Source organism: Chaetodon auriga, chromosome 17 (genome assembly GCF_051107435.1).
Source record: "Chaetodon auriga isolate fChaAug3 chromosome 17, fChaAug3.hap1, whole genome shotgun sequence".
NCBI lineage: Eukaryota > Metazoa > Chordata > Actinopteri > Chaetodontiformes > Chaetodontidae > Chaetodon > Chaetodon auriga.
Window position 1 is genome coordinate 11,168,585 of NC_135090.1, and position 50,999 is coordinate 11,219,583.

The window sequence follows — 50,999 nt, forward strand, 5'->3', positions numbered from 1 at the left end:
CAGAGCTTTGGTGAGTGGATTAGCACGGGATCCATAAAACAAGGATCATAAAATCACGATACAGATCAGACGTCCAGACTGAAGCTCTCAACAAACAACATGGCACTGGATAGTGAAGATAACAGGGCTTTCAGTAAAGAATCAATAGTACTGCACCATCATTCCTTTTATACTTTTGTTATTACACTTAAATGAACTCAAGGGGGACACATGAATCAACACTTTTCGGCAAGTGACCTGATAACAACTGGGCATCAAAATAGGACCCAGACTGTCCACCAGGCCAGTATTACTCGCCTCTCTTGCCATTCATTTTACTCTTTTTTTTTCCACTGCTCTGTTTTGCTCCTTCTTTATCTTTTTTCTTTATAGTCTGTATTTTGAGTCACTTTGTTTCGCAGTGAACTTTCTGTAACCATTTTGTACCCATTGGGTTCTTGAGTCCCATCTTTGTCCTCTGCTCTATTCATCTTGAGGATTCTTTGTGTTTTGTAGTGCTCCACACTCGCTACCTGCCTACAATTATTCTCTCACTCTCTCCCCTTTCATCCCAACTCTCCTCCCCTTTCTTTTCACTCTCTCTCTCTCTCTCTCTCTCTCCCTCCCTCCCTCTCTCCCTCGCTTTCTCCCCTCCCCCTCCTCTCCCTCTCTCTCTCTCTGTCTCTTCTTTTGAAAGAGCTGGCTTCAGCAGTCTGCCTGAAACCAGCGACGCATGCCCACACATACATTGGCTGCTACAGCCCCCATCCACGCTAATCACAGGGTCGTCTGTCTGTGTGTGTTTGTGTCTGACGTGTGTGTTCCTGGCTGCAGCACAGCAGTGAGGATATGTAGCTTCCTGTGTGCTGCTAGGCAGCCCAAGCTCATTCTGCCGCATGCCGCTTACCGCCACCATTACGCAGAGGAATTCCCTGCTGTCTCCGCTACTGCTACTCACAGAGATTGCAAGTGTGGGTTAGAGAGAGGAGGAGAGGAGACATGCTGCACAGCAACACTGACAGATAGACGACAGAGCTGGATTTCACATTGGATTTTACATGAAGATGTGGCGTGTTTGTTCACGAGGACACCGCTCGTTCTGTGAGATTTATTGCTGACCTTTGTGCTCCTGAATTGCGCACGTATGTAAGAGGGAACACTGTGTATTTACAGTATGCTTGTGTGAGCAAGAGAGAGTGTGTGAGTGATTGTGTTGGCGTGTGTGTGAGTGTTTGTTCCTGATGCGGTCAGAGCGGGCTAGCCGTGTGTGTATCGTGGTGCTGGAGGAGGTGGAGGAGGATGAGCCCTCCTCTTCGCCCCCACCTCCTCGGCCCAAATCATCCCCAGACCGCAGATCCCATCATGCCTCTCGAAGGGCTGCCGCTCAGGAGGACAAGGTGAGAAGGGTCCTTCTGTCTGGTTCTTCGTTGACTGAATTAGAGTTTGCTGAAACTGAATCAGCAGAGGTTTTGCCGTTTCTTTTTTTCATTGTGTTTCTTTTGGTTTTTCGTGTGAATGACACCATTCACTGGGGCTTTAAACAGATCAATGCACTTCTCACACCTGGCCTGCTTTAAAACCTGTGCTGAACTGCGTAGTTACACGTCCATTGCATGACAATACAATGTACTTGCCAACACTCACAGTCTAGTGCTAAATATAGCACCAATATAATCACCATTATAGCCCTGCCATATGAGATGACTGCTGGTTTGTATAGATTACCACCAAAGCCTAGGCCTTTGTAGTCTCCAGTGTTGGCTGTGTAAAGGACAAACTCACCGTTGAAACGTGACGGTGAGGTTTCATCTTATGAAAGCTGCTCTTTGACGTGCACACAGAGAAAGGGGAAAGTCGGCTCTCATGACAGGGTTTGTGCTTTCGGTCCATATCTACCTTCTCCAATCTCCGACATAGTTGCAGTGGTCGTCAGTGTAATTGGCACGAGACAGACACTGACATGCCTGACATGTCCCACTTATTTTTAGTCATGAAATGAGAGAGGGATGGGGAAAACGGAGAGTACTATCCACATCATAGTATTTATGTAGTACTGAATGGTATAACTTGGCAGCCCTCGCAGGGGAAAAAGGTGCCCATGTGACAACGTGTTATCAGTGACACCCACAGTACTTTAATGGACTTAAAGTACTCGATAGATTAAAAATGTAGGTATGGCAAAATACTATAATTTAGAAGGGGTTTGACATTTAAAGCCCTACTTTTCTCTGAAATCAACACCATCATGTCAATGTTCTTTCGTTTGTATATTTTGTCAGTACATTTTCAGTAATGTTGCAGCACAAATTGTGTATTATCATTCTTATTTTCTCGATGAACTCCTTGTACCAATTAATTATTCCCAAATCCCAACCATAACCATACATATGAAAAAATGACATGGCTGCTGTATTTTGAATCCAGTATGCAGAATTGAATTGTGAGCTTAAAATAGTGTTACTTCCGTTAACCTTTGATATGAATGGACTGACTGTGTGAAAATCCCACTCAGTATCAGGCACCATGTTCTCGTGCTCGTGCCTGTCCACATTCACACGCATGGTGAATAAAACCATAGTGACAAATAGTATTACTGAGGCGTGCCCAGTGTTTAGTTGTTTCTCAATCATTTGCAACTCCCTTCTTTGGGAAATTTGTCATACAGAACAGAAGTACCTTGTATAACCTGTTCAATTAATAGTTACCTTTTCACCCCTGCTTTCTACTTACCTTTTACACATCTTTTACCTTCCTATCAGCTGGCTTGACACCAAAGTGGCAAGAGAACACAGCTTTAACCCCTCACAGACTCCATGATGCTGCATGTACGCATGTGTGCGCTTATGTGATGTACTGTATTCTGCAGCAGCTACTGTCATAAACAAATTGGTGATATACAGACATTTGTGACCTATGGCTCTCTCCCAACACAGGATTATAGTGTCTATGTGTGAGACTCTCCCATCTGTAACTCTCATAACTCTTACTGATAACACACTTGTCAGCATCTAAAATTACTGCCTTGCAAATTGAGTATGTAAAAGTGTACATCAGCATTTCCTCATCTCCTTTTTATTTTTTGTCTCTGTAGCCGTCTCTGTTAAGAGCCATCTTCAATGTGGACCCAGATGAAGTTCGCTCCCTCATATTCAAGAAGGAGGACGTGAACATTCAGGTAAGTCACACCCTTCTTGCCATATCCCCCGATTTTCTCCCTATATATATGTTTGTGCTCTGATCACGCTATGTGTTACTGTTTTGCCACTGTAGCTTCGCACACACCAAGACATAAAAAAACACCAAGGAGAGCAGCAGTCAGCCAGCCGGCTACAATTGATTTGGGTTCCCATCGATTGCTTGACTGACTGAGAGTGCCTTCTGGCAGCTTCTCCATCTTACATAGCTGTCAGCCACACAAACTGTTCATAACACTATCCTCTCCTATGGTTTGAGGACATAACCTTCACCTGATATCTCTGCTTTTTTTCTCCCATCGCTTTCGCTCTAATTCCTCAGTTTACACCACATTCTGTTTTCACCGTCTTTGTTTTTCTCTTTGTGCTTCGGTCTTTATGTCAGCCTATAGTGCTGGGGTCATCACACTGGGTCTTCGTGGAGTCAGCAACACTGGCCCAGGCCTATTGCAGTCACATGACATTTGTTTATAGCCCCACTCTGTTGATTGCTCTCTCCTGCACTGAACGAGAGAGAGTCGGGGATGCAGTAGCAGGATGTGTTGAAATGATGGAGCGAAGTGAAGAATGCAACTGAACACACACTAGACATTATTCTCCTTGTGACTCTACTCTCATGTTTCTTGTGGTCTGCAGCGGTGTGAGGTTTACAGATTGTCAATCCATCATGATGTGTGTTGGTGTGTGTGAGCATGTGTCTCAAGGCATACATTTGTATAAAAAAATGAAATAATGCACATGCTTAAATTAGTGTCCTTCTGTGTTTTGGGATCTCCTGTCAGGACAATGAGAAGCGAACGCCTCTGCACGCTGCAGCCTACCTGGGAGACGCTGAGATCATTGAACTGCTTATCCTCTCAGGTAAACACAACAGCCCAGCCTTCAATCTATCGATCTGTTCAGCCATTCATTCGACTTCATTTCCACCTAATGTACATCCACCTTTAGTATTAATTCTAACTGAAAGCTTACTCATGCATCCACTCTGTCTGTGCAGCCATCCCTGTATGCATCCATCTGGTCCTGTTTTTCATGAGTCCGTATTAGCCCTCCTAAATTTGTGTCTGTTTATTAATTCACACACTGCATTTCATTGCACAGTAAACTGTGTCAAGGAACATCGACATAGTGAATTTGTCTGCCTTATTTTAAGGTGTTCACGAGGTAACAAGAAATTGTAAACAAATTTGCTTGTTTTTGACCTTTTTGAGGAAATTTAAGAAAGTTGTAACACCAAAAAAAGGTTATTTTTTCCAGTGTTGGACTTCACACTTATTTGTTTCCTGTCAGTTTACCCCCATCCTCTTTCCATCTTGCCATGCCTTCCTAAAGTCTTCAAAGCCATTGCCTGCTCCTCATCGCTCTCATCGTCGCATGTTGCTCCCTGTTCCTCCAGCGCGTCTGCTCTGCCCCCCACTCTGTGACTGTCACCCTCTCCTCACTACTGATGATTTATCAATCATCTGATAGGGTCTGTGCCGGCTTGACTTTCCGTAAAGTCAGCTGAGCATATCAGGAGGTGGGGCCAACCCTGTTGTAACACAAGCGCTGCATATGTGTGTGTGTGTGTGTGTGTGTGTGTGTGAGAGAGCGAGTGTGATCACTGTTTCTCAATAATGTGAAGAGCAAGTAACAGGTGCAGCTTCAGGGCTATTTTAACGCCCAAGCTGTGCCAGAATGGATCATGGGAGTTTTGTATCTTCCAGGCACTGTTGGCTTCCCCCTTCCCATAGGTCACGTAAAAAGCCTTTTAAACTACCGGCTTGTCTTTTTGTTTACTCTTCACACTCTTTCTCTTCGGTATCTTGGGCCTTTAATGTATCTTTCAGTGATGAGACATTTTTTACAGGTTTCCGTTGTTGACGCATCTCTGATATCTCTCACTCTCCTTCTCACTCTCTGCTTCTCTCATCCAAGGAGCCAGAGTTAATGCCAAAGACAACAAGTGGTTGACTCCTCTTCACCGAGCTGTCGCCTCTTGTAGTGAGGTAACACTTTACACAAACACACTACAGCTAATGTTTGCTTCGGTGACTCCACTGTAATTAAGTGGTTATGTTCTTCTGTCACCAGTAATAAAATGCTCTTAGATAACAATTAGATTCTGACAGCTTTTCATACCCCTTATTGATAAGACACATTCAACCCCACTAAGGGGCCTTTCCTGGTGACAGTATCTCTACAGCAAAAATGCAGCCTTGTTTCATTTCAGTGAGGCGGACTAGCTACCTTATTGGCATGAGATGGAGAAAAGTATTGCTGCCAGGATAAGACTTGAACAATCTGGCCTTAAAGGGGTAAAATGACATAACCACTGTGCGGTGTGTTGATGTTTGATAAACCTTCAAAATCCCCTTCCCTATTTTGCTTGGACCAGGGCAGCATGCCTGCACTGAAACAGCCCATCATGTCTCTTGTTCTCCGTGCTATTGTCGGCATGGAACCCCCCTAAGAATAGCGAAGATTTTTATAACCGCCCACATACAGCCACCTGCACACACTTTGTTAGAGGCATATTAGAAAATAGACCCTCTGTCTGCACACTCTGACCCATTCTCACTCTCCATCCAGGATGCAGTGGCAGTGCTGCTGAAACACAGCGCAGATGTTAACGCCCGGGACAAGAACTGGCAGACGCCGCTCCATGTTGCAGCTAGCAACAAGGCGGTACGCTGCGCCGAGGCATTGGTCCCGCTGCTAAGCAATGTCAACGTGTCCGACCGGGCGGGACGCACTGCCCTGCACCACGCTGCCTTCAGTGGACATGTAGAGGTTGGTTTCTTTCAGATGCACACAAAGACACGCCCGTCAACATCCAGTTAATTTGCTTTTGTGTGACAGATGGTGAAGTTGCTGCTGTCCAGAGGAGCCAACATTAATGCATTTGACAAGAAGGACAGGAGAGCCATCCACTGGGGAGCCTACATGGGTGCGGCACTAATACAGATGCACGTTTTGATCAGACTAGATGAAGCCTCTGTGTCTCCCTAGTCATGCACACTGCTTTCTGCAATGGATAAATCCCCTTGTGTGCAAATCTTGACTTAGTAGAATTTGATTCATGCTCATTTCCTCCCCTCTCTCCTCTGTTTCAGGACACCTGGAGGTGGTGAAATTATTGGTGGCCAGTGGAGCAGAAGTCGACTGCAAGGACAAGAAAGCCTACACTCCACTCCATGCAGCCGCCTCCAGTGGCATGAGCAGCACAGTGCACTACCTGCTGAGCCTGGGGGTCCACGTCAGTACAGACACAAATATATGCATGCACTAGCAATGTCCTTAAGGTGTATAGAATGTGCCATGACTCTTTGACATACCTAAATCTAAAAATTATGTTTAAATATTCCAAAGTCAATAAAATGCAAAAAAGCCCTACAACTTATGCAGTGTGCCTGAAAAACTGTACATAAACAAACATTTCTTCTCTCCATCCATAGGTCAATGAAGTGAACGCCTATGGCAACACTCCACTCCATTTGGCCTGCTACAACGGACAGGATGTGGTGGTCAGTGAGCTCATCGAGGCAGGGGCCAACGTCAATCAGGTGTGTGTGCGCCTCTCTGTGAGAGACAGCATGTGCATGTCTACTTGCATTTAAATGTCTGCTAATTGGTTCCTTGTTTCAGGTGAACGAGAGGGGTTTTTCCGCTCTCCACTTTGCCTCCTCCTCACGCCAGGGGGCGCTGTGCCAGGAGCTGCTGTTGGCCCACGGAGCTCACATCAACATGCGGGTATGTCCATATGCAGATATATTATCACGCAAACACTGAAACACACAGCTTCAGCTGTGTGTATGCAGACCAGTATCAAGTAAAAAGCTGAAATGACAGTGTTGTTAACACTTTGGTAGCAGTGATGGAAACTGATATTAGGTCCCCACAGCCTCAAGATGCAAGGCCATATGGAAGATGAAGCGGGAGGGGATGGATCCCTGAGGCTGCAAGCTGCTCAGGGAATATGTGTGTGGGTGTGCCTGTGGTCCACAAGGGGGTCTAAGATAGCTTCTGTTCATTCTAAGCTTTCTAACACTACAGTATTGGACTCACAGTTGAGTCAGATTCCCACACCGGCTCTAAAATGTACCTCTGCATGCACTGCAACACCGATATTCAGACACAGTACTCTACTCAGAGTCATAATCATTTGCCTCTTGTCTCTCCCTCCATCTGTCCAGAGTAAGGATCGGAAGACTCCCCTCCACATGGCAGCTACTCATGGAAGGTTCTCCTGCTCACAGGCCCTCATTCAAAATGGTGAGAGGTCATGCAGCGTGCTGTCTGCTTCAAATTCGTTTTTCATTTCCTGGTAGTGATAGTAAATGTAGTGTGTGTGTGTGTGTGTGTGTGTGTGTGTGTGTGTGTGGCACAGTATGCACAATGATCTGAATACCTTTATTTTGATTGTTTTAACTTCAGTGCATACATATACTCTCTAATTATGTGTGTGTAGGAGCTGAGATTGATTGTGAGGACAAGAGCAGAAACACTGCCCTTCACATTGCTGCCCGTTGTGGCCATGAGCTCATCATCACAGCACTCATCAAACACGGAGCCAACATCGCCAAGTTAGTAACAATTGACATTTAACCACCTGTCTTATCTTCCCACCAAATGTTATCTGTGCTTTAGTAAGAAGAAGCACAGATAATCTGATGACTGGAGATGGTTAGACTCAGGAAAAATCATTATTTCGACCCCATTTTCTTTCCTGTCATCAAACATGCACCCATGCTTTCACACCTTATCCTCCATGTCCTGTGATGACTTGCCTTCTCTGCCTTCAATCTTTTCAGGAGAGGCATTCACGGGATGTTCCCTCTACACCTGGCAGCTCTCAGCGGCTTCTCAGATTGCTGCAGGAAGCTGCTGTCCTCAGGTACATTCATGCTGACTCCATTCTTGCTGCTGGAATCCTCCAGTTGACATCCTAATTGATGCTGATTCCATATTTGCGTAGGGTTTGACATCAACACCCCTGATGACTTTGGAAGGACCTGTCTACATGCTGCTGCAGCTGGAGGGTGATTCATTATTCCTGCTTACAGACTTATTATTGTTTTGTCTCTTTTTATGCCTTTTTTGTTTGCTATTTAACACCATATTTGTTTTAGCGTATCCATCTATTTAGTACACCTTTGTACGGAAAGCATATATGCTTTGAAGTGTCATCCATGCATTTGCTTACAATAGATTGGTATGTCAACAAAACATCACTGTTAAAACTGTCTCCAACCAGGAACCTGGAGTGTCTGAACCTACTGTTAAACATAGGAGCAGATTTTAACAGCAAAGACAACTTTGGAAGGTAAACAATGTAACTCATTGAACTCTATGAATTAATGAAATAAAGTCTGAGTCTTGGGAAAGAGGGAGAGAATAAAGTCCTCACTGCCATAAATAATAGCTTGAGTAAACTCTCTGGCCTTCCCAGGACTCCACTACACTATGCATCAGCCAACTGTAACTACCAGTGTGTGTTTGCCTTGGTGGGCTCTGGGGCAAGCATCAATGAGCTGGACCAGCGGGGCTGCAGCCCCCTGCACTACTCTGCTGCAGCTGACACTGATGGAAAGTAAGTTTTGCTCTGTGTGTTGCTCAAAGTGTATCAAAGAATCCTCAGAGTCAGATAACAGCTTTTTTTTTTAATCTCCTCTCTTTTGTCTTTGTCAGATGTGTGGAATACCTGTTGAGGAACGATGCTGATGCAGGAGTGAGAGACAAGCAGGGTTACAGTGCAGTACATTATGCCTCGGCCTACGGGCGCACGCTCTGCCTGGAACTGGTGTGTACTGCAGCCGCACGAGAGAAAATAGAAAAACTACAGCACACAAGTACAGACACGGTTTCATAAAATGTCTTTGTCTGTGCTCCTTTCAGATGGCGAGTGAGACACCTCTTGATGTGGTAAGAAGGATTTTTCCATCTTGGTCTGAAACAGTGAGCCTTTACCGTACATTGATTCTTTGTGCGTAGCTCCCTCTGTTGGGCAGATGAGGAACATGGAGGTTAGATCATCTGGTGGGCAGATGAAGATACCTTGAAACCCCCTCTGCTTGTTATTGGTTGGATATCAATTGTCAACTCCTTGTGGCACATATCTTTATATCTTTTATCTTTACACACTCTTAATCTCATGAGCAGTTGTTTCTTCTTGTTTTATTGGAGCACATGGAGTAGAGTGACTGTGGCTTAACGTATGTTCCACTTTAATGCTGTTCAAATCTGAAATATATGTGAACCACCTATTTCAGTTAATGGAAACATCTGCAACAGACATCCTGAGTGACTCAGAGAGCCGGGCACCCGTCAGTCCACTCCACCTGGCGGTGAGTTCAAAGACTTGTGTGTGCTTGTGTGTGTATGTGGCTGTTTTTATCTCACACCTAGGATTTGACTGTCTCTACTATGTGACATGGAAGAGGTGCATCAGTTGATGTGTGTCTTCCAATGATGCAGGCTTACCACGGACACTGTGGGGCTTTAGAAGTTCTCTTGTCGTCCCTGCTGGAAGTGGATGTTTGCAGCCCGGAGGGCCGGACCCCCCTAAGTCTGGCCTGCTCCAGGGGTCATCAGGAGTGTGTCTCTCTACTGCTGCACCATGGCTCCTCACCCATGACCTGTGACTACACACACAAAAAGACAGCCATACATGCTGCAGGTATACATGCAGGCAGTTGCACACACAGACACATACGACCACAGAAATCTGTTTGGATGTAACACATCACATGAATGAGGTTTATTTATTGTTGCTTTAGAAAAATAAGTCATGCCTTTGCATGTGTGTGTATCTGTCTGCCGTAGCTATGAATGGCCACCCAGAGTGCCTGCGCCTGCTCATGAGCAACAACGACCAACACATTAATGTGGATGCACAAGACATCAACGGACAGTGAGTGTGTGCGTGTGTGCGCGTGTGTGTGTGTGTGTGTGTGTGCATAGACAAAATGGCTTAGGCTGGAGGCTTTCACTGAGATAATTATGCTTCCATGTGTTTGAGGAGATTACTGGAACTAATTTCAATGAAAATGTTAACTAAATACACATTTTATAGCATGTTTCCACACTGTTCACAGGACTCCTCTGATGTTGGCAGTGCTGAATGGACACACAGAGTGTGTGTACTCTCTTCTCAGTCAAGGAGCCAGTGTAGAGATTCAGGACCGTTGGGGGAGGACGGCACTACACCGAGGGGTGAGACATTCACACACACCCACTAACATTCCAACTTGATGTAGAATATTTTATTAGATTTTTTTATCCTTTCTACTGTTTTCCACTTTTTTTTAACAGGCGGTGACAGGTCAGGAGGAGTGTGTGGAGGCCCTCCTCCACCGGGGGGCTAGTGTGTGTGTCAGAGACATCCGGGGCCGCTCCCCTCTCCACCTGGCATCCGCCTGTGGCCGTGTGGGTGCCCTGGGTGCCCTGCTGCAGGCCAGCACCACCACCACCACCACCACCACCTCACACCCTCACGCACACCTCACTGACAACCAGGGCTACACCCCACTGCACTGGGCCTGCTACAACGGTACTTGGACACGACAGGACACACTTGACAAGTCTGTTCTGGATGAAGCCACAGCAAAGCAGTATTTACATCTGTTCCTACCTTTCTCCTCTCTCTGTTTTCCTAGGATATGATGCTTGTGTGGAGGTGTTGTTAGACCAGGAGGTGTTCAAGAAGATTAAGGGCAACTCTTTCAGTCCTCTGCACTGTGCTGTGTAAGACAACGTGTCTGTGCCAATGACTGTTTCTGTGTGAATAGACACTGAGGATGTGTGACAATGTGCGTTGTGTGTTTCAGTATGAACGATAACGAGGGAGTGGCTGAGATGTTAATTGACTCCCTGGGCACAACTATCGTCAATACCACTGACTCTAAGGGCAGGTGAGAGATGTAAACAGACACAAATGACATCATATTTTTCTGAAAGTTGTCAGTGGTGATTACAAGTTCTGCTTGTGCATTGTTTACTATGTTTGTGTCTATGCAGGACCCCCCTTCACGCTGCAGCTTTCTCCGACCACGTGGAGTGCGTCTCCCTTCTGTTGAGCCACGGAGCTCAGGCAAACGTAGTCGACACACACTTGCGCAGGACACCGCTGATGATGGCCGCTCTCAACGGACAGACCAATACTGTGGGTCAGTACATGCACTGATGCAGTTACACTATTGCCAATTGACTTCTAAACCCTTTTACATGTAACCATGTCATGTGTTGCAGAGGTGTTTGTGAGCAGTGCTAAAGCAGACTTGACACTACAGGATACACAGAGGAACACAGCATTACATCTGGCATGCAGCAAGGTAAGAGTTCAGAGGCAGGAAATACTTTTCCATTCACTGGCCGTGGTGAATGCATGTCAGCAGACACATATAAGAATCTCTGACCAACGTGACATCCAAATAATGGTGATTTTCTTTTGTGATTGTGAATTTATTAACAGCTTTCCACAAAATGTCCTAAAAAGTAGATTTGTCCTACGAGTTCACGTGTGAGGAATATAGAAAAGAGACAAAGTTACATTTTTTTTCTGCCTAATCGCTACAGATTTTAATTTGAAAGTGGTCAGCAATAGTTATAATGGGACAGCTGTACTCTGACATTGCGGAACATGTTTAATTTTACTTGTTTTTGTTTTTCACTTCATCACTTAATTGCTTCCTGTTCCTTTCAGGGTCACGAGACGAGTGCCTTGTTGATTTTGGAGAAGATCGGCGACAGAAACCTCATCAACTGCACTAATGCTGCTCTCCAGACGTACGTAGTGTTCCCAGGGGTGCAGCCAGACACTCTCTGGTACAGGGGGGAGTAATCTACTGGTCTCAGACTGGACTTATTTTAATAGTGCATCTCCCTCAACCTTCCTGCAGGCCCTTGCACGTTGCAGCCAGGAAGGGACTGACGGTGGTGGTCCAGGAGCTGCTGGGGAAAGGAGCCAGTGTGTTAGCAGTGGATGAGAACGGTTGGCGGTCATCTTACTGCTGCAGCACTCAAATCAAACTATTTATGCATTTTTATTTTTTATTTTTTTACTCTCTCTCTCCCCTCCTATCCATAGGTTACACTCCAGCTCTGTCCTGCGCTCCCAACCGTGATGTGGCTGACTGCCTGGCGCTCATCCTCAACTCCATGATGCCCACCTCCCCTATGGTCACCATAGCAGCTTTGCCTGCGCTTTCTCTAACTCAGACAGTCATCAACCACCACCCCACCAACAACCACGTCTCCAAAGGTGTGGCCTTTGACACCCCACCCCCTCTGAGGCCTGACCATGCCTCCTACTGCAGGCCGGAGCGCCCGCTGTCCTCTGCGGACGATGAAATGAATGACTCGGATTCAGAGACATACTGAGGACATAGCTTCTAATGGACAGAGTGTTGCAATACTGGCAGGCTGGCCAGCCACTCAGGAGCCTTAATAGATCACTGACAAGGAACTGAAAGAGAGAAAAGAGGGAGAAAATAGAGCCAGTGTGCAGATATTTTTAGGTAAGCCTCTTCAAATCTAAAAATAACCCTTGTTGTAAAGCAGATGTTTGTTTCCTTATGGTGCATACCCAATGGGGTGGAAAATAATGTACTAAAATATAGGCTAAGGTGAATACACACTACATTTCTCTCAGACAGTATCACTGTAAAAGCTCAGAGGACTGCTTTTTTTGTAGCACGACAGCTTGTCTAAAGAAAAAACTGAGGGACAATCTAATGGGACCAGGACATTGAGTACTGTTTTCCCTACTGTACTTTTGAGTTTTTATTCAGAGTTCTTCTTCAAGCTATCACGGGAGACATTGATGACTGTCACATTGGTAATGCTGCGTCATTGTTTTTGAACCACTTTTCAGTTCCGAGGAGAGGAAGTCATTATTGAATCCTCAGAAATTGTTCCGAGTGGAAACCTGAATCTTCTGATTCTGACAGCAGGTGGATGTAAGACCCATTTACTGTATGATTGGTCCAGGAGTCAGGTGATTGACAACCAGAATAAGCGGCCCAAGGAACTTTCAACTTGCAATGCTGTAACTACTCAATGTCTGTGTACTGTACTGGAGACAGGGGAAAGTGGCTGACACTGTGTGTACGTGTGTGCGTGTAAAACAGATAGTGTGTTTGTGTGTGTGTGGGAGAGAGAGAGAGAGAGAGAAATTAATAAATATTGCCTTTTTAGGAACAAGCAACTTTCAGGCGGAGGATGAACGCTACTTGGTGCAATGTTTGTAAAGATTAAGTAATGAATGAATAAAAATATTTGTTTTTGATTTATTGCAGTGTGTAACTGACAGATGAGAAACATGTAACAGCTGAATTGTCATTATCAGTTTTGGTCAGAACATTTGTTTTTTTACATCAGTTTTTTAAATGCATTTGATTTTTTTGTCCTAACATACACACCTATTTCAAAGCAGTTCAGTCGTTGTCCAGGTGATACATTCGTCCATACAGACAGGCAGTGACCAGCCCACCAGTCATGTTTGAATGTCTCATGCTCACTGTGCCGTCTTCAGCTTTTTCCACATGCTCAGGCTGCTCCAGGACCAGCTTACTGGCCAAAACTGATGGGTACACATATTTGGTCCCAAACTTCCCCTCCAACAGGAAGTCCATCTTAGATTCAGCCTCTTCCACTTCCTGTCCACAGGAAGTGGTGTCCAGCCCTGCACAGCGGACGAGTGCACACACCTACAACAGAGATGTGATTAATGTGACAAGAGTCTCATGAAGCAACTTCAGATATTCAGACTTCTCATTCATACCTGCAGGGCGTAGCGTCCGTTCACTGTATGTGTTCCAGCAAATGCTCCCAATGCATAGAGCTCCTGACTGCTCCCTTGTGGTAACATATGGTACTGCAAGTAACAGCAAAAGGTGCCATTGCACACCTTCACTTTGCCCTCTCTCTCATTTAAGAGGACAAATGTAAATGGGTCGTACATCATGGATGAGATGAAGGTGGTGGTGGAGGGAGGGATTGAAGAGGCAGTTTCAGGAGGAGGAGAATCAACACAGCTTTCTTTGTGACAGTATCCAGAGTCTGTAGCTGTATTAGATGTGGACTTATCCGTAACTATCCCCTCGTCAGTGGCCACGTTCTGCTCCACCCACAGTGGATCTAAGACTGGCACCCTGGCCACCAGCAGTCTGCCCGCCTCTGGGTCCCCTTTCTGTGCATGGTGGTATGTGGCAGAAAAAGGAGTGTAGATACCACTTCCACTCATGATCATTCGATCATTACGAATGTTTGCTGCTAACAGGGTGACATTGGCTCCCAAGCTGAATGCACGCTGGAACTGGATCATGTCCAGTAGAGGGAGCTGGTTCATCCAGGCTGTGGGAAAGATCAGCTGACGCACACCCTAAAAGTGGTCCAAAGGGAGACAGATGTTAGGAAAACAGAAGACCAAACACAGGAATGTAGTGTTGGGTACAGAATTTGAGGGGCTGTTTCTTTACCTTCTCCACCAGGGTAACTGTGGGCTCATGGAACAGGATGTCAAAGCAGATCATGAAACCAAACCTCCCAGCAAAAGGTGTGTCAAACGTAATGATCTCAGGTTGTGGTGGTGTGTCAAAGGCCTTTTCAAAGTAGAGGTTGTACTTATGGTAGCGTGCCACCAGCAGGCCATCTGACCTGTATGAAAGAAGATACTGTGAACAGTTGACGTAGGCTAGCAAATTGTGCATTGGTGCACTTGCTGGACTTCAGCTGAACGACCTCTATGTTAAAGGCCTACACGGCACCTGAAAGCCACATTGGTGTTGAACTGCCAGTGTCCATCAGAGGGACAAGAGGAGGAGGGGTCGGTCGTCAGGGGGCAGGGCTGCAGGTCAGCCATGTTGGCCACCAGGTAGAGGTTGTGATGACGGGCCATACAGCTCAACCGCTGGAGAACCTGTGAAACACAACCACACTCCAATGTGATTCATATTCACAGACTGCTGTTGCATGAGTGAAAGCTCTGGGCAGCCTCGTGGTACATGTCAGTGTATCATGTCTGTTAAACCAGCGGTCCTCAACCTTTTTTGCGCCACGGACCGGTTTCACGTAAAGCAATAATTTGCCGGACCAGCAGAGTGAGTGTGTGTGTGTGTGTGTGTGTGTGTGTGTGTGTGTGTGTGTGTGTGTGTGTGTGTGTGTGTGTGTGTGTGTGTGTGTGTGTGTGTGTGTGTGTCCCGGGTCAGATCTCGGGTCGGATCCCGGCCCAGGTTGTTGTTATTATTATTATTATTATTATTATTATTATTATTAGTAGTAGTAGTAGTAGTAGTAGTAGTAGTATCATTAGGATCCCATTAGGATCCCGACCCGGGTTCTTGATCCCGGGTCGGATCCCGGCCCGGGGTACTGACCTCCAAAAGAAAAACCACTGGATTTAAGCTTATTCAAACGTCTGCAGCTCGACTATGAACCAGAACCACGAGCAGTGCCGGTACGGTCCGTGGCCCGGTGGTTGGGGACCACTGTATTAAACGACAACTTCAAGTCTAAAAAAAAATTGATTCTGCACCTCAGTGTTGTTGTGTTTGCCCGGCTCTGTGCAGGGGTTCCAGCTCTCCTGCTGGGGGTCAGGAATGGTCTCTAGGTAGCCGGATATGGATGAACGGCTGAAGTTGAAACCCTGAAGACCATCTTCTGGAAACACCACGATCTGGGCGCCCTGATCGAGGTAAGGTGGGAGCAGAGCATAGAGATGAGACAGGTGACAAGCTTCCTCACTCTACTGTAGTCGTGCTGTCTGTGACATGATATGTACTTCTTTATGTGACCATAGAGATAAATACAACCATTCCTGATGACTGAGTTAAGCTGGGAACACCAATATTCATAACTATGTCTTGCCCTGATCATACCTGCTGAGCGGCCCGGGCAGCCTGCTCCTCGTAGATGTCCAAGTTTTTCTGCATGTGCAGCAGGGCAGCGGGTCGGGACAGGGGGACATGAGGCTCCGGGTTCAGGATTAAGTTGTGCTCGTACACAGCAGCAACATACGAGGCATCCACCGAGGACTCTGCCTGAACGACCGACGTTAAAACAAACGTGATAAAAACGACAACGAACAACGACATTGCGTTTTCCCTGAGAGAAATGAGTGGCGTAACCCAGATGGACAAGTTACACCTGTGAGGTCAGAAGTCCAACTTGTGGTAAAGATCAACAGAGCTGACACAGCTGAGTGATTTCACGGGTTAGAGAAGCTCCCCTTGCGAACGGAGTTGTGTTTACGACGTAAATCTGGATCCTCATGGTCGTAGACTGTGCAGCAGCTCCATGTTTTACATTTTACAAAAATCATCTGCTGCACTAGGCTGGACGCGCCGCAGACAACAGTTTTTTCCACAGCACGAACAGCAACCTGGCAAGTAGAGATAAACAAAACCTTTATTTTGAAAATACAAGGCAGGAAACGTCAGGCACGTGGGTGCCACGCGGTCACGTGGTTCAGCCTGTTTGAATGGTTTTAAGTGACAGTATTTGCAGCAATTCCCAATATTAAAATACAAGGATGGATAAAAACTTAGTATGATGTATATATTTTATTTATACTTTCTTAAATCTTCTTGGAGGCACCGCCAGTTATTTTAGTTTTGAAATAAGTGAACACAGGGGGTAAATATTCAGTTATACAGGTACAGGTAATAGTGACATTAAATTTGGAAGTACACAGGGCCCTGTCCATGGTTCATTGAGTCCTGTTTTCCTTTTCTGTATCTGAGTTCTTTGAGCTTTCATGGCAGACACTGATGGCTGTCACTCATGCACTCTGTGTAGGAACAAGCAAATTTCCAGCAGAGGATGAGAACACTACATGGTGCAATGTTTGGAAAGATTAAGTACTGAATGAATAAAGACTTTTTTTTAATTTTTATTTCTTTTTTATTGCAGTGTGTATATGACAGAGGTCAGATGTGTAACAGCTGAATTGTCATTATTGGTTTTGGTCAGAACTTTGTTTTTTTTACGTCAGTTTTTAAAATGCATTTGATTTTTTTGTCTTAACACACACACGTATTTCAATACAGTTTATTCGTCGTCCAGGTGATACATTCGTCCATACAGACAGGCAGTGACCAGCCCACCAGTCATGCTTGAATGTCTCATGCTCACTGTGCCGTCTTCAGCTCTTTCCACATGCTCAGGCTGCTCCAGGACCATCTTACTCACCAAAACTGATGGGTACACATATTTGGTCCCAAACTTCCCCTCCAACAGGAAGTCCATCTTAGATTCAGCCTCTTCCACTTCCTGTCCACAGGAAGTGGTGTCCAGCCCTGCACAGCGGACGAGTGCACACACCTACAACAGAGATGTGATTAGTGTGACAAGAGTCTCATGAAGCAACTTCAGATATTCAGACTTCTTCTCATTCATACCTGCAGGGCGTAGCGTCCTTCCACAATGTGCATTCCAGCAAATGCTCCCAATGCGTAGAGCTCTTTACTGCTCCCTTGTGGTAACATATGGTACTGCAAGTAACAGCAAAAGGTGCCATTGCACACCTTCACTTCACCCTCTGTCTCATTTAAGAGGACAAATGTAAATGGGTCGAACACCATTGTTGAGATGAAGGTGGTGGTGGAGGGAGGGATTGAAGAAGCAGTTTCAGGAGGAGGAGAATCAACACAGCTCTTCTGCTGACAGTATCCAGAGTTTTCAGCTGATAATGATGTGGACTCATCGGTAACCGTGGCCACGCTCTGCCCCACCCACAGTGGATCTAAGACTGGCACCCTGGCCACCAGCAGTCTGCCCTCCTCTGGGTCTCCTTTCTGTGCATGGTGGTATGTGGCAGGAAAAGGGGTGTAGATACCACTTCCACTCATGTTCATTCGGTCGTTGCGAAGGTTGGCCGCTAACAGGGTGACATTGGCTCCCAAGCTGAATGCATGCTGAAACTGGACTGAGTCCAATAGAGGGAGTGTGTTCATCCAGGCTGTGGGAAAGATCAGCTGCCGCACACCCTGAAAGTGGTCCAAAGGGAGGTGAATTTTTGATAAAGGGAAGAACAAACACACGAATGTAGAGTTGGGCACAGAATTTAAGGAGCTGTTTTTCTACCTTCTCCACCAGGGTAATTGTGGGCTCATGGAACAGGATGTCAAAGCAGATCATGAAACCAAACCTCCCAGCAAAAGGTGTGTCAAACGAAATGATCTCAGGTTGTGGTGGCGTGTCAAAGGCTTCCTCAAAGAAGAGGTTGTACTTATGGTAGCGTGCCACCAGCAGGCCATCTGACCTGTATGAAAGAAGATACTGTGAACAGTTGACGTAGGCTAGCAAATTGTGCATTGGTGCACTTGCTGGACTTCAGCTGAACGACCTCTATGTTAAAGGCCTACACTGCACCTGAAAGCCACGTTGGTGTTGAACTGCCAGTGTCCATCAGAGGGACAAGAGGAGGAGGGGTCAGTCGTCAGGGGGCAGGGCTGCAGGTCAGCCATGTTGGCGACCAGGTAGAGGTTGTGATGACGGGCCATACAGCTCAACTGCTGGAGAACCTGTGAAACACAACTGTGATAATAAATCACTGAAAATGCAATTTACAACATCGATTCCAAAAAGCGTTGGGACGCTGTGTAAAAAATAAATAAAACAGAATGTGATAATTTGCTAATTGCTGGCAGAGCAGTGGCACACAGACCTTTGCTCTACCCCCTACCCTGCCCACTGTACCACCTTGCTGCTCAGTTTTTCACAAAGCACATTTGAGCCCTGGACAACCCCAGACAAAGTCAGCAATAATAACCTCAAATCTAAAAGTATAATTCTGCACCTCTGTATTGTTGTGTTTGCCTGGCTCTGTGCAGGGGTTCCAGCTCTCCTGCTCGGGGTCAGGAATGGTCTCTAGGTAGCCGGAGATGGACGAACGACTGAAGTTGAAACCCTGAAGACCGTTTTCTGGAAACACCACGATCTGGGCACCCTGACCAAGGTAAGGTGGGAGCAGAGTATAGAGATGAGACAGGTGACAAAATTAAATGTAGGTCTTTATGTGACCATACAGACCAACACAACTATTCCTGGTCACATGGTTTACATGAGAATACAAACTCATTTACCATAAGTCGCTTTCATAACTACCCTGCCATCACAAGTTTAAGGAATGGCCTTTTATTTAATATCCTGACTGTGCTTTTTAGTTATTCACTGCACCTGTCAGAGTTAGCTACCTTTTTTTTTTCAAGTATATAATTTTGATGGGCATGGATATAGATGAGCCGAACTGTTAAGTAACTGTTTACTGTAAGTTAACTGTTCAAGTGAGCAATAAGCAGCAGTTTCTTTGACTGAAAAAACAAATATTTCTAAGTCTTTTCTGATCGTACCTTCTGAGCGGCCTGACCAGCCTGTTCCTCGTAGATATCCAAGTTTTTCTGCATATGTTGCAGAGCAGCTGCGCGGGACAGGGGGACTCGAGGATCTGGGTTCAGGACTAAGTTGTGCTCATACACAGCAGCAACATACGAGGGGGGCACATCAGGCCCCGTTTGACCAACGGCCAAAGTTAGAGAAAAAGTGACGATGGCGACAAACATACCCATAGTTTGCTCCTCGCGAAGCATGAACGGTGTAACCACGTTGACTAATAACACCATAGCATCTGAGAGATCAGAAGTCCAGCTGCTGGCAATAATAAATGGAGCTGAGTCAGCTGACATATCTGTTTATTTAGAGGTGATAAAGAGCTTGTCCTGGCATGGCATCACAGTTTGATTGGGCATATCTCTGAGTGGCGTGAAAGATAGAGATATAGTCTCTGGCTTAGAGAAACAAGGTTACAATGTAACCAAACCTTCAGTACAAAAGCCAAGTCTGCTCACAAAGTGGCCATTAAGTGGCCATTGCAAAGATGACCAAGGGAGGCAATGAAATGAAGGAGTGTAAGCACATAGCCCACATGGCCATGTCATCTACAAATGAGTCACACCCAGCAGTCGCTCATTTAAGGAGGGACTGGCTACTACATTCAGATTGAAAATGTGGACTGCTGCACAAATACAGCAAGAGAGGACATAAGGCCAATGAGGAATTCAGCCATACCACAAGTCAAGTAGGTCATAAAGGTCACAGCATACAACCCAGACTGCAGAAAGGTGGATGTTGTGGAGAACATTTACAAACTGACTGTACTGGTGTACAGGTGCTCTGGTACCTGGTGTGGGTTGCAGTACCACATCCTCCTCATACATTATAATTATTAAACAATCCACACATGACTCTTTAAATTATGGATCACACTATAGCAAAAGTACGGATGATAGAACAAGGGAAACAGCAATCCAGGAAGGATTACTTTCTTTCATAATCACAACACAGATTGTCCCACACTGACTCAAGTAGGGATCAAACAGACTGATTTCACGGGTGCTTTATAGGTAGCAGGCATGAGCATGGGCAGGGGGGTCATTCCACCTACATATGTGACAGGGCGGAGTGATAGTTCAGATTAAGAGAACAGGCACACAGCTCATAGCACTCTGAGCGACCAAGACATAAACAAAACCTTTATTTTGAAAATGCATGGCAGGAAACACTGAGTACACAACCCGGAACCACTTCACAAAGCTGCCCTTTTACAGCCAGCATGATCCGGACTTAAGACAAACTCCGCCAGAAACTTTGTTCTTCAGATGGACGAATTATTTGACTACATGAAGACGATTTATGAAAACGGAATTTTGTTATTTTCTTCGTCTTTGTCTGGATCGCCATTCGTTTTTAACCAGGACGTGTATTAGCAGTAGCATTAGCTCACCCCCTGTCGTAACACACAATGTCAGCAGCACCAGAGGCACCATCAGGAGGAGCAGATGCCCCTGTATCAAAAGCCAGCCAGATGTTTAAGAGCTGCTGGAGCTGCCGGGTCATCTCCGGCGGAGGCCTGATCCTGTCCGCAGCGTATGTGTTCAACGCAGCCCGGAAAGCGATGCGACAAGGTGGACCCACCTCTATGGGGACGGTGGCACAGATTACATTTGCTGCAAGTAAGTTTGTGCAATGCTCTGACTTTATAGATGTAACATCACGTGTTGTCGTCTTTTTAAACAATAAATGCACACCTGTGTTTATCTTTCAGGTTTGGCTGCATGGGGAATGGTAGTCATCGCTGATCCGGTCGGAAAGGCGCAGAAGAAGACATGAAAGCTCATGACAGCAGATACTAATGGACAATATGATACCGAGCCAGTGAAGCTGCTCCAGTCTGTGGAAAGGTTCTGTTGTGATTGCACTATTAATGGAGATAAAAGGACAAGCATTGTGTGGATGAACCAACCATCTGATAACACTGGAAGCTATTGATTGGTTGAATAATAAAAATAAAAAAAATAAATCAAAGATCATATATTTCGTCAAAAAGGTGATATCTCACTCATCCTTGAAATGTTATGCATGCAAACATTTTTCAATTTCTTGAAACGTTTCATTCATACCTATAGTCAAAAGCTTGCTTCAGGCATCATCAGGACTGAGTATTTGACAGTAGCAAAATTATTATTTAAAAACTCAGTTATTTAGTTTGGGAATGCACAATAAAGCTATCAAAACCAGGACATTCCCCCTGAGCCGCCCTGATTCATTAGAAAATGAAGCAGCAGTTTGCTTCATGATCAGCACACAAGCTTTAAAAATAAATTTAACTTTGTCTCTTCATCCCACAGCATTATTTTACATATATATTTGACATGTAGTGTTTCAACAGAGCACGGTGAGCCCGCCGCCCGCTAGAGTACTTAAAATAAATTCATTTGTCAGTTTTTGCTTGGGTCTCCAAACTGACAAAAGTCAAAAGAAAACATAAGCACAAGAGTATTTTAGTTGTTTAATTGCTATCTTTAACAGTTTTTATCTTGTTTTGGCTCTGCACTAAGAAGATGCATCTGTGATACTGATACAAACCAGTCATAGCTCCTTTAATAGGCCTATATAATGAACTCATTTTTGGATATTAGTAGCAGTAACACAACACTTCCTACATGCATTACCTGATATGAAACGTCAGCACTCTCAGAGCAGACTTCAACTGGTGAACCTTTAGCATCAGTAGTGTTTTCATTGTCTCCTGCAACTCTTTACAAACCCTAAACGCAGCATGCAAACCCACTGAAGACAGCAAACACACCGTTGGTCAGTTAGTCTGAGTTACCTTTTATTAGTGTTATACTGATCTGAGCACAACTGCTCACAAGGAAGAGTTTGATAAGCATGATGCAAAAAAAACACCCTTAAGTCATTTTCAGTCACGTAAAATGATCATGACATTCTGATTGATGTTTTTTTTTTTAGGTTAAAGAAAAATATGAAAATAGAGTTGACAGTACATTTAGGCACACTATTAACACATACTGTACACAGATATGCACAATTTTCATTATCATAGATTATCATAAATACTGGGGTTAAAAAAAAAAAAAAAAAAAAAGACAAGCCTTTCTGTACAGAGAGGTGTGCAGAAAGTTAAAGGTGACACCTCCTCCTCCACTGTGGGGACAAAATATTCGCCTCCCAGTAAGAGAGGCTCCAGTTCATGTCCTCCTGCTCAGCCAGAGACCACCGGGGCTGCTCAGTGCAAGCGAATCAAAGCAGACGAGGGAGTTCCATCCAGTGACTGCAGCAGAATGGGACTCCATCCAGCCAATGGGAGCGGCCCTCCCACAGGTGCTACGTTAAGTGCTCATTAGCAGTGATTCCATTGGTCACAGGACATGGCTCTCCTGTCAGTTCCTAACATCAAAGGTCTGTTCACACTCAACAGAACAGGCTCAAATGCATAAAACGCCACTTATGAGTTAAAAAGAAGCATTTGTTCGAGGCCGCCGCTAACCTAGCTATAGCCCAACGAGCTAATCATCAGGCTGCGACACCGAAAACCCCCTACCGCTGCCCAGTCCTCACCCAAAACAGATTCTGTACGAGCGGGCGAGGGGTAAGTGGAAAATGTCCCCCACACACCAAAAACAAAACAAAAAAAAAAAACCTCAGACTTATAAAACAAGTCTGTAAAATAAACAATTGTACTTTTACAACAACGGAATGTTAAGTTGTTGGGATCAGAAGTAATCTGTGGGGAAACTTCTTTCATGTTCTCTACTATTAAAACAATATGAATTACCTTTTTTTTCAGTATACAATGATTCAAAATGCACATGCATTAAAAGAAAAAAAAATATTGCACAAAATTAAAGACATTTTCTCTGAATAAAAGTGATTAGGGATATATCTCCATATCTCTATCTTGATTTCCTTGTTACGTTCAATCGTGCGAAGGAGAGCTACCTCTAGCGTGCGTCTCTTGGTCAGTATATACTGTATATAGTTTTAAGGCTGGTTCACTAGCTCACACTGGCACAGTTTCTGACTGGAGAGGGTTGCATCTTCGTGCTAGCACACACGCACACACACGCGCACACACACACACACACACACACACACACACACACGCGCACTCACACAAAATTCTACACAAGCCAAATACAGACTAGACCATAGAGTACATTCTTTGATGGCGCGCTTGGACAGCCAGAGCTGAGCCTCCCATAACTAGAACACGCCTCAGTGTGTCCTCACAGCTTCGCCTTTCAGGTCATCAAAGGTCAGCTTTGTGTTCTCCTTCCTCACATGACTGACAACATGAAGCACAGTAATGTTCAGAGCATCCTGACATCAAACCAGTGCGCACACACACGTATGGAACAGCATGAGCTTTGGTCGTCACAGGTCATGACAGTAGCATTAAAGGGGATGTGGCCATGGGTGTGCGGATGATTAATACTTTGCAAAGAAAAAAAAAAAATCACGAGAAGCGTTGAGCCTAGAAAAAATGCGGACTATAAAAATCTGAGTAATCCTTTTCGACCCACGTTTGTTCAGTCACATTTTAAAAACAGCGCCTTTTCAACCCAGTGCTATTGACGTATTTGGTTGCTATGAAAACAAAACATCATTTACATGTTAGCAAGTGTGCAGCTTTTGCAGATTTAATGTCTACAGCATGAGGGTAAAGTTTTGACTACAGCTGAGGGGCCTGGTCACTGAGATGGTAGACTGTGCCGGCCAGAAGACAGAAGCGGGAAGGTAAGGCAAGGTGTGGGTCTATGCTATCTACTCCTGCAGTTTAAAAACAATACAGTATTTGTGGTCTGCTCTCTGGACCACGAGAAAGCAGCATTGACTGGCCCAGGATAAAGCTAAACACAAGTAAAAAGTCCAATAAGGAGGAGGATAATATTAAAACTAAAAGACTGCCATGTTCATTCTTGGTGCAAATGACAGGATTTGTGTCTGCGCATGTGTGTGTGTGTCACAGAGTGAGAGGAGGGCAGAGTGTGTTGTTCATCCTTCAGTTCTGTCTACACAGAAGTGATCGGCTGGATAATTGGAGTGTTTTCACTGAAAAGTGTGAGGGGAGTGGCAGGGCAGAAATCTCACACACACACGCACACCCAGAGAGATATACCTCAACATTCACATCAAGCCCCCCACTCTCACTCTCAGCTCTACAGTCTGTGTCTAGTCGGCCCATGTCCCGTTGCCGTCTGTCCTCTCCTGTCACCTCTTGAGCGAGGAGGATTTGAGTTTCTGGTTGTATCTGTGGATGCGCGGTGAGCGGGAGTGCAGCTTGACAAACAGCTCGGGGAATTTGTACTGGGGGAACATCGTCTCCAAGAAGCCCTCCAGGAAAACGTAGACTAGCCGACGGTTCATGGGTTGGTACTGAAACATGTCGAAGACGCGGAGTATGCCCTTTCTCGTGGTGTCCGCTCCGATGATGTGCTTCAGCTCGTCTGTGGTAGGGAGAGAAATATGGCGGAGAGGTCAGGAGGGTGCACAAACTCCTGCACAAGCCACACAAGCTTGACCGGATTGGATGTTTCAGTTGTACAAGAGAGAAGGCCTCAAGGATGAGGAGTAAGTGGATGAAGCAGTCCCAAACAGGGCTGGGTGATACCTAGATTAAGGGCGTGTGTGCGTGTGCATTTGTGTGTGTTTCTACCTGGCATGATGCCCAGGAGGCTGGTCTTGGCAGCTACACGTGTTCTCATGCGGATGCTCTTGTCCCGACGGGGCGGCGTCTCAGCCAGAATACCGTTGGGCCAGTAGGAATCCCTATACAGACAGAGCGACTGAGGGTTCTCCTACAGTTCTCCTGACCAATCAGAGTTATTTGGAAGAAAAAGAGGAGGGTTTACCTGAACTTCTTCACGTATTCTGCAACCTGCTCTGGTGAGGTCAAGTAGTCCACGTGATCCACAATTTTCCTGCAGAGACAGGGGAGCCATGATTCAGGTTGCGCGTGTCGTCACTGCTTTGTTTTGACTTCTGAGAGATTTTCTGGTGCTCTGAACACACACGCGCTTGTGTTCAGTTTAAGTATGTGCGCACATGCTGTGATCTGTGGACGTTAATCTTGTTTTGCTGTTTGCTCAGGTGGAAGCAGTTTGATTGGTGCATGCTTGCTGCATATGTGCCTGTATTTCCCCTGGATGTGAGGACTGTATTCAGTCGACTCTCTGACCTGTTGATGGTGTCTCCATATGTGGCCCTGATGAGCTGCTGCAGCAGGTTCTTAATGTTCCTGCGCAGCCACTGGTTTTTCTCCTTCAGGTCAAACACCTCGTCCATCAGCAGCAGCATTACCCTCAGTGGGATGTTATCATCCACCTGGACGCACAAACAAACAGATGAATGTTCATTTTACTTAAATAAGAACAGAAAATCCAAAGGAATTAGAAGAAATGAGACAGCAATTCCACAACATGCCCATCGACTCACATTGTCATCGAGCTGAGCCGACACTCGACAGTGTTCAGGGTCGATGTCAGACTTGGGGAGGAGTGGAGGCACCTGGGGAACAAAAAAAGAGGATGCTGGATGGTCAGATGTTGGATGAACTCACCAGTCGAAAGTGAGGAAAAGAGGGCTGTGGGTTATTCACAGTTGGAGAGAGGCTACAGGGGCAAACACAAGTCTATTCATTATAACTACAGCCCAATGTGTAGATTCAAAGCGAACACACCATGATACTAGCAAACAGAAAAAAAAAACACTTTCACACTACAACAAAATCAAGTGTTTTGCTTTCCATCGTGAGGATGCATTGCACTTGCACTATGTGATGGTGTTACCTTGAGTATGGACTGTTTAATGTCCTGGCCCAGTCTTTCTGACATGCGGCCCATGTTATCAGACACCTTGGTCATGCCCTCAGCCAGACTGTCTGGCAGGGCCTTCACTGCGTTGGACACGTTTCTCATGGAGCTCCTCAGAGGATTTACAAATGTGTCTATCTGATGGGCGGATAAAAGAAACGGAGAAAATGTGTTTTATAAAACCAGTCACGATCCAGCCATCTGTACAGCACATCTCTGTATTCACATGTGCAAACATACCAAAATCTTAACTATACACATGATCCAGTTATTTGGTAATAATTGAATGATACTGAAACACTTGAAAAAGATGTAGTGACCTTGCGTGCAAACTCTCCTTTGCCCTTGCTGTAGGCCTTGTTCTCGAGGAAGTCATACACATAAGGAATCAGAGTTGGACAGGCCTTCACCATCTCTGGGTTGAGCAGCAACTGGAACACACACACACAGGTTACTGATATACTCCACAACATGATGCAAGGCAATAAAGGCATTCAGACTAGTTGACGCTAACGTGTAAAACTGTTACCTGTAGGTAAGCATTGAGGTCTTTTTTTCTCTTCTCCAAGAAGTCTCTGTCCATGTTGTTGAAGGTCTTTTTCCCTGGCAGCTTGAGGATCGACGCCAGGTTCTCAAACTAAAGCACAATAAACACGCAACAAAGAGAATGAGACGACCAGGTTCACAAGATATTGCTCCATGTTTTAACACTAATGTTGATTTTCTTCTAAGACTCCTGAAGAGCTGGTACACAAACGTTACAGCTCACACACACACACCTGTTCAGTGATCCTCATATGGAAGTCATGGAAGTCCGAGTAGCGGCGATATGTCTTCCAGCAGTCCTCGCTGCCGTCTTGGCTGCGTCTGAACACAGTGATGGCGTAGAGTGCGTAGGTCTTACCGTGGTCGTTGCAAACCCCTGCAGCACCCCAGAAGCCGGGGAGACAAGCGTCAGCTACCCCGCCCCGGAAATACATCCAAAATGGGAATGGAGGATGAGGGGGTGGATGAAGGCAGAAAAAGAAAGGAGGGAAAAGAAAGAAAAGCGTGTGCGGGTTCAAAGGGTGAGGGGGAGGAAGAGCAAGAATGAGTGCAGGGCAGAGGGTGTGGGAGTGTGATAAAAGGCAGACAGAATGACAGGAAGGGAGAGAGAGGGACAAGGAAGGAAAAAGCAAGAACAGAAAACCAGTAAAGGTGATGGAATGAAAGAAATAAAGAATACTGGAACAGTGTGAAGTGGCACAGCAGACATGATGAATGAAGGAGGTCAAACGTTGAAAGAAAAAACATGCAGGGAGGGACAAATAGGGGCTGGCAGATACCCAATGTACTCGACAAATTCACACAACCTCGACATGAGCGGTTACAACACCCAAATCCCACACCGAGTGAAAGTCAAACAAAGTGTTTTTAAACCTGACATGCATACACAACTTGCCAGAATCTAGAAGAAATTTCACAACCAAGCAAAAAGAAAACACACAGCGAAACGCATTTAGACATTATTATAATAACACTGACAAAAACAGTGTATTTATGACTCTGTGTGTGTGTGTGTGTGTGTGTGTGTTTGTACCTGTGTCTGAGATGAAGGCATGTAGGTGCATAGATTCATCATGGCAGGAGTTGGACAAGTCGTCCAAAGACTGAAATCACAAGGAAAACTTTATCATCGAACAGTTTGCTAACAATAACACACGGGCAACAAAGGCAGTGCGAGATGTGCCTCTGCCTCAGCGTTTTTCTGAGCTCTGCAATAACAAGAAGACTTACTAGGTTTATGCTCCCTGTGGGGGAGCCGTTGAAGGACTCTCCATCGCCGTCATCAGATCCCCGGTAGCTCGGCTCTTTCAACATGTCAAGCTCGGCCAGCATGCGCACATAGAGAGGACTCTGCTTGAAGGAGGGGTAGTAGCGCTCATCACGTAGCATCATGTCATACACCTGGGGTAAAATACGTGTGAAACAATTTGTTCAAAGGGGGAAAACAGAGCCAAGGCAGCACATATATATATCTAAAAAAAAATAAGAGAGCACTGTACAGTCAGAGCAGAAAAAGTGGTGTCTTTGCAAGCACAGATAGTAACAGCGATGCAACTAAGAGCTTTGTCATGGTCTGAAAAATCCCCTCATATACAGACAAAACATACCTTTCTCTGGATTTCATCAAATATTTCTGGCGTGGGGTCGTCTTTCTGGAGCTTCTCCCCTAGTTTTATTACTGACGCCTCGTCCACCTGCACCTTGGGGGACGCCTGGAAAAAAGAGCAGACAGACGTCAGTGAGTACTTTCCCATATTCGTGTGTCATTTACCAAAACGTTACAGGAAAGCACTATGATCAAATCTTCTGAGAGATCAAAACATTTCAATTTCAGGTTAATCTCCTTTATGGCTGAATTGACTTTTGCCTTGAAACACTGGTGTGATCTCGACACGCCTCCTACCTTGTCAGAGAGGTATTGTTCATAAACTCCCAGTGCAGCTGCCTTCAGCAGCCCCTTGGTGGCGCTGGGCTGCTTCTTGCCATCTTTCTGCCAGCCCTGCATGGCCTCCAGCTGCTGCTGTGCTGTCACCCTGTAGCCCTCCACAGTGAGCCAGAAGAACAGCTCTGCCTGGGCTCCCGCTGCCTGCATGAAGTCTGGATCGACACACACACACACAACATTTGGTCCACATGGTGTCTGTGACACTTTGGTTACAGATACACACACAGGCAGCAGACCAGTGACTTTAGAATGTAGCACTTGGTATTTTGGTGCCATTTGTGCTGTCTGGTGATACTGTAGCTAAAGATCCAGCTACTGTTGCACTCTTGGTTAGTTAGTTAGATATTATGGCCTTTTTAAACTTTGATTGGCTACAATTTTGGAGTTTTGGCGATCCAAACATATTCATTAAAAAGAAAAAATGTAATTAAATTTTTTTAAGCAGCACAAATGCTATAAAGACAGAACCAGCCAAAGATGATTAACAGAAAATGTTCAGGATTAAGGCCTTGGGACGACTACAGTGACGTTTGGCATGGTGTATGTGATGACGCGTTTCCGGAATTACCCATGAAGAACTGCAGGGCTATGTTGTGGATGAGGATGTGATCCAGTGGGATAACACACAGCTTGCCAAAGTTGACTGCCAGCTTCAAGGCATCCACCTCCTACAAAACACAGGATAAGCAGGACACAAAAGGATGAGCAAAGTCTGGTACACACATAAAATGTTTAGCAATCGCAGCTGATACTTAGAGACAATATTTCCCCCCCGCATTAACAAATGGTAATGTAAACTTTTATTGGATCCTCCAGTGTAAGCACTACAAAGGTTGTGCAGCATTTCTCACCTTGCCAGACTGTAGTCTCTGGATCCTGGTCTCACACACCTTCTTCACAAACAGAAGACTGTTAATCTGGTTCTTGATCACATTGATGTCTATGGGGACAGAGAGACAAAGACATCAAGGGAGCAGAGGAAAGCAAAACTGAACGTATGTGCTTTGTGCTTTCCTAGTCTCACGACAAATTTGCTTTGTGTGCGTGCTTCTGTACGTCAACGAGGAAAAACTGAGTGCCCACCATCTCCAGCGGTGTCCAGGGAGCGCAGGTACTGCAGCTCCTCCAGCACCTTGTCCTTGACAGCCTCCAGCTCAGCAGGCTTGTCTGTCAGCTTCAGGATGTTCATGAAGGCTTCATAGTTACAGCTGGAGTCCCGGATCTATACAAAGCACAAAAACACATGCACAACGTTTATGCCCGATTTCATTCGCCTTCTTGGATAGTTTCATATCATTTTCAAAGAACAGCTCAGATGATGGCTAAAAGGTAGGAGGTATGCGAGTGTCAGCTCTCACCATCCAGATGACAAACTGGTTGATGTAGTCTGGGTCGCTCAGCTGGTTGATTAGAGGAAGCAGCACACCACGAGCCAGCACCTCCTTTTAAAAAAAACAAACCGAACCAAAAAACAATCAAAGTGCATTTTTAGGTGCACTCATAACAACTAAACAACCAAAAACACACCTACATGGTCTGGTACTGCAGGCTAGTCCATTCAGAAGCATTGTGTTGTTGGAAAACAATACTCATGGCTGGCTGGCAGCCAAAGTGGCAGCAGCATTTGGCTGGTGGCTCAACACAGGTTGTATGACATATTGTGTGACTGAGTATCTGATTTTGGGCCTCATATTTGTATCTGAGACCAGTGAAGTCACGTATGCTGTGATCATCTGCCACACTGTGTAAGTGAGAGTGTTTATCTTCTGTGCACTCACCCTCAGGAAGTATCTCATGTTCTTGTTGTGGAAATCTCCAGGAGGTAGTAACAGATACAGAAGCAGCTCACACAAGTCTCGAAGAAAACCTGACAGACACGGCATGTTTAGTTTATCGCTCGCTGCAGAATCAAACTGTCCCACATCTGTGGGAGCTCTTCATGACAATGTGAACGGTAAGGCCAGGCATGCTGCTGAGCTGCATGCCTGTACCTTCTTCGTACCTTCTTCATCCTTGTGTGAAGTGCACACCACGTCTCGACAAATCTTCCTCTCCATCTCCACCTCGGCCTCAAAGAAGGAGTCCAGCAGCTCCTCCGTTATGTCCCCTGTTCAGACATCACCCTTTTTCATCATCATCATCACCACTAATGTCAAAATTATCATCATCTGACTTTATGGAAGAATTTGTCTGTGACACAAATGTAATCATATCTTCTTGTGTCGCCCATGAAGGGACCACCAAACTCTGATTAAACTCAGAACTACATAACCACAATCATTGTTAAAGTCGAGCCGAATCGACTGAGGAGACGTGCCAAACATATTAATGAGCGCTGTGGGTGAAAAGGCAGGTGTGTATGAACGTGTCTGCTTACGCTGCTTGTCCTCTCTGTCGGCGAGGCGATCCTGGGCTTTTCTAAAGACACGTAAATGGGTGGCAAAGTCATCCACCAGGCGGGTGGTGAAGTAAGGCTGCCAGTCCACCTCTTTGGACCTTGGTACAGAAAACACACACAAACAATGAAAAAATTTGAAAAATAAAAGTTAACAAAAGTACAAGAACAAATTCGATATCAGACCAGACTTTTACCTTGTAGAGAACTGGACGAGGGCATTCTGCAGCGTCTGTCTGATCTCCAGTAAGAAGGACTCGTCCTCGCTCAGAGTGTAGTACCAGTACTGGATGTAGTCTCTCAGAGCAAACTGGATCACCTGCACAGACAAAGAAATATGGAGGAGAAAATAGAACAAAAATTCAGTAAAGACATCCCCAATGAGCTGAAATGGAGGGGTAAAAATAAACGAAAGGGATTGAGGAGCACGCTAATTAAATGCTGCACAAGATTTGAGTGCGAGATGGGTAAATAAATCTTCTTTGAAATGTTATCAAGATCTGTTGACTCTCAGTGTCTGGGACAAACACACAGAAAACAGATTACTGGGCTATTCAGGCCTTGGAATCCTGAGTAAATCAGTCATTTAGTTGGCCTCTGAGTAACATGATTAAATCAAGCTAACACATGAATCAATGTCATGGTCAGTGCACGCTGCTGCTGTATGAGCTGCAGAGGGAGGATTTCATCATGAGCTTTTTTAATGTGAAAGCATATGAGAAAAAAGAATGTGCCAGAAAAATCAATGTCTTTCAGGGAGCATGACGCCGGCTTACATGATGTCACATTCAGCTGTGCGAGATCTCAAGGTTCACATGCCGCTGAAATGATTAGTGCGCATTCCTGATGAGGAAGGCAGCACAGAGGCACCAGAGAGGAGCAGTTAGTGTCATCTGACCATCACAAACTGCTGTGTCTGCACTTATCTCTGCCGGCCACGCTGCTCTACTGAGGAAAACATGCTAAAAGCTGGTTTTCTGTTTGAAGTGTTGCAACCGCAGGGTGTGGTGGGATAAAAACCTGTGAGCAGTGACAACAGCCACTGAGCTCATCTTCCCTGTGTGCACTGCTGACAGACGGGTGAACCATCATTTGGAGGATCTATTTACGAATGTGTTAAGCTGAAAAACGTTCTGAGTCAATTACCAGCAGACTAACAGCCAGAGAGTGAAAATATGTCAGTGCTGAAAGAGTGTTTTCCTTTTACTCAAGCCACATGATGACAAAAGTGTTGGTGAGACCATGACACTTTAACGGCACGGAAACTTTCACTTCCACTTTCTGTTACAACTGAAAAGTAAGACACGGCTCTTCTGGGCAGGATGCCGGAAAAGCTTTTAGAAGCCCACACAAGCACATCATCTACGTATGTGCCTTAAGTACTCTAGACAAGATTTAATTATTGTTTTGTAGACACAGTAGTTTGATTCCTACAGAAAATGTAGGGATAATTACAGTGATCAAATACCAGCATGAGGACAAAAATAAGAAAATAGCCAACATAAAACAATTATATAGTTATGAGTGATCGAACTCTTCATTCAGTGCTGATGGAAAATTATTCTGTGTGTGCACCAGCAACATGCTGTAATTCAATGAAACTATTACTTCATTTACTTAGAAGGCATATTTTTTTAGTTGATTATATTTTCATTTGATGGAAAAATACCAGCCAAAATCCAGCAATCATCTGACAGACACCCTGCTCAGGACTAATCCGATGACACGAGGCAGAGGGAACCGACTTCCTGTGACTGTGAGACACTTTAGGCTTTAGGGGGTCATGCAGTGGCTGACAGTGATGACTACTTCATGTCTCGAGGCTGTTAAGTTGCTGACCTGGGCCGGCTGATGGGTCAGACTGTGACTTAAGCGGGCCAGTGTCCAAAAAGTCTGGACTGTTAGTATCTGTCACCCAGTCACAATCCCGTTATCTTCTCTCTTGAGTTGTTGCCCCATTATCACCCGTGCAGTGCTTTTTATGACCAATCACTCAGCTATACTGCCTCATTTCTGAGTGAAGGGAACAGTGGGAACATCAACACCAACAGTCAAAGTCAGTCCTATACAGTTCATAACATTTGCCCTGATAATTGTATAGCAACTATAAATCCAACACCATCATAAAGTTGAACCAACACTGCTTTAAAACAGTTTCAACAAAAACTGAACAGCAGGACCTTCATGACGTTGGATTTATTGTTTTATTAGGCTGCATAAGTTTTAGCTGGGTGTGCCTAATAAACTAGAAACTAAGTGTAAATGAACAATGTGTTCTTTAACAGGAAAGTATAAAATCATTATCAAGACAGAACACTGGTCATGTGTGATACCTTTTCATGCAACTTTATTACTTCATGTTTCCCCAGCTTGATTGGCACAGGCACAAATATTCTGCTGGTGAAGCTCTGACACAGGAAATCCCGGACACATACACACACATACACACACATACACACACACGCGCACGCACCTGTTGTAGTGGTTCATCTATGAAACTGGAGCCAGTCAGTCTCCTGTCAATCTTAATAGGCTTCATCTCCAGTCTCATCTCATCCAATGTCTGCAGGAGACAAAAAGAAACACAGAGAGATGAGAGCGGCAGTGAAACGTGAGATCAAATCAAATCAGTGAAAACGTCTGCACGGTAACTGACCACAGGACTTCATCAACAAAGCAACTTCTCTAACAACTTATTTGTTCGTTTGTGTCGGCGAGAAAATGCGTGCGTGTGTTTAAGCGTGCCTTTACCTTCAGTATACCAATTTGTGTGGGTGGCAAGTAAGAGTGCTCGCACTTTTCCAGGTGTTTCTCTGAGTTGATTTTTCCATAGAGCAGAGTGACCGCAAAGCCCCTGGAAAACAGAAGTGAGAATGAGAGGACAGCTAAAAACTGATCAATCAGGCTCCTGCGCAGACTGCTGGGGTTAATGTGAGACAGCGTGCTTATTTAAAGACATGATGAACGGTTACGAGGTCTTCCTGCTCACCCTCCAATGAAGCAGAAGATATAAAAAGCCAGGTAGAATATGGCAAAGGGTCCAAAAGTGACGAGGAACAGCACGACTCCAAGACCCCCCCATCCCCAGATGGACAGACTGGCCTGGAACACACACAAACACAAAACACCAGTTAAATACTCCATGCAGCTAAACAGTCTGAAGATCATTAAAGCTGGTGAGAGGAACGACTCCCTCCCTACGGCTGATCAAGACACTTTCATCTTCTATCGCTGACACCTTATTTACACCTGGTGTTAAAATGGGATCTGTATCTGAATGATAAACACCCCGATCTTGCTTCTGTCTTTACACTTATATACATGTTTTTAATGGCTTCTCATTTGCCTCACTGAGATCAGATCTCTGTCCTACAAAGCAAAACACTGTCCTGAGTTCATATGAGAAAACGGCTTTCGGGTCTCTGCTATGTATTTGGGACGGGCAGCGTGATGTAGCAATCCAGCTGTTTGCAACGTCCTCACATGATATGACAATTTTAAAAGATAGTTAGTTTTACTGTTAGCAGTCTTTTGTTTTTAAACTCAAGTGCTGTCTTATGTGAGGCAGTTGAAATAATAAATAAAATGTGATGAAGTATGATCAGCTTATTTTAAACCATTTCTCTGTTGAGTTTACATAACAATTACTATGCAGTGATACATACTATTGCCAGCCATATCGCCCACCCCTATCTGGGACTACATAAATTAAGTGGCCTGTTAACAGCAGATCAGCTGTACAGACTTTGCCCACAGTTATTTCTTACTGTATACCATTAATCTTCCACCTGCGCTGCTTTTAATTTTTCTCACATTTCTATCGAATAACAAGTGTTTTGACGCTTTCATGGCACAGAATAGATATACAGTATACTCGGTAGTCAGAGCTGTGTCTCTTTCAGTGTTATATTGTGTATGAATGCCAGCACATTGTACAGATTGCATTTACACCTAGCTAAGATGTAAAAAAAAAAATCTGTCTACCTCCAGATGTGGTCAGGCAAATCTGATCACATTCCTGTCATAATGCATTTACAAGTAAGATTTCTCTTATCTGGATACATATACACAGTTTGACAGACCGAATGACAGATGCAGAGTAAGACTAAATGCCAAGTATATCTACTTTCATGTTTCAAGGTACCATCATCAACACACAACATAAAACTGTTTGGGCTTGAATGCTCACTCCATTGTGATGGGAGGATAACAATAAATCAGCAGCACTCCGATACACACTAAATCACGTGATTAAACAATTGCACAGTACAATGACATCATATACGGAGCAGAAAAAACACTATTCTACACTTTAGATGTCAGCACAGGAAAAGATTATTTAAAAAGACATACACAGTGGTGTGTCAGAGTATCAGGAGTAGACTGTGTGTGTGTGTGTGTGTGTGTGTGTGTGTGTGTGTGTGTGTGCGCATACTCGTGTGTCGCATCCTATGGCTTTCCTGTTATTGTCAGTGCAGGAAACAAAGCTCTTGTTTCCAGCTAGCAACTCTGTGTCCCAGTTTTCCACATAAGTTACTCTAGCAGGCTTTTTTTCAGTCCCATACTACAAGGCCAAGTTACGGATTCAATTATTGCAGTTATCAAACACCACAAAACTTAAATGTGACCTTTAACCGCTCAATACGTGAGTCCGAGAACAGTCCACACAAACAGCAGGGCTAACCGCTCACTTAGGTCAGCTCAAAGCAGGCTGAGGGTTTTTAAACCTGAAAGTGACCTCTTTCACATTACATATGATAAGATAGGGGCTCTTTTGCGCATACAGTACATGGATCTGCCTGCACCGGGTATGTGTGCGATATGTATCGGTGTATGCCTTGGCTGATAAGTAACAAGAAATTGCAGTGCAGAAAGGCCAAACTCACTTTGAGGTCATTTAGAAACAGCGTCGCCATTACAGATGCAAGCTGGACTAATGAAACCAGGCCATGCAAACCTTAGCAAAGTGCTGTAACATATCCAGTGTCATGAGGTAATGTGGAACGTGCAGGTATGTCCACAGATGTGGTTAAACGTGAAAAACTCCCACACTGTATTGGTCACACTCTGACTGCGGAGCCATTAGATGGAGTCACCGACAGACACCATGATGATCTGCTGCGATCATCTTTGGCTGCCCTACATTCATACTAGAGTTCCTTAGATAAGCAGCCCCAGTGATGGAGCCCCAGATAGGGACAGACACAGCTTCCTCAGGACACCAAGACAATGTTCTGTCTGAGACAGCCAGCTATGGACAATCGGATAACACACATTAGAATGGCTGCCAACTGTGTCACATTCAGACACATGGGCCAGCCTGCTTACAATGTATAGACTGAACACAACACACAGGGAGGCTATTTAGAATCAATGCTAGGCAAACCACTGCGAGGGAATGTGGTCAGTCCAACAGGAATCTCTGCGACCTGTGGCTCTACCAACATGAAAATCCACAACATTATATGTTACTCGAAAATGCCTCAGAAAATTCAGGAGAAAGGACCACTGAACATGGGTTGCTGCATAAGCCTACTATGTAGGACCGTGTTTAGTAACTGCATTTCACTAAAATCAGAACATCAATTTTATACATTATGAAAATCTAGAGGCAGTGCTGAGCTCCTGCCAAAGCGCCCATGCATGTCCCATGACTATGATGTCTTGATTAAGTTTCCTTTTTTTTTTCCACTCCAAATGCAGCTCACACCAAGTATCAGTAGCAAAGAGATTAGTGGTTGACCCACCAAATGCTCCGAGTATGGCAGTGGGCGGGCTTAACATGGTACAGCATGTTGCAGGTATTTCATCTCTAAAGTAATCAGCTTGTGACATGCCCAGTCACCACACCAGCTGAGGACCAGCTGATTACACAGCACACTGGAAAAATTAAAAGCTGATGCTGATGGCTGTCAGCGAGGACCCACTGAGGACCCCGGACTTTATCTGTTAATGTAAACCAAACTGCTGTGAGACAGACCAAGCCACGTCAAGAGTATAGGCCGAGACAGCAACGACAGCAAAACTGGTTTTTAAACATATGTGTCACTACAGTAATAGAACAATAGCATCTCTGAGAATGGCTTGGAATATATGACGCACTTCAGTTTAGAAACCTGGTTATGGAAGAAATCAGGTTAGGGCAGGAAACAGAACATGTTCACGATGCTGCAATTACTCTGAAACCCTCATTTGCATGTAAATCTTGAGTCATGACTTCTCTCGGCTACCCGCTACCATATTTTGAACTAAGGTTGACATATTTTAATTTTATTAGTTATGTAAGAACTTGCAGACTGAAGAGTTTTTCTTTTTTGCTGAATCATCTGGAGTGATGTCAGGGAGCCCATATTTATAGAAAACTGCTTATTTATACTCGTTTATTTCAATCTTACGAATATTTTGCATTGAAAAACAAAACAAAACAAAGAAAATCTTTAGTACATACTACATGGCCAAGATCAGGTCTCCCTGTAGAAATGTAGCTGTGTTAAATTTCTCTAAATCCTCTATCCATATTAAGAAAACCGGGCACATGAAGTTGAAGAAATCAGGCTATTGCACAAAGCTGACTATAACCACGAGTGCATGTGAACACACTGGTGTCCCGGCTGCAGAATGTGCACAGACTGGCCAGACTACCCCCCTTTTTCAAGTCATAACTGGCTGGGACAAAGTCACTAATAGCAGGGTTAGGACTACGGGAGGAGAATAAAGCTGGCCAAAGAAGAAGACTGTTATTACAGTTGAGCTAGGAGTGGTAGAAATACAAAGGAATGCTATTCACAAAGCCATTCATACTCTGCTACACTCTTTGACTATCAGTGTCCTGAACTCTGACACTTCCAAGACAAAAATAACACCGTTATCAGCTATAATGTCGTCACCATTGACAAGAAAACCAAATTAGACTCTAGGTAATGACTTTAATGCAAACCTTGATGAACAGCTTGGCCTGTAGTAACACACACTCTGTTTACCTTTCACCCACACAGTAATCACCGAAAAGGTAGTTGCTCCAATGTTGAGAAGCCTTCTGCAGCTCAGTCATCACTGACGCAATTATTACCACCAGGCCTAAGCTACATGCTAACAGGCGACTATCTTACACATACACACGCACGTGCACACACACAATAACAGTGTGATGATAATGTCTTGTGACTGTGGGTTAACCTGGAGCAGCAACTGCTCATTGAACCTCTCCAGTGAACAACACAGACCTTGAGAAGGATCCAAGAGCACACAGTCCACTCTACTACAGGCAACCATTCCCTGAGAAAGTATTTGAATGTAGTTCAAATGGGTAACGTAAGTCCAGTCTGACGTCAATGGTGTCAGTGAGCAGCAGTGAATGTGGAGGCTATCAGTCAGGCTGTGTGATGAGGCTGTGGAGGCTTGGCTCTGTAGGACAGATGATAACCGGCACTCTTGAGTCAGTACAGCTTACACAGGGTTTTAAACATGAACCATCTGTTCCAGTGATTAACACCCAAGCCTATTGGGAATGCACACATCTGAACATCTAGGCAATTCCTTACACAACTCAGACACACACAACCATGAGCGTAACAATACTGAACAAGATGTCAGCACATGAAGAGAGACACAAATGCTGTTAAGTGTGTTGTTCAAAAACATATAGAAATGTATTTAATCAGCTCATCGACCACCGATTCGTTTGTTGTGTTACAATAAGGGCCAAGGGTCAAGTAGAGGCACATTCATTGTTCATTCCACTTTACAGCAAAACTAAAATATCTTCAGAAATGTGCATTACTTTGCTACTTCTTGACTTTATTGTGACATCAATATATCGACTCATGTTTTCATCTGTCCCTTTGCTCTCAAACACAAACTTACAATGAGAAGGAGCAAATTGAACTGCACATAATCTTAATGTTTAAAGCATTGCCACATAGACACATGACGTTCTTGAGGACCACTCCACTAGTGAACGTCCTTGACTCTAGGCACATTCAGACATGCAAACCCAGCCACTTATCAGTGTCTTGGTGATTTCAGATTTCCTGGCGCAACATACTGCACTGTACCAGAAACACACGCGTGAGAAGAACTGCTCAAGGGTGGATATTGCTATTTTTGTGACCCATGCGCAAGTCCACAAGTGCTTAGACGTAAGGTGCGATCAGTGTGGCCACTGGGCAAGAGGTTAACTCGGCCCATTAAAGCTCTCCTGTGGGAGATCCATGGTTAATGCCTGAGAGAGAGTGAAAGTGAGTGGGGCTGGCTGATCATGCTAGCCTCATCCACCAGGACCACTCTAAGAGAAAGAGCTACCATATTAGCTGTAGGATTAAATCTCTAGAATGCAGGGTCTGACATAACTGATGGCCTGGGGTCGTAAAAGTTTATGCAGAGAAAGCTGGTAAATTAAAGATCAGAACAACTGTAAATCTGCTCATAGATTACAGTGTTTAGACCCAGTCTATCCCTAATATGAGACAGCATCAGATGTACTGGCTAACTAGCCGTGTAGCCAGCTGCTTTGAGCTAAACAGTGATGTGACAGTAACTTCTGAGGCTTCTGAGTTTAGTGTCTGGTACTACTATAAAAATTTCAAAATACTCCGTGCATACTGTCCTCTCTGCCTGTAGCCACTGCTGCTGTTTCTGATCTGCTATGAGGTTTGTTTTTAGCAAGAATACACATCTAGAGTTGTTAATTTCAGGTCAACACAACAGACACACTGCTCATACATTGCTTATCACGGGTTTCACTGTGTTTTGGCCCAGCACAGACTTTTCTGTTTCAGCCACTCACTGCTCAGTGACTGGTACTGAGCTAACACCAACGCTAGCTCACGTCAGTTTTTACTGTAGCTGACTAATATCGAGTGCTGTAGGTATTTGGTAGGCAGTTGTTTCTTGCACGAATCTCCCAAGTAAAAATAAGTCGTGATGTTTCATAGTGTTCAGTTTTGTTCAAACAGCAGACAGCAGTCTAAACAAGCGATGGGACTTCCATGGCCTGTAAGTGGCATCAGATGACAGTGTTGTCAGCTACTTCCTAAACACAAAGTGCCTGGAAGGGTGTGTTTGATTCATTGTACCCATCCTTGCCAAGTTTATGGACTCCCTCACGATTAAAGATGCCATTCACATTAGGAAAAGACTAATAACAACAGTAACAATAATAATAGTAACAGCATCCTCCCTACAATGTACTGTACTTTACTCTTTGACTACATTAAAATGTAAATATTTACTGAACACCTTACAGTGTTAGGGAAGGATTAAAATGTCTTCTTAGTGTGTGTGTGTGAGAGAGAGAGAGAGAGAGAGAGAGAGAGAGAGAGAGAGAGAGAGAGAGAGAGAGAGAGAGAGAGAGCCCGAGACAGAGTGAGTGAGCGAGCAATTGTAATTAGTCTGCTGGGTTGCATTTGCAGGTCACTCAACAATGTCTTGCAAACAAATGCCATTATGTTCTTTCTCTCACTGTTCTATCTGCCCATACTCACTGAAATGTTAGAATAAATTATTAAATAACAAAAAATAAATGAATAATAATTTGCATGTTTTTTCCTTGGCTCCTAGGCCAGTGAAAATAAACCATGCAAGGGGCCAGTAAAACTCCGATCTACTGGCCAAGTGGGCCAGTGGGGAAAACATCTTACATTGGACACTGATGAGAACAGTATACTCTAGAAGTGAAATTGTGTGCTCAAAAATTACTCCAGTAATGATGGCTAGCTTGTGGAGAGGACAAAAAAAAATGTCTCATGTTGCCATTCATTTAAAAATGACACTTGTCAGGATTATAAGGAGACATAAACAAATCTTTCAGAAAGCATTAAAGTTTAGTTTGTAATTTAATTCTTGTGAGTATGTGCCTTGAAAGGGGGCGTATCAATCAAATGCTCCTGATAACAGGGTCTAATGCTGGACTTCACTTTTTCACCTTTTGTTTACATTTAGAAAGTGACAGTAACATGTGACCCGCCTTAGTATATTGTCTTATCCGCAGGTTGGTTGAAATCTAACCAGCATGTCTAACCTCTTCTGTCAACTGAAGGCGGTCAGCCTTCCACTGTCAAACCACTGACAGCCCACACGGACAAACAACACAATCAGCAGAGCAGATACAGTGTACAATTCTAGCTGCTTGCTAATTCAAATCCTGTGCTGAGCAATCCCCTACTAACAAGCCTTTTAGCCAACATTAATTGAACTAGTTCAACATTACATGAGTAGAGCAGGCGAGCAGACAAGGCCAGCATGACTCCACTCTTCAACAGGCCAACAAGCTCATAATGAACAAAGCACTTCTCATCGGAAAAAATATAACTTGAGATAATTTGGCAAACTGCTCTTCTTCTGTAAGCAAAGAGAAGCTGTGGTTTGACCAGCAGACTACTTTACCTCCCACAGATTTGAAGCACCAGTTAAAATGAAACAAGTGGGTTATGTGAAAGTATATGTACTGCACATATTAGGTATTCCGCACTGACATCCATTTACAGTAGGCATACAGTGGGGATAAAAACGACAGAGAGCAAAAGGACAGTTTATGATCAACACCTTGAATGGACTATTATCTTTGCCCCTGCTCGCATGTTGCACTGTAATGCATCTTGGATGATCTGATCATAGGTTGACAGCTGTAACTAAGAAGAAATGTGATGGTGCAAGGAAGTACTAGACTTTCTGAAGTCATGGATACATATAAACACATACAGTATGGGTGACGAATTGCAGAAACAATCTGAATGAATGAGTGGAGAAACACAGATGCTTTGGACTGATGTGTAAAACACTCGATGATCAAAACATCAAATCAGTGAATATCTTTTGGAGGAGTGGTGTTTATCTCTTTAGTAGAATTCCAGACACTTGTACAACACGTTTCTGGTAGTTTGTGGTGGCCTAGCAAATTATGAAGACACATGCTGTTGTTTTTTTCCTTTGATCTGTCACCCAGCTGTAGAACATGCAGTCCACAAGAAGAGTCTGTGGCCAAGGTGAGGCATCAATTAGCCATCCATTCTTTAGCTCTCTGGCTGAGCACTATTTTGTTCCCCTATTTTTCTGTCCGATCTGATAGGGCCAGCTCCCTTGAGCTGTAGTTTGATACTGATAAACCCCACAACCCTGAGGAGGGTGAAGTCAGCCACCCCCCTGCTACTTCTTCTCAGAGAGAAGCTTCTCTAGGTGGGCATATTTGGAGTTTTACCTAAGATCCCAACCAACTACTAGGTCAACTAGGCCAGTATGGCCTAGACATATTGTGGATATATCTGGATACAATTACTTACACTTTGTTCTTGAAAGATGTCAGCATACTCGACAAGGCAACCTATTGACTGAAGAGAGGAGGGAGAGGTGTTCTAGATCACAAAAAGGCATGCTGTGACAGCGTGCTGGCCTTAATGTCCACCAAGCTTTGATTAAGACACCTTAACAGGATTTAGCCAGAGGTGAAAAGCACTGAGATAACTTTGTGCGTCTGTGGATAAACACACAATGCACTCACATCCCCTTACATCAAACTAACTCAGTGTACAAAGGTGTGCTCATCAAGTTATGTGGGCCAATCATTTGCTTAAAAAGTTAATCACAGTCAGAAAGAAAACAGCCCATGGCAATGTCTACAGCTCAACTTCATCATACTATCTAATGAGCAGTAGAGCTACAACACAGCAGAGCACGATTTACATTATAACTTACTGTGCACGCATGCAGTTAAAATCAAATGACCCAAAAACACTCATTGCAGCAGAAAGCAAATAACTGACTATCATATATACAATTTTACTGAAAGTCTGGGACAAAACCAAGGAGGTGAAGCAGTCAGAGGGTAGTCAGACAGAATGAAGTGAGTGGCTTATTAGCAGAGAGGCAATAGCCTCTGACGTAAGACCTTTAATGATTATGATGACAATGATGATCTATTAAAACTGCAAGTAAGTTGCGACAGCTATGGTGGCATTTCTGACGTCACATGTGGAAACCCCATTAAAGATGGCACTACGAAGCTGATGTGAAACCAAAACTTATCACAGGATACTCCAATACAAGCCCATAATTTACTTCAGACCAGAGGTTAGAAAGGAACAACATTTTGCAAAAAAAAAAAAAAAGCTACAAATCTCTAGTTTAACAAATGACTGCACATTACACAGAAATCAGTGCTCGCTGTCAGACATGCCGAATAGTGCAGTGCCAGCTAAAGCCTCATTACTGAGGCTAAACCTGTTCTTAAACTGCTGGGGAGGGGCCTAGATGTGGTAAGGTCACCTGCCGCTCAGGTGAGGTGGACAGTGTAGACTGCTTGCTTGTCAGCAGGTGTTATGGTCAGTAGTCCATCTATTGGTTAACCAGCTTGCATTGAGAAACTACATCACGTGAGATCTGTAGCAAAACTACAATGTCAGCACATGTCACTAAAAAAAGCTTGTCAGGCTGACTGATCACAAAGCTGAAGCGTAATCTTCATAACAACTGACCAGCAACAATGGACTCGGAACACCCTATTAATATTTTAAAGCAAGCCTGTGTTAGCCCAGTAGTGTGTGTCTGACAGGAGAAGGGAGCTATTCAGACTGACAGACTGGCAACTGAATGCCACTGCAAACATCCCCATCGGACAGCTGTGTATACATGTGTATAACGTTACAATGAATTAAAAGTAAAATGAGAAGGAAATGCCGCGACACAATCATGCCGGCAATTAGCTGTCACCGTTTAATATGCTTGATATCAACATGTTAGCTAACGTTAACAACAGAGAAAACAGTTTGATGAGCAGTAACGTCAGTCCTCAACTGGGTTCAACCTTGCTAATACCAATTTAACAATTTTCTTTCGTCTTTAACATTTGGCCTTAGTCCCCCTCGTTGTTCAAACAGCTAACGCCCAGCTCACCTGTATTGGTTGTGATGTGGAAATTCGCTGTTGAGGGACGTTACTCATAATCTAAACGCATACTACCGACATTGCCTGTGTCGAGCTAATTCCAGCACGGTGTTGACAATGCGGATATCCTAGGCTCATCGTATTAACTTAGCGTTAACTGTGTAATCCAGGGCTGACTGCCACTTATAGCAGACAGCTTTTCTAGAAACACAGCGACGGTGCCCCGTCCTCTCCCTGTCAGGCTGTGTGTTTACCTGTGGGGCTAACGCTAAGGCGCTAGCTGCTACAGGCTAACTAGCAATGCCTATCACTGGAAAACAAACTACTGTAACGATACACGCGTCTATTTCACCGGCGTTAACTTACCTCTGCAAACATTGTCTAAAAGGCTGTGCGTGCGGTGGCACTGGCTAACCCCAACACATTGTAACATGCGAGGAGGAGGTTATTTTCTCGGTTAAAAACGGTCGTATTTCCAATCTCCGTACTCTCTTCGGAGCGTCGCCATGTTTGCCAGGTTTATTCCTTCGGTGCCCCGTTTCTGGACGTCGCCACGCGATTGGCTGGGAGCGATGACGCAGAAACACACCCGTGACTGATTGACGGACACAAATGCAGCGATAATCACGATTGACTGACCCAAATACAGGAGTACTTTATCGATTTATGATATATTTCACACAGGTTTACCACCGTGAAAAAAGTCATTGTGCAGTGGATTACTAGCCCTACATATTGCACATATTCTCTATACTTAATACTACGAATATTTGCACATTCCTTTGCCGATGTTTTGCACATTACTTCTTCGTTTCAAACACTGTGCAGCCCCTTTCGATAAAAAAAATCTATAGATACTGCATATTTTCGATTTATTTTAGCTTCTATTGTATTTTTTATCTATTTATGATTCATCATTTTTGCAGACTTTTTATTTCCTGTTGGCCTATGTTTTTAAATTATGCACCAAAATATCAAGGCAAATTCCTTGTATGTGAAAACCCTCCCATATAATAAATCCGATTCTGATAAAATGGGTCATTCATTCTCAAAATAAACTCAGCCCTTCAGGAAAACTCTCTTTGAGGTCTTTTTTGTGCTTTGGTTGGAAGAATGTTTGACTGATTACCTACAAACACTTCATTCTTAGGAAAGTTAAAGAAGTTCACCCTGAGATTCTTCTAAATATAAACTGCAACTCCATGCAGCAAAATTTCCTGACTTGTCTGATATTTATGTATTCTGCTCAACAGAAAGATAAACTCATCTTTTTAAAGAATGCAACACTGTAAATATTTTAGGAATTATTGAAGCCACTTTGATCATACCGATGGTATTAGTTGTTTTATTGCAATCTTTGGTGTTTATTAAACACAAAAAATATAAATTTTAAATGTCTTTAAGATTACTTAATATATGAAAGTAAATCCTGCACAATATATTTCTTGTTGTTTATCTATCATATTTCAAATTGAATTTTTAGAAGATTGCATTAAAAAAGACCAGAGTGCAGTCTGATCACATGGTTGACCAGTGGCTATCTGCAAATCTTGTGATAATACATAATTCATTGCCCCAATGGCACCGTCATTAACCTGAGCTATACCTTACACTTCCTGGTGAGGACAGAGCAGGAAGATGGAGATGGAAATAAAGAGGCAGAGACAAAGAGTCCTAGAGTGACTGAAAAGGGTTGTTAGTTACAAAAGATCTCTGTGTTGTTCTGGGTCATGACACCTGTCTCCAGGTGGACGGAGCCCAGGCTGCGTCACACAGCAGGCAAGGATGAAGCTAAATAAAGTCTCTGGCTCCTCTATGTGCAGAAGAGCTGAGCGCACTCACCAGCCTGCCCATTCTTCACACCCAGGTGCACACAGGAGGGAACTCCCCTGCCTTCTCACGTTTCTTGTGTTTCTATTTCCTTCTATCTTTCTTCTTCTTTCTCCATCAGTCTGTCACACACACAGAAACACACAGGCAAGGCACAAAAGTACTCCCACCCTTTACAAGTTACAAACCCATGACAAGCTTACTGGTCTTTTCTTTCAGTTCTATGAATTCATCAAGGTTCAGGTAAAGTGATTGCTCAAATGCAGGAAATAAGATAACAGTGGCATGTTGATCAACTTGTTTTGCAGGTGTGATCATCATTGCACCGTGTGCCTGGCTTTTAAAAAATCACTACAACAAAGACATTTACATTCTCGCTGTGATCAAACCTCTGAAATTCTCAAAAGCTCTCCAAAGAAAGGTGTTTTTATAGACTGCACAGACGTCACTAAGTCAAGGAGTCTGACCTGCAGTGTTGTACCTTTACCACTAGAGGTCAATAGCAATCTGTTATAAACTCTTACTGGACTGAGCAGATGGTCAAAAAGAAGTATTAGTGGAATGTCTCAGACGACGAGTTGGAAAAACATCCCAGAATCCATTCAAAGGAGAGCACAAAAGCACAACAATGATCATACATGAGATACTGAGGGGTATTTGAGGTCTGTTATAGAATAAAACATCCCTATGGCCAAAAGTCTGGCAACAAATCGCAAAGTGAGAAGATTTGAAGTACACAGCACATATAAAAACCACTAACGCATATGATAAAAAGGTGATGCAGCAACCATCCAAAGATGAGACAAAATGGAAATAGTAAGAGCAGACGTAAGTCACACACAGTTTCCTCCTTGCCCTGTCTCCTTATTTCAACCTCCAAAGCTCGACTGGAAGCAGCATATTTAGAAATATTTTACGAAGTATTTGCCCCTAAGCGCACGCTACCTGACAGCCGAGAGGAGGATTACAGTACGTTGCAAGTCAGGAGTGGTTTGAGACATTTATAAGGCCGTTTATTCTGCTGTGGTTCAGATACATTGTAATGGACTGAATTCAAGGCGATAACAGCCGCTGCTTCAGAACTCATCAAGGAAAAAAACGCTACCTTTTTACAGCCACCTTTTAACAAACAGAAAGGGAGTACTTGACACTCAAAAGACCACAACAGGTTCACAATTTTTCTAGTCTGTCTCGAAACACCACTCAGTGAAGCGGTCTTTGCTTGCTGTAATCATTCCTGCTGTCCACACTGGCCATTAAATGATCCCTCCCTAATGATGGGGGTTCTTCTATGTGGTCTGCAGGGCCCTAAGCAGCTGCCTCGTCTGCATATGCTTCAGGCCTGCTGTGGTTTGTACTGACTTTTGGTTAGTGGTGTCTCTTGATTGAGACTGTGATGTGTCATGCATATGATACCATATTTTCTTCTCTCTTTGTGGGACTGTGCTCTCCACCAGTGTGAGCTATGTCTTGGTCAATACTAAGATGTTATTTTAATGTATTTTTTTTGCTTTTTGAGGGCTTTTTGGCTACTTTTAGTGCAATTTTATGCCATAATATCAACCTGTTTGATTAATTGAACGACCATATGTCAACTCAGAATGAATTTGTCTGTTTTTCTAGATGTATCACAGTCCTTTGCCCTGCTTAGTAAACCAATGAGTGACCTGAGGCATGGTGTCCATGGTGGTTTGGCCTGGAGGAGGAGGACCTGTGTGTCACAGTTCAGAGGTCAGGAGGTGGAATGTGACAGCCAATTTAATGATGAAGGAAATACACTTTATAAGTACACATTTTTGTTGTACTATGACATTCTTTAACTGTGATACTCAAAATGTATCTTTGATAACTAGTTGGATATATAGATGAATAGGCTAATCTTTTTACATGGCTTAATACAGTGCTTCTATAATGCAGCACTGTTCTGACAGAGAACTCATTTCCTGCTGTGTCTGTAGCCATATTTTGTCAAAAAATATGAGTATTTTGGAAGGTACAGATGGACAGTGGAGAAGTGGATTATGCTGCTGGAGTCGTTTGAGAGGAATCCACTGAATTCAGGCAGACCACAGTCACTGTTTTTTGTCAAAGAGGAAATTACAAACATTTTACAGCCACCTTGGGTGAGAGCTTGATACTCAAAAGATGTTTTAGGCAGACTGTCACTGTAACTCATTATAATGAATCTGCATTGGAAGGTTTTCATCTGACAGCAGTGGCAGAGGGAAGATGTATTAGTTGTTGTTAATTATGTGGCACGATGTGTGTCCTCAGTTGCCAGTTTGTCTGCGTTGCTGCTGAGTCTGTGGTGGCAGGACGACAAAAAGTAGATTAGGGGTGACACTGGCTAAATGTTTGCAGATGAGGGCCCCCAGTATCTAATCACCACGGTCACAAGGGTCACCAGGGTAGGCCAGTGGGCCAAGTAGCCCAAGGCACTGTGGGTATTAATGGGGCAAGATGTTTACTGCAGAATCAACCGTTTGTGGGTATGGGACTGCATGCACGAGTGCTGAGTGTGTGCCCTCAATTGTCTCTAGACCACTCGCCTAAGGGGAAAGTGTGTTTGGCCGCTGCTCCTCCAAACTCCACTTAACACAACCTTCTCCCCCTTGGCCTCCACATAATCCACACTGTTTCAGTGATGGCAGCAGGAGGAGAGTGGACACTTCCTGGTGCACAACAACAGTGTCATTCTAGTGCTGTGTGTACGTCCCTGTGGTCCAGTTCTAACCGCTGTCACACATGCACAACACAAGCTGGATAGTTTAGTGTCCTTGTGGGGGACATATTTCTGAGTGAGTAACATTTGATATGACATTGCACAAAGACAGAATAACAAGCCACATGACTCCTCTGTGCAGACAGAGGCTCTCCCTCAGAATGTCTCACACTGACCACCATGCATTATAAGTTAGAGAAGGATTACAAAGAAGAACAACAAGTAAAAAGACTTTAGTTCTAAAACATCTTAATTATATTTAGAAATGTGTTAGAGGTCTGGCACTCAGCACTTTTATATATGAGTTTTAAGAAACTATTGACTGCATTTACACAGTGCTTTAAACCTGAGCTGGATAAAAAAATGCTTCAAAGTCTCTCATTCACCTACATGCAGACGTGCACACTGATGGCAAGGTTTGATGTTCAGTGACAGCAGGAGAAGGGAATTCAGATCAAAGCCACAGTCACCTCTAAGTTACAGGTATATCAGAGCAGCTGAGTAGATCAACATAGCAGAGTGACAGTGCGAGTCCAATGCTTTCTGTGAAAACTGTAATGATCTAGAGGAACAGCAGAGTCTAAAATAGGGTTTTGCAATTTAATGTGTAAAAACAATGAACGTGGACTTCAGGTGCACAGGTTGTACTTTTGCTTTATTATTGTTTAGAGTGGGAAGGGTAAAAACAAAGTGCAAAGAGGATGTGTGATTAATATCTCAACAACTTGAAAAGTCAAGTTTTTGCAGCCTCAGCGTCATCACTTCACATCAGTTCACACTGACCCTGCTTCAGTTTATGGTGAAAAAACGGAAATTTCTTTCCCTATTTACTCAAATAATCCATAGATCAAATATTTGTATTCACAGTTCTAAAAATATAAGAGTCTATCTTTCATCCTGTTTGGACTTGTGGACTCGCTTACACAAAGTAAAGTTGCTGGTGAGGTCACTAAGGAGGTTTTACAGTGTTAATCGCCCACATTATGTGTTAAACTGGGTGGTTTTACTGTTTGTTCATTCTACGCTCATAAAACCAGCACAAAATTCTCCTTTTCATTCTCTCTTTCACCCTTTTCACAGTTAGGTTTATACAGTAAAATGATACAGCTGTGTAGAGATAAGGAAGACCTATGTTTCACTTTTCAAAAGAGTTCAAATAAACCTGCTTTTCATCCATTTAGGAAATTCCACAAAAGCGTTGTAGGGATACTGTGGGCAGGAATACCACAGGTCTTGAGGGAACACCACAGGAGAATTTTTCCCGGAATTTGGGGGCCTGTGCAACCACAGCAGCAGCTCGTTTCGACTCTGAATGCAGCCCATTTTGAGATAACGCAGGTAGCAGAGCTTTTTGTCTCCTTGACCGTTCCTCTCAGGAGGACCTGAAAAGAAAACAATAAATGGAGAGAAGATGACAAGCAGGGAGCAGTGGGGAGGAGGAAAATATAGGAGGAGAAAAAGGTGCATTTTTCAAATGGTGAATAATTTGTCTGCTCTGACAAGATGCTGCGCAGGACCACTTCCTGTGGCTCAGGTTTCAGTGTGTCTGAGTGTAAAAGTGCTATAGGGGGAGGGTCCACTTCCTGCAAAAACTCCTTAGATTTGTGGCAACGTTGGAAAGAAGATGAAGTGAAAGCTGGACTTTATATAAATATAAAATTAAACGAATTAATATTGGCTGTAGAGGTTTGCATGAGTAGTAACTGTAAAAATGTCGTCCTGTAAACAGCCATTTCACACTCATACAGATAATACATGTCACACAGTGTAAATGAATTACACAATAAACAGGATTTTAAATGATAAGTTAAGAAAGGTTTTAATAGTCTCTGGGTCATGCAATCTGTATTATTTAAGTGTATAACCTTCACCACAACTTTGTGTTGATTTGTGCACTAGCACATGCAGGTGCTGTTCATGTGTGTGGCCTCAGGAAGCGGCGTAAGGCCAGTTCTAAGCTAAACAACCTTGTTCAGACATTATTTTTCCCCTCCCTCTAAATTCATGTCAGGCCCACAGTTTAATAGCAGAGTTGATACCCCTGTGGTATTTTCGCTAATGACCTCTGTTTACATTAAAGCCAGAGTTGGGTTGTGTTATAACATGAAGCGATTCCTCTCAACCTGTTCAACTCTTTATTCAGCTTAGTCTTGCAAAATTACTTACTGCCTTGAGTGATTGATTTCTCTTTAATTCTCTTAATGCTCTGCTCTCTCTCTCTCTCTCTCTCTCTCTCTCTCTCTCTCTCTCTCTCTCTCTCTCTCTCTCTCTCTCTCTCTCTCTCTGTGTGTGTGTCCAGCTTAGGACTTGGCAGTGTCTGTTCTGAGGTTTCTGTGGCTGCAGGTAGCGGACCTGTTCA

At 44.1% G+C, this 50,999-nt stretch overlaps 4 protein-coding genes across 8 annotated transcripts; 2 read left to right on the top strand and 2 right to left on the bottom strand.

Annotated features, from left to right (window-relative positions):
• The first annotated feature begins 670 nt into the window (after positions 1 to 670).
• ankrd28a (ankyrin repeat domain 28a) lies at positions 671 to 13,440 on the top strand. Of its 2 annotated transcripts, none has more exons than XM_076753836.1 (29): positions 671 to 1,376; positions 3,071 to 3,154; positions 3,956 to 4,034; positions 5,091 to 5,161; positions 5,745 to 5,945; positions 6,015 to 6,102; positions 6,269 to 6,411; positions 6,611 to 6,718; positions 6,801 to 6,905; positions 7,349 to 7,427; positions 7,624 to 7,738; positions 7,967 to 8,049; positions 8,131 to 8,194; positions 8,410 to 8,478; positions 8,605 to 8,745; positions 8,844 to 8,955; positions 9,051 to 9,077; positions 9,425 to 9,499; positions 9,630 to 9,831; positions 9,978 to 10,065; positions 10,250 to 10,367; positions 10,467 to 10,704; positions 10,811 to 10,898; positions 10,982 to 11,065; positions 11,172 to 11,320; positions 11,403 to 11,485; positions 11,857 to 11,939; positions 12,053 to 12,144; positions 12,241 to 13,440. In XM_076753836.1, the coding sequence occupies exons 1-29, from the start codon at positions 1,221 to 1,223 to the stop codon at positions 12,531 to 12,533; spliced, it is 3,318 nt and encodes a 1,105-aa protein (XP_076609951.1). In that variant the 5' UTR covers positions 671 to 1,220; the 3' UTR covers positions 12,534 to 13,440. The 2 variants fall into 2 exon arrangements, with proteins under 2 accessions (XP_076609951.1, XP_076609952.1); XM_076753837.1 differs by having other exon boundaries at positions 674 to 1,121.
• On the bottom strand, positions 13,434 to 19,566 carry btd (biotinidase). Its single transcript, XM_076753838.1, has 12 exons — positions 19,505 to 19,566; positions 18,952 to 19,101; positions 18,525 to 18,676; positions 18,237 to 18,414; positions 17,552 to 18,139; positions 17,343 to 17,474; positions 16,031 to 16,192; positions 15,688 to 15,837; positions 14,921 to 15,072; positions 14,633 to 14,810; positions 13,936 to 14,535; positions 13,434 to 13,861 (listed from the first exon to the last, which is right to left on the bottom strand). Exons 1-12 carry the CDS (start codon positions 19,556 to 19,558, stop codon positions 13,589 to 13,591), a joined length of 2,769 nt encoding a protein of 922 aa, XP_076609953.1. The 5' UTR covers positions 19,559 to 19,566; the 3' UTR covers positions 13,434 to 13,588.
• Positions 19,567 to 20,730: 1,164 nt separating this feature from the next.
• LOC143335515 (distal membrane-arm assembly complex protein 1-like) lies at positions 20,731 to 21,520 on the top strand. The gene is made up of 2 exons (XM_076754994.1): positions 20,731 to 21,163; positions 21,256 to 21,520. Exons 1-2 carry the CDS (start codon positions 20,953 to 20,955, stop codon positions 21,318 to 21,320), a joined length of 276 nt encoding a protein of 91 aa, XP_076611109.1. The 5' UTR covers positions 20,731 to 20,952; the 3' UTR covers positions 21,321 to 21,520.
• Positions 21,521 to 22,304: 784 nt separating this feature from the next.
• Positions 22,305 to 44,612, bottom strand: snx13 (sorting nexin 13). 4 transcript variants are annotated; one of them, XM_076754596.1, is made up of 25 exons: positions 44,455 to 44,612; positions 34,202 to 34,314; positions 33,964 to 34,066; positions 33,686 to 33,775; positions 31,410 to 31,531; positions 31,195 to 31,313; positions 30,820 to 30,924; positions 30,596 to 30,684; positions 30,176 to 30,259; positions 29,901 to 30,039; positions 29,669 to 29,757; positions 29,386 to 29,485; positions 28,776 to 28,969; positions 28,480 to 28,584; positions 28,103 to 28,273; positions 27,906 to 27,975; positions 27,106 to 27,248; positions 26,856 to 26,963; positions 26,647 to 26,757; positions 26,303 to 26,464; positions 25,950 to 26,021; positions 25,693 to 25,838; positions 25,367 to 25,435; positions 25,171 to 25,283; positions 22,305 to 24,961 (listed from the first exon to the last, which is right to left on the bottom strand). In XM_076754596.1, the coding sequence occupies exons 1-25, from the start codon at positions 44,464 to 44,466 to the stop codon at positions 24,726 to 24,728; spliced, it is 2,865 nt and encodes a 954-aa protein (XP_076610711.1). In that variant the 5' UTR covers positions 44,467 to 44,612; the 3' UTR covers positions 22,305 to 24,725. The 4 variants fall into 4 exon arrangements, with proteins under 4 accessions (XP_076610711.1, XP_076610710.1, XP_076610709.1 ...); XM_076754595.1 differs by having other exon boundaries at positions 27,106 to 27,284; positions 44,455 to 44,588; XM_076754594.1 differs by lacking the exon at positions 44,455 to 44,612 and adding an exon at positions 44,098 to 44,213.
• Positions 44,613 to 50,999: the final 6,387 nt, after the last annotated feature.

Bases quoted from the DNA above. Each gene is read 5' to 3' on its own strand.
- ankrd28a (XM_076753836.1), top strand. From the start codon at position 1,221: ATGCGGTCAGAGCGGGCTAGCCGTGTGTGTATCGTGGTGCTGGAGGAG. The intron at 8,195-8,409 runs GTGATTCATTAT...GTCTCCAACCAG, and splicing joins CATGCTGCTGCAGCTGGAGG to GAACCTGGAGTGTCTGAACC. The intron at 10,899-10,981 runs GTAAGACAACGT...TGTGTGTTTCAG, and splicing joins AGTCCTCTGCACTGTGCTGT to TATGAACGATAACGAGGGAG.
- btd (XM_076753838.1), bottom strand. From the start codon at position 19,558: ATGCAGAAAAACTTGGATATCTACGAGGAACAGGCTGGTCAGGCCGCT. The intron at 15,073-15,687 runs GTGCAGAATCAA...TGTGTTTCACAG, and splicing joins GCAAACACAACAACACTGAG to GTTCTCCAGCGGTTGAGCTG. The intron at 14,811-14,920 runs GTGCCGTGTAGG...TCTTTCATACAG, and splicing joins AACACCAATGTGGCTTTCAG to GTCAGATGGCCTGCTGGTGG.
- snx13 (XM_076754593.1), bottom strand. From the start codon at position 44,145: ATGAGTAACGTCCCTCAACAGCGAATTTCCACATCACAACCAATACAG. The intron at 34,315-44,097 runs GTGAGCTGGGCG...TGTGTGTTCCAG, and splicing joins CCACATCACAACCAATACAG to GCCAGTCTGTCCATCTGGGG. The intron at 29,758-29,900 runs GTGGGCACTCAG...CTGTCCCCATAG, and splicing joins CCTGGACACCGCTGGAGATG to ACATCAATGTGATCAAGAAC.
- LOC143335515 (XM_076754994.1), top strand. From the start codon at position 20,953: ATGTCAGCAGCACCAGAGGCACCATCAGGAGGAGCAGATGCCCCTGTA. The intron at 21,164-21,255 runs GTAAGTTTGTGC...TTTATCTTTCAG, and splicing joins ACAGATTACATTTGCTGCAA to GTTTGGCTGCATGGGGAATG.